This window comes from Dendrobates tinctorius, unplaced genomic scaffold (genome assembly GCF_039654945.1).
Source record: "Dendrobates tinctorius isolate UK_male_01 unplaced genomic scaffold, ASM3965494v1 ptg000057l, whole genome shotgun sequence".
Lineage (NCBI taxonomy): Eukaryota > Metazoa > Chordata > Amphibia > Anura > Dendrobatidae > Dendrobates > Dendrobates tinctorius.
Genome location: NW_027361725.1, coordinates 2,800,977 through 2,873,065, shown reverse-complemented (window position 1 = coordinate 2,873,065; position 72,089 = coordinate 2,800,977). Strand labels below are relative to the sequence as shown.

The following is a 72,089-nucleotide window of genomic DNA, read 5'->3' as shown; positions in this document are numbered from 1 at the left end:
GGTGCATCAAACTGAATTTTTGCACAGGGTGCCAGAAAGCCTGGATTTATCTCTGCTGCTAACCACTGAGCCACCGCACTGACAGATGAACACATCCATTTTCTGAGATCTGATGAGTTTTATGGTTCTGATAAGATGTTCTTCTTGTACAATCTCGTACGTAGTAAAGTTTAAAATAATTTCATTCTAGCGGCCTCTTTACAGTGTTAAACATGGTTGTATTTCTGAGCTCTCATGAGAGAGAGAGGCCGCAAACTGATAAAGTGCAGCGTGAGAATAATGACAGTAATTCAGCTGTTAATAGTGACAGCCATTATATCGCCTTTCCGCCTCGGAATCAGTCTTAATTGAAATTGCAATTATTACTGCGCTCGTATAATAAAAGAGACGCCATATTTTTGTATTTATCCAAGTGATGAGAAGGGACTTTTAAACATAAGTGATTCCAACAATGGAACGTAAAAAGTCCTGGCCTCGGAATTATCTCTAGTGTATCATTTATCGTAGAACTGAAAACTGGTTATACTGACAGTAAAAGAGAGCAGATGAAGGCCGAAAACATATGGAACGGTATACCTGTGGATGGATGGAGAGAGGAAGGGATGGATGAAGACCACATATTACCATCACATAATGACCAAATGATACCACCATACTGATCATTAACAACTAATGTTAAAACTAACACTAATATTATCACCAGTGACATTATACACAGGATATCTGTTGATAGTATATAACATAGTTTACACTATAATACAGGTAATACAGACATCTTATTATCATTATATGATTATATAGTGTAAGTGATCACCACTGACATTATGCACAGGTACTCTGTAGATAGTATATTGTGTAAGTGTACAGATCATACAGTGATCATTAGTGACATTATAGTAAGGAGCTAGTGTCAGTGTACAGGTAATACAGTGATCACCGGTGACATTATACACAGGAGTCCTGTACATAGTGTCAGTGTACAGGCAATGCAGTAATCACTGCTGACATTATACACAGGAACTCTCTATATAGTGTCAGTGTACAGGTAATACAGGGATCACCAGTGACATTATACAAGGAGCTCTGTATATAGTGTCATTGTACAGGTAATACAGTGATCACTGATGACATTATACACAGGAGCTCTGTACATAGTGTCAGTGTACAGGTAATACAGGGATCACCAGTAACATTATACAAGAAACTCTGTATATAGTGTCAGTGTACAGGTAATACAGTGATCACCAGTGACATTATGCACAGGACCTCTGTATATAATGCCAGTGTACAGGTAATACAGGGATCACCAGTGACATTATACACAGGAGCTTTGTATATATTGTCAGTGTACAGGTAATACAGTGATCACCGGTGGCATTACACACAGGAGCTCTGTATATACAGTGGTTAACAATGACCCTAAGCACTCAGCTAAAGTAACAAAGGAGTGGCTTCAGAACAACTCTCTGACCATTCTTGACTGGCCCAGCCAGAGCCCTGACCTAAACCCAATTGAGCATCTCTGGAGAGACCTGAAAATGGCTGTCCACCAACATTCACCATCCAACCTGAATACTTATGACCATGTGATATTTCAGTTTTTCTTTTTTAAGAAATTTGCAAAAATTAACTTTTTTGAATTTACCAAATGGCTGCAATGAAACAAAGAGTGAAAAATTTAAAGGGGTCTGAATACTTTCTGTACCCACTGTAGTGTCAGTGTACAGGTAATATAGTGATCACCAGTGACATTATACACAGGCGCTCTGTATATAGTGTCAGTGTACAGGTAATACAGTGATCACCGCTGACATTACACACAGGAGCTCTGTATATAGTATATACTGTAAGTATACAGATCATACAGTGATCACCCACTACATTATACACAGTAGCTCTGTATGTGCCATATAGTGTATAATGTACAGGCAATACAATGATCACTAGTGACATTATACACTGGAACTCTGTATATAGTGTCAGTGTACAGGTAATACAGTGATCACCAGTGACATTATTCACAGGAGCACTATACAGTGGGGGAAATAAGTATTTGATCCCTTGCTGATTTTGTAAGTTTGCCCACTGACAAAGACATGAACAGTCTATAATTTTAAGGGTAGGTTTATTTTAACATTGAGAGACACAGTATCAAAAATAAAATACAGAACATCACATTGTATAAATTATATAAATTTATTTGCATTTTGCAGTGTGAAATAAGTATTTGATTCCTCTGGCAAACAAGACTTAATTCTTGGTGGCAAAACCCTTGTTGGCAAGCGTAGCAGTTAGACATTTTTTGTAGTTGATGGTGAGGTTTGCATACATGTCAGGAGGAATTTTAGCCCACTCCTCTTTGCAAATCATCTCTAAATCATTAAGATTTTGAGGCTGTCACTTGGCAACTCGGAGCTTCAACTCTCTCCATAAGTTTTCTATGGGATTAAGGTCTGCAGACTGGCTAGGCCACTCCATGACCTTAATGTGCTTCTCGTTGAGCCACTAATTTGTTGCCTTGGCTGTATGTTTTGGGTCATCGCCTTGCTGCAAGACCCAGCCACAACCCATTTTTAATGCCCTGGCAGAAGAAAGGAGGTTGTCACTCAGGATTTTACAGTACATAGCTACATCCATTCTACAATTGATGTGATGAAGTAGTATTGTGCCCTTAGCAGAGAAACACCCCCAAAACATAATGTTTCCACCTTCATGCTTGACAGTGGGAACGGTGTTCTTTGGGTCATAGGCAGCATTTCTCTTCCTCCAAAGGCTGCAAGCTGAGTTAATGCCAAAGACCTCAATTTTTGTCTCATCTGACCACAACACCTTCTCCCAATTATTCTCAGAATCATCCAGGTGTTCATTGGAAAACTTCAGATGGGCCTGCACATGTGCTTCCTTGAGCAGGGTGATCTTGCTGGCACTGCAGGATTTTAAAGCTTTATGGTGTATTATGTTACCAATGGTTTTCTTGGTGACTGTTGTCCTAGCTGCCTTGAGATCATTAAAAAGTTCCACTCATGTAGTTTTAGGCTGATCTCTCACCTTCCTCATGATCTAGGTTACCCCACAAGGTGAGATTTTGCATGGTGCCCCTGATCGATGTCAATTGACAGTCATTTTGTATTTCTTCCATTTTCTTATTATTGCACCAACAGTTGTCTCCTTCTCAACCAGCATCTTACGTATGGTTTTGCAGCCCTTTCCAGCTTTGTGCAGGTCTATGATCTTGTCCCTGATAGCCTTAGAAAGTTCTTTGGTCTTGCCCAAGTTGTAGAGGTTAAAATCTGACTGAATAATTGAGTCTAGATAGGAGTCTTTTATAAAGGTAACTATGTAAGACATCTGTCTTTAATGCAGGTAACAAGTTGATTAGGAGTGTCTAACTGGTCTGTATGAGACAGAACATTTAATGGTTGGTATTGGATCAAATACTTATTTCTCACTGCAAAATGCAAATAAATGTATATAATTTATAGAAAGTGATTTTCTGGATTTCATTTATTATATTCTAACTCTCAATGATAAAATTAACCTACCCTTAAAATTATAGACTGTTCATGTCTTTGTCAGTGGGCAAACTTACAAAATCAGCAAGAGATCAAATACTTATTTCTCCCTCTGTATATAGTGTCAGTGTACAGGTAATACAGTGATCACCAGTGACATACACATGAGCTCTGTATATAGTGTCTGTGTACAGGTAATACAGTGATCACCGGTGACATACACAGGAGCTCTGTATATAGTGTCAGTGTACAGGTAATATAGTGATCACCAGTGACATTATACACAGGAGCTCTGTATATAGTGTACAGGTAACATTACCTGTTATCAAGATTACAAATTACATTATACACAGAAGCTCTGTATATAGTGTACAGGTAATTCAGTGATCACCAGTGACATTAGACCAAGGAGCTCTGTTGATAATGTCAGTGTACAGGTAATACAGGGATCACCAGTAACATTATACAAAGGAGCTCTGTAGATAATGTCAGTGTAGAGGTAATACAGTAATCACCAGTGATATTACACACAAGAGCTCTGTATATAGTGTACAGGTAATTCAGTGATCATCAGTGACATTAGACCAAGGAGCTCTGTTGATAATGTCAGTGTACAGGTAATACAGTGATCACCAGTGACATTATACAAAGGAGCTCTGTAGATAATGTCAGTGTAGAGGTAATACAGTAATCACCAGTGATATTACACACAAGAGCTCTGTATATAGTGTACAGGTAATTCAGTGATCACCAGTGGCATTATACACAACAGTTCTGTATATAGTATATAGTGTACAGGTAATACAATGATCACTGGTGACATTACACATAGGAGCTTTGCAGATAGTATACAGTATACACATACAGGTAAGTCCAGTGTCTCACAGCAACATCTCCAATTAAAGTTATTCATCCTTTCTTTGCTTATTTAGAGTGCAATGACTTCTTCCAGCCATGTGTCGTCTCTGCCAAATGAAACCCTTCTAGAGCACCCTCATACTTTTTTCCACTTCTACACTGAGGAAGAAAAAAATAAGTGAAATATTACCACCCTGCACATTAACAGTAGTACCCTTCTAATCTCCCCACAGTAATAATATCACCAAAAATAAAATATAATGCATTGTGACCCTCTCACAGTAGAAATGCCCCCTCCTGTGCCTTCCCATACAGTATAATGCCCACCATTCTGCCCCATACTATATAATGTCTCCCATTCTGGCCCCTATATTGTATAATGCCCCCCATTCTGTCACCCATATAGAATAATGTCTTCATTCTGTCCCCCACATCCATCTTTCTCCTCCATATCGTACATCACTGATGGCGCAATACAGTAATGTCATTACGCTATCTATGATGTCACCTTCTTCGTGTAGAGGTATTGACGGATGGATGCCAGTGGCCCTGCTCCTCAATACTTATCAGCTGAATGTGCGTCTGAGGACGTACAATCAGTAAAAACTAGCACTGCTACCAGCGGCTTTCTATGCACTGGGCTTGGTGGCACCATCTATATTTGTGACCAATATGACCTGACTCGCAGGCCCACCGGGGGTTTCCCCAGTCTCCCGGCGGGCCAGTCCGAGCCTATTCATATATTGCATAGAGAAAAATATATAAGACAGATATATAAATGTAAGACATTTTTTACGTTTGTAGCAATAGTGGAATTCATTAATCGCACGTTGTTAATACACAATGTGTGTCAATAGATAGCATGTAGCAACGTACACCCATATAAGACAAGTGGATAATTCCTAGAGATTTTTTGACCACCGTACAATTATACCACAGATAGATTGCACATTTCCCACCTCTGGGTCAAAATTATATTCTTCGGATGCCTCCGCTGTAGTCGCTGCCAGGAGTCATGCTGTAAAGGCGACTTCCTAACTGATCTATCACTCATTTATTTAACCTTTCTTCTTTTTAATTACCTTACCGGGGCCATTATGATATTTGGCCTTTGCCAGGAGTAACGTAGTCACAGTATAACGGGCTCACCATCAGGCGTACTATTCTCTTTTTTCTACAGTTCTCGTCACATATCGCTGAATTAAGAGACATGAGGCTCGGGGTTCAGAAAAATTCTCCTGAAATGTTTCCAACTGCTGATATTTATCTCATACATTAAAATTCACAGTCACTTAACTTTTTCAAAGGTTGCACTCCGCTTGCCAGATGGCAGACATTAGAAGCTTTCAAGTCGGCGAGAAGGGAACCTGCAAGTAAAACTTCTATTCTTCCTAACGGTAACAGTAGTTCTACGAGCGACGCACCAAATTTCCAATGTATCACCTTAATGTTAATGAGTGTTTGATCGCTATCCCGGGGCGTTAGTAAAGGACATCGGTATTTGTTGACCCCGTCTCATATCCGTTGACCTCAAGATGGAAGACGACGAGGAAAAAAAACCTTAAGGAGCTATTCAGAGACTTTAATGAATCATACATTTAACCTTTTCTGCTAAGACACGATTCAAAGTACTCCTTGGCATGTGGGCCTGGTATTAAGTGGAACATTTTTCAAGGAGATTAGATCAGGATGCCAGCTTTGTGCCAACTGAGCCTACAGTGAGACAGAGCCGGCATCGCTCACCGTGGTGTGTGTCATGGCTTCATGATGATAGATAGCGCAAGAAAGATAAGTCTCCATCATTAGGAAGGAAGTTGTACCAATGCCAGAAACCTGCAATAAAGCAGTGATTTTCTTCAGTTGCCAAAGGGGGGTTTAGGCAGGATACAGATTGTATACATTTTCTAGTTTGGGGGCCATCTAATTTTTGGGATTTGGCAGACTTTCCAATGTCTATAGGTGGCACATGTCTAAACAACCCAGATGGGCCTAAAGGTCTATCAAGGAAGATGTTCCAGGATCTACAGTATTTGACAAATTCTGCTACATCGCTTCGATGGATACATTGTTATACTGATGGCTAGTTCTGCATTACATTCTGTGACAATCTCCACACTGCAACATCGCTTGGTACTCTGCTGCACTGCTTGCCAGTTCCTGAACACTGACAAACTCACCTCTGCTGTACTACTGCTGTAAGATTTGCATTGAACTTTGTAAAATTTGGGATTTGCCAGTAAGACTGATGACTTTATGGGGCACATGTCATCACAATTCTGGTATTTATAAAGGTCTATCAAGGAAGTTATCTTTAGAGCAAGGGTTAACGGAAAGGAAAACTGGAATTAGTGATATCAATGCCCTCACCACATTGTCATCACTTTGCATTCATTCCATTTTCCTGGAGTAAGGTGATATTTAGATAATTTTACCAACTTTTTCAAGTTTGGGAGAGGATAAGCCACTGGATATTTTTATCATTGACCATCCTGTTTTCGCAAGTCACCATTCTACACCCACTGCTCACCCATTCTCCAAACACTAACACCTCAGTCCCAACATCCCCGAGATTCCGGGATACAAGAAACAAGATTTCAGATGGGATTTACTTACTTTTTTGGAAGTCTGGGATATTCCCACTTTCTAGGAGCCTCCTGGATGTTCCAAGACAATTCACGAGTTAAATAAGTGATTTTCTTGGTGTTTTTTTTCTTTAGTTGTATAATTACTGTATGACTGATGCATCTTTTACAAAATATTATGATATGGCCATGATTACAAAAACTTAGCATGGAAACTTACTACATGAAATGCAAAAACAAAAATTTGGATCCTCACTCACCACTCTCCATTCCTGCTTCAGAAAAACCATTCTAAACCAAAACACAAAAGTTTCTGGTTGCCTATTTCCTTGAGTAAGTGCTACAGATCTTACCTTCCACTTTGACCCTCTAACATTGAGCCTGTTACCTATATCAAGAGTGGATAAACCCCTGTCCTACAAACAGATACTATTCAAATCACCATCCACATCTATCCTAACATATAAAAACATATTGAACACTATTTGAGCCAAGTTGATGTTATTTTCCTTTCCTGGATCCATTGCTAAGCACTGTGTACCATCTCCCTTTGCTTCCCTGCAAATAGGGATGCCGTGGCAACCTGATGAACCACTGTGACATAATTTTCTAGGAACAGTGCCTAAGTAGGTGTTTGGCATTCATGCCAATACTGTTAGCAGCCCCTTCATACCTGAGTTACATGAGTTATATGCTGCTGACCACTTTTGAAAAAGACTCTGTAACAAACTCAGCTCAGCCACTTTGTTAGGTCAACTCTACTGTACCACTGCCAGCTTTACTTTTGATTTTGTGGATAAGTCAGCACTGCTACATCATTGAGTCAACCCTGTGATACCGCTACCAATTCTGCTACATTTCTGAGTCAACTTTTGTTAACCCATCTGCATTGGACTCTGTGGCAAACTCAGCTTTACTATTGTGCTGACAACTCTGCATTGAACTCCTGCAAACTCAGTTTGATACTTTGCAATTCAGACAGCGATAGAGTATCTCGATTCCCATTGCAGTTCGTCCATCACAGCTTTTGTTGTTTCATCTGGATCTCCCCTCTGTACCAACATCATATGTCTGTATCTTTTAGACCTTGTAAGACCTCAAAGATCCACTTCACCAAGTGATATAACAAATGGATGTAGACATTGATGTAAATGGTGATATGAATCCATACAAACTCCTGGTGACAACTAGAATGTATCTGACAGAAATCAGAGGACATGTTGTCATGAGAATCCCTCAGTAGTGAGTCAAAGCATTAACCAATGGGTCTGCAAATTTGAGCTATTAGGTTATACTTGCTGGCTTTGAGCAATGACCTTCCAAGAGGTAAATGATTGTTAAGCGTAAAGCATAGTGGTTTATCTACAACTACATCTCTTTCTATGGGTCTCACCTCCTTAATTCTGTTACATATTGCATTTTCCTGCTCTCCTGAATGTGTGGAGAATTCCCGAATCTCCCACCTAAGTTGCTTTACAGGAGGTTTCGGCTAACTTTTGCACCTGCATAAGATTTGCCATCTATTCTGAGAGTTCACACTCACATTTTACTGAGATTCTAAGACGTTTTGGGAGAGTTAAGGCTCCGTTACACATAACGATGTCCCAGCGATCCCACCAACGATCCGACATGGATGGGATCGCTGGGACATCGTTAGGCTGATCGCTGGTGAGCTGTAACATAGACAGCCCCTCCATTGATCATGACCAGCGATACCCGATGTTTACATTAGAAACCAGCGTCGCTGATCGCTGGTCTCTCGCTGCCACACGCAGCGATGCGTGCTGGCCAGCGGGAGACCAGCGATCAAAAAATGGCCCAGGCCGATCGAGCACGATCAGCGATACCTGGCAGGGGGGCCGATCGCTGATCCCCGTCACACACAGTGATCTCGCTGGCGAGATCGCTTGGGCGTCACAAAATCAGCGATCTCTCTAGTGAGATCGCTGTGTGTGACACGGTCTTTAGACAGAACGATATACGTTCCTCTATAATAAACTTTTCAGATGGGCTTCCTGCGGAATGACAGGAGTGACGGTGAGTGTAAGTTTTATTCTCTATTTTATGCCTTTTGTCCTTTGTTTGCCTTTTGTGCTTTTTTTTGAACCCACACTATTATATTTTGTTATCTTATTTCAGGGACACAATAGAAGAATCTGGATTGATTTTTGTGCTCCTGATGGCCCGTGTTTATCACCTTGGTCTTCAGGGCCATGCCCTTAATTGGATCTCAGTGTCCCATTAACAACGGTATCTCCAGAGGGTCATATGACCATTTTAGCACTGCAGTTATTTTCCCGCTTAATGGACTACAGTACAACAAAGGACTTTTGTCTTCCTGTCCCAGTGGTTCTCTATGAAATGTACAGCGGTCGTCAATTAACCGGTAGTTTAGAGAATAAAAAAATAATAACCCCTGGTGAATTCAAAGGTTCTCTCGACTCTCCAAGCTTAAATTGAAAAAGATGGTTGTCTGAGGCTCTGTGCATGCATAAAGCCAGTCCTTGGCTGAGCATCCACTCCTTTCATATACTGGTAAGAATCTCTTATGAGGCATCAGGACTGGTGAAATTGAACCTGATTGTATCGGTGTTTTCAGAATTTTAAATTAAAGAAGCAACATTCTGAAAGTGTCCTGCACAGAACTAGCTATAGAATATATGAGGCCCGGCAGATAATATGGTAATGATGTCTCGGCTCAGTCCACCGTCACATTCCTCACCGGTAAGCAAGAACAAAGGTTAACTGCTTGGGAAAACAACACATTTTCAGTGTAAATCACCAAGAATAAAAAAATTCCTCATAAATAGAAACCCTTGTGTCGTCCCCTCCTGGCATGTTGTGATAAATGGTAGCAAGTCCCTTCCTACTAAGCTCTTCTTGAAGGGTTAAATTGCCTGGTTATACAGTGCTACAAACGCACAAGATGCAGCAGTCAAGCCAACTATTTAGCTGAAGGGACTGTGTTCAAAAATGAGATCCCTAAGATTTAATAATAATGGGGCATAAATGTATATGTGGCTTTCCCATAATCCTGAATGGTAACATATACTGAATATGTAGCAAAACAAGGGAGGTATCAGTTGCATTTTCAGTGATTCAAAGATGGACAACTTTAAAAAAGTATGATATCTAAAGTTTTGTGGAGACAATTGCAAAATCTCTTAGCATTTTATAATATAACGTATGTACATGGTGACTCCTGCAGAACAGTGAGTGCAGCTCTGGAGTTTAATACAGGATGTAACTCAGGATTAGAGATAAGCGGACACCTAGATGTTTGGGTCTGCCGGGTTCGACTGAACAGTTACAAAAAGTTTGAGTTCGGGTACCAGAACAGTACTCGGACCTGAACCCAAACCCTGATCCCACTCACGTGAATGGGAGGCCCGAACATCCAGTGTTTGCCACGCTGTCATGTGCATGGCAGCTTGGCAAACACCGCTTCTGATCGGCAGTAAAATCATCATCGCCGGCGAGACAGTCCCAGGTTCGGAGGTAAAAAGTTCACTTCTGATCACTGGTGTCAGCTGATGGGACTACTGCTCCCATCAGCCTACGCTGGCTGCTGCTAATAACAGTGAGAGCATGAATGGCTGAGGGGAGCATTCATCAGCGGCGTCCGCACTGTAAATAAATAATTAAAAAAAAAAAAATAACATGGGTTCCCCCATGTTTTTGATAACCAGCCAGGCAAAACTGACAGCTGGGGCTCTCAGCAAGGCTGGTTATCAAAAATAAAGGGGTCCCCCATGCTGTTTTTTTAATTATTTAAATAATTTAAAAAAAGGCATGGGGTTCCCCCATTTCTAGCAACCAGCCAAGCTAAAGCAGACAGCTGTGGGCTGGTATTGGGCCATGGATATTGGTCCCCCCAGCTTAAAAATAGCAGCCCATAGCCACCCAGAAAAGGCACATCTATTAGATGCGTCAATTCTGGTGCTTTGCCTGGCTCTTCCCACTTGCCCTGTAGTGGTTGCAAGTGGGGTTCATATTTGTAGGGTTGATGTCACCTCTGTATTGTCAGGTGACATCAAGCCCACGGCTTAGTAAAGGAGAGGTGCCTATAAGACACCTATACATTACTAATCCTATAGTTGTATTGTCCTACTCCACACTGATGAGGGGCAACACCCCGAAACAGCTGTCTGTGGATGGATACCTGGCCTTGGTATTTCCCTTGTCATATCTGTAAACTCGTAAAGAGCTGGATATTGACTTAAAGGGCCACTTAATATGGTGGTAATGGTGGTTTCCGAAAGGAGCCACCCCTTGGCTGGGTCCTTCCCTGGAGGAAGATCTGGCTAGTCCTGTGTTTGAGACTCTTAAATGAGGCTCCACGGACTTTATTTGCATATTCGTATTTCCCAGGGAGCATTGCACCTAGGATTTCACTGATTGAGCGCCTTTGCCCGCTGCCGCAGTGTTTTCTTTGACTGGTCTCCCTGAGGTCAGTGATTGTTTCGTGATTGTGGTGAACTTGAACTTCGGTGAACTTGTCTCTGCACTGTGAAATGTTTTCTCACTGTGCTAGCAGGGATCTTACCAAGGTCTCTGCAGTTCATTTGCTGGCTGGGAACCCAGCCTTAGTGACCTGCAGTAACTTCAATGGCGTCAGTTAGTCACTGATGCTGCACTCGCTGCAGCTCATTCCCTAGTGGTTCTCAGCCTGGACCACCGCATCTTGGCACTGTCAAGGTTGAAAACTGTTTTTCCCTAGACATGGATTATGGCGTGGGACAGAACGATGGACAGCTGAGGGATATTGTTATTTTATTTTTGCTTTATTACAGGAGACGAGGGCTTCAATGGAATGGACATTAGGTGAGATTAACTGTGCTTGTTATTTTTAAATAATAAAGTAAAAGTATGTTTTGTTTTATTTCAAAAGAAAGACTTTATACTTGATGTGTCTTTATTTACCATATACACACGTGGTCAAAATTGTTGGTACACCTCATTTAATGACAGAAAAACCCACAATGGTGGCAGAAATAACTTGAATCTGACAAAAGTAATAACAAACAAAAAATCTATGAAAATGAACAAATGAAAGTCAGACATTGCTTTTCAACCACGCTTCCACAGAATTTTTTTTTTTAAAAAGTCTCATTGACTGTAACAGGAATCATTTTATTGCAGTGATTGCCTCAAAAGGCTGTGCAACAAAATATTAAGTTAACGATTTCGCGCAAGAGCCTGTTTTTGCCTTGATAACCGGGCCAATTTTTTCTATTCTGACCAGTGTCACTTTATGAGGTGATTGTTGCACAGTTTGCTGCACAGCTCCTTGAATACCCACAGTTGCAGTAGAAAACTTCACAGAGCAGATTACATGGGATAACAAGCTTTTACTTGTCAGAGCATGAGGTAAAGGAAAAATTGCACAGTCATACATTGCTGCATCAGGAAGTTTTCTTCTGCAACTCTGGGTATTCAAGGAGCTGTGCAACAGGTTATGGGCCCAGGCACAGAGAGGCCCAGGCACAGAGAATCCCAGGAACAGAGAATCCCAGTGTCACGGGCAGTGAGGGGAAAACAGGTGACATGGAAGAAGGGTCCCTGAACTGCCCCTACGGCAAAGGGGGGGGACATGACTCTCCTTAACTTGGGGGTACACTTAATGGTAGTGAGGCCCAAGTCCCCGACCTGTCCCTGTCTCCTGTTTAGCCCTGACCTAAAGGCCCCAACCCCCTCCCCAGGAGGTGAGACAGGGAAAAAGTGTACTGCGCCAAAAACCCAAAGGAAAGATTCAACAGACAGGGTAAAACAAAACAATACTTTGCTTGCTCTGCTGCAATGCTCCTGGACATCGGAGTTAGCCACTTGACAACAGCAAACAACTGAAGCACCACAGAACTCTGCCAGCTCCTGAACTCCAGCTTGGTTGGTCTCCCAAGTGTAAGTGTTTAACCAACAGTGATCTGCAGCACCAGGTGGACTTATAAAGGGAGGTGGGAGTGGCACCTACCTGCATGGATAATTAATCACAATGCAGTAACACCAGTGGCCACCGGGGGGAAAACTCACCAGAAGACTAACTAAAGTTGTAGTAACACCAGCGGCCACCGGGGGAAAAAGTATTAAGTTACGTACCGGTAACGGTATTTTTCGGAAGCCCATGACAGCACCACGAGAGAGGGGATCCGCCCCATAGGAACAGGAAACCTACAGATACAAAAGGGCGGTACCTCTCCCACGCATCAGTTGGATTACAGAGCTTGAGAGGCTACCATGGTTAGTACACAACATATGATATATACAACCTATCTACCCTATTTAACAGAATTATTTCATACCATCTCCCACATAAGGTGATTCTATGAACAAACTTCTAAGGAGTGCACCCCTATATGTGAACAAGGGAGGGAACTAAGGGTGCTGTCATGGGCTTCCGAAAAATACCGTTACCGGTACGTAACTTAATACTTTATTCGGACTCCCATGACAGCACCACGAGAGAATTACAGAGATGTAAACTAACTTAGGGAGGGACTACAGCCTGCAGCACCCTTAGCCCGAAGGTGAGGTCTGAGGAGGCACCCATGTCTAACCGATAGTGGTTAAAAAAGGTGGAAGGAGATGACCAGGTGGCCGCCTTACATATTTGATCAATTGATACTCCAGATCTCTCTGCCCAGGATGATGCCATGGCCCGAGTGGAATGTGCCCTCAGGTTCTGTGGAGCCGGACCGCCACCTGCTGTGTAGGCAAGAGAGATAGCCTCCCTAATCCACCTTGCTAATGTGCGTTTTGATACTCTGTATCCTTTTCTGGAACCTTGGAAGGATAGGAATAATGCGTTCTCCTTCTTCCAAGGATCCGTGGCTGCTAAATATGTCAGTAAGCACCGCCTAATATCTAATGCCTGAAGTTTCTGCTCTTTAGGGTTGGTTGGATTAGGGAGGAAGGAAGGCAGAACTATCTCCTGTGTCCTGTGGAATTGTGTTGCTACCTTGGGAAGGTATGCTGGATCTGGCCTTAGGATCACTCTATCCTGTAAGAACTCTGTGTAAGGAGGCAATCTGGAGAGTGCCTGTATGTCGCTCACCCTACGTGCGGATGTTATTGCTACCAGGAATGCTGTTTTAAGGGATATAATCTTTAGTGAGGCGGAATCTAAAGGTTCAAACGGACTTTCTGTCATGGCTGTAAGGACTAAGTTTAAGTCCCACGGTACGCATCTGTCTTTGTGTATAGGTCTCGATCTGGCCGCTGCTCTGATGAACCTTGCTACCCAATAATCTTTTGCAATATCAGCTGCAAACGGGGCCCCTAAGGCTGAAACCTGTACTTTTAGCGTACTTGTGGAGAGACCCAATTCGAAACCTTTCTGGAGAAATTCCAGAATATGTTTCGTGGGAATTCTATCTCTGATGTCAAAGTGAAAGGTGGATAGGAAGCGTTTCCAGGTCCTAGCATAAATATTAGTGGTGGTTAATTTTCTGCTTCTTAGGAGGGTGTCAATTAAGTTCTTGGAGAACCCTCTATTTTTTAATAGTGACCTTTCAAACACCACGCCGTCAAATGAAGTCTCGCTACTTGTGGGTGGCTGACTGGCCCCTGGTAGAGGAGATCCGGAAGGTTCGGTAGTACCCAGGGATCGCCTACCGACATGGTCCTCAACCACGCGAACCAGGTCCTCCTGGGCCAAAAGGGGGCAATCAGTATGACTCTTGCCTGATCCTCTCTGATCTTCCTGACTACCAGGGGAAGAAGATTCAATGGTGGGAAGGCGTATGCCAGAGAAAAGTCCCATCTTATCAGTAGGGCATCCACCGCCAGGGGATTTTCCCTGGGGTTCAGAGAGCAGAACAATCTTTCTTTTCTGTTTTCTCTGGTGGCAAAGAGGTCTACCTCTGGCTGGCCCCATCTGCGGACAATCTGGCGGTAAATGTCTTTGTTCAAAGCCCATTCTCCTTGTCTTAGAGCCTTGCGGCTTAAAAAGTCTGCTCTTACATTGTCCTTTCCGCTGATGTGGAGCGCGGTCAAAGATAGACAATTTCTCTCTGCTATCTGGAGGAGCCATTCTGTTATCTGCATCAGAGCGCTGGAGCGGGTTCCACCTTGGTGGTTGACATATGCTACAGCTACCTGGTTGTCCGAGTGTATCCTCACATGATGGCCCTGCAGGTAGATAATGAGTTTCTTGACTGCTCGCTCTATCGCCAATAGTTCTCTCTGGTTGGATGAGATTTCAGAATTAGAATCCCACTGGCCCTGTACCACTATGTCCCCCATATGGGCTCCCCAACCAAAGGAACTAGCGTCTGTGGTTATAATACGGGTTATCTGTGCTATCCAGGGCACCCCTGACGCTAGGTTCTCGCTCTGAAGCCACCATCTTAGTGATGTAACAGTTGAGGGGCTTAGACACATCCGACCTTGTAAGGAGCCTCCAAGGGCCCTGCTATTAATCAAGACGTCGTTTTGAAGGGTTCTGGTATGGAACTGTGCCCACTTTACTGCTGGGATGCATGAAGTTAGAGAACCTAACAGGGACATGGCCTGTCTGAGGGTCATAGATGGATTATCCATTGCCCGAAGAACCTGCTCCTGTATCTTTTGTAATTTATCTAGTGGTAGCAGGCACCGCTGAGTGTCTGAATTTAGTATCAATCCTAAAAATTTCTGTATTTTTAAGGGCTGGAGTCGGGATTTCTCGTAGTTTAAAATCCATCCTAGGTTTTCTAACCTGGATCTAGCTTTTTCTATCTGGGATTTACAATGATCCATCGATTTTCCTACAATCAAGAAATCGTCTAAATATGGAATGATTAAGACGTCAACCTCTCGTAAGTGAGCCATAACTTCGGCCACTAATTTTGTAAAAACCCTGGGTGCTGCTGAGAGACCAAAGGGAAGGGCTCTATACTGAAAATGACGTACTGTGCCCTCTACTGAAACTGCCACCCTCAGGAACTGCTGGAAGTCTGTATGGATAGGTACGTGACAGTACGCGTCTTTCAAATCTATGACTGCCATAAAACAACCTTTAAACAATATTTTTATTGTTGTATTAATGGACTCCATTTTGAATTTATGATTAATCAAAAATTCGTTAAGGCAACGAAGGTTTATAATCGTTCTGAATGTGTTATCAGGTTTCTGGATTAGAAACAGGGGAGAGTAAAACCCTCTTCCTCTTTCAGCCTCTGGGACCTCTACCAGAACATTTTTCTGACATAGGCTCAAGACTTCTGCTTCTAAAGCCGCTTGTTCAAGATGAGAAGATCTTAAGGGGGTCAGTTTAAAGGTGTCCCGCGGGATCTGGGTAAATTCCAACCTAAGCCCGGTGGATATTACCTTGCGCGCCCAGTCACTATTCGTAATCTGCGACCATGCCGGGAAGAAGGATGACAGTCTACCCCCTACGGGAACTGCTAGTCATTGATTTGGTTTCTTTTGATCTCTTGACGAGCGTGTAAACATATAGCCCGTACCTCGTCTCCTTCTGTCTTCCCATCTGGGTCGATCTCTAACAGGTGAAGAGTTGCGCCTTCTCCCCTGGCCAAATCTCCTTCTACCAAATGGGCGACGGTAGGACGCTGATGAAAGGTTTGGGAACTTTTTCTTGTCGTCCCCCGCCTTTTCAAGCAGCTCGTCTAGGACAGTTCCAAATAAGTATTCGCCCTCACATGGAATCGCACAGAGCTTTGCTCTGGACTGGATGTCTCCCTGCCAGCACTTTAGCCACAGGGCTCTGCGAGCTGCGTTAGAGAGACCTGCTGCTCTGGCGGCCATTCTCATTGCATCCGCTGAGGCATCTGCTAGGAAAGCTGCTCCCTCTTGGATGGTCGGTAGGGCCCCAAGAATTGTTTGTCTTGATGTACCCTGCTTTAGTTGTGACTCCAACTGGTCCAACCAGACCATCATGGACCTGGCCGTGCACGTTGAAGCCACTGCTGGTCTTAAGGACCCGGCCGCCATCTCCCAGGTGTTTTTCAGGAAGGTATCAGCTTTCCTGTCTAAGGGATCTTTAAGGGATCCCATGTCCTCAAAGGGGAGCGAGGATTTTTTTGATGCCTTCGCAATGGCAGCGTCTAATTTGGGGGCTCTGTCCCAAGAACTTACTGCCGGATCGTCGAAGGGGTATCTCCTTTTGAGGGCTGGTGGTAGCGACCCTCTTTTGTCCGGTCTTTTCCACTCTCTGTGGATCAGATCCTGTATCTTTTGGTTTAACGGAAAGACTCTCCGCTTCCTCTGTTCCAGCCCACCGAACATGACATCCTGCATGGATAAATGGGGCTTAGGCTCCTCTACCTCCATTGTCCCTCTGACTGCTTTGACCAGCTTGTCTACCCGGTCAAGAGGCAGACAAAATCACCCCGAGTCCTCTTCTCCTGAAGAGGACGAGGGAGATGAAGCCTGGGAGTCTCTGCTTTTTCTCCACTCTGATGAGGAATCAGACTCCGCCGGGACCTCGCCCCTTAGACTTTGCGGCTGAGACAAGGACTTTAGGGTTTCCCTCATTTCTACCCTGACAATGTCTCTCAAACTCGCCGCTACTGCAGGCGACTCTTCTGCCACCGTCTGCTGAATACAGGGGGGGCACAATCTTTTGAGGCACGCGTCTGGTAATGGGCATGCACAGAGTGCGCATTCCCTATGTTTATTTTTATTTGTAGCTTTTTTTCCCTAGAAAAAGAAAAACACAGAAGGGGGGTCCCGTCACTGAGTGAACTTTCACGAAGATCACTTACCAGTGCCACAATCAAGTACCGGAGAACGAGGGGGATTTCTTTCAGCCGATGCTCCTGTCTGCCTGGAGGAGCTTTTACGAGTGGACTGGTCACTTCGTCCCGCATTACTGTCACGGGACCCTTTCTTTTTCTGTTTGACCTGCCGAAGGTCATCCAGGGGCGGCAGTGATGTCTGCCGCTGCTGCCCTTGCTTCTGTCGCTGCTGCTCTCGATCGCTTTCCATCACCACTGCTGCTGCTGCTGCTGCTGCACACTGCTGCATGTAGTAATGTGGCCAAGGCAAGGTACCCTGCCCGGGTCCCGCCTAAATACCCCTCCTCCGGTCAGCAGTTTCCATGCCGCGCCCCTCCCCCCCCTTAATGGATCTCCCTACCCCAGCTGGCGCCCCACCGCGCGCCATCGGTGTTTCCGATGGGCGCCGCCATCTTGGGATCGCCGCGCATGCGCAGTAGCGCGCTGACCCGGAAGCGCCTCCTCCGCCCGCCCCCTGACGTCACCGCTACCCCGGAAACGCCGGAAGCTCCGCGGGACGCCCGGGAGCTCCGGAGCAGCGCCCGGTCGCAGCCCTCTGCACAGCGCTGGCAACCTATCTGCGCCGCCGGAGCCGGGAATCCCGGGGGGGAAAATACTTACCGGCGGCGGCTTAATTCCGGAGACGGCCATCCTCCGGACGCCGCTCCCTGCTGTCCACGCCACCGCCGTGATACCCATCCTGGGCCACCGTGGCGTCTTCCAGAAAATCCGAACCAAGCCGAGGTAGGAGACCCCCTCGCTACCGGTGTCGGCTGGCCGGCCTGGGATCCCATTCTTCTGTAGGATCCCGTCCCCTCAGGAACAGGAAACCAACTGATGCGTGGGAGAGGTACCGCCCTTTTGTATCTGTAGGTTTCCTGTTCCTCTCGTGGTGCTGTCATGGGAGTCCGAATAAACTGACATTAACCCCCGATGACCGAAAAGGAAAAAAGTTTCAATGTGAGGAAATCCAGATCTGACACAGATCCAAGAAATGGATCGTGACACCCAGAGACTCACCAAGGATCCCAAGCACAGAGGATACCAGACATCCAGGACACCATAACTCTCAGCAAAGACCCTGGTGAATGCATAAGAATTCTTCAGTACAATTCTCTACAAACAAGTAAGACAAATTAATGATAATGAGTAGCACAGAGCTAAAACTCACAGTAGCTAAACTGAATAATGAGAACTATCAGTTATGGAAGTTCAAAGTAGAGATGTTATTGTCTAAAGATGATTTATGTGAAGTAATAACTACAGACAGACCTGATGAAGATAATCAGACATGGGATAAAAAAATAAGCAAGCAACAGCTACTATCAGCCTATTAGTGGATAATGCTCAATTAATCCACATAAGGAATGAGGATACAGCAAAGGGAATGTGGGAGGCACTGAGAAAGCTACATGAAAGATCCAGCTTAAATCACAAGTTATTTCTGTTAAGAAAGCTTTACAGTATGAGACTAAGTGCAGACAATGACATGCAGAAGCACATATTCTCTATTATGGAAGTGATATCACAGCTGAGATCAATATTAAGGAAAGCCATGTAGCAGCAATATTATTGTGCAGTTTACCAGATTCATATACTGCTTTAATAAATGCACTAGAGACAAGACCTGAAAAAGACATTACATTAGAATTTGTGAAGACCAGACTCACAGAGGAATGTCACAGAAGGAAAGAACAAGCAAATCATTATTCTTCTACTGAAAAAGATAATGGAAATGCTCTTAAAGCTACAGAATAAAAAAAAACTATAATAAAGAGACAAGAGAATGTTTCAGATGTAAGAAAAAAAGACATTTAAAGAAAGAGTGTACTATATGGAAAGCAGAACAACATAAATTACACCTTAGGGAGAATACACAGAAGGTGAAAAACACAATTTCTGATTCATGTGAAAATAATTGAAATGGCTCATTTAAAGTAACTGATAAGAAATCATAATTTGGTTGGTTTATTGACTCAGTAGCAACACATGACAAGTAATACAAATTTCTTTACTGAACTTGATTTAAATAAGAAGGCAGCCATTTATCTTGCAGATGGAAGCAAAATAACTGCAGAAGGTATTGGACAAGGAATGCTAAACTGATCTAACAAATTTGGGCATGACTCAAAAATACTTTACAGGATGTGTTATACATTCCAGGATTAGAAGGAGGACTGTTATCTGTAAAATGTCTAACAGCTAAAGGACTTACTGTAAAATTCAAAGATGATGAATGTACAATCCTAGCAGGAAATAAGGTAATAATCAATGTCAAGGCAGATGAACAATTATATCATGCAACAGTGAAAACTAGAACGCTTCAACAAATCCTGTTAATTCTGAGAATGTTTTCTCATGACATATTGTACTTCATGATAGTGGTAAAATTTCTTTGATACGACTTGCGTTTATTTGTTTAAAAAAATGGAAATTTGGCGAAAATTTCGCAATTTTCAAACTTTTAACTTTTATGCCCTTTAATCAGAGAGTCATATCGCACAAAATAGTTAATAAATAACATTTCCCACATGTCTACATCTGCACACTGTTGGAAACAACATTTTTTTGCTAGGAAGTTATAAGGGTTAAAATTTGACCAGCGATTTCAAATTTTTACAACAAAATATACAAAACCATTTTTTTAGGGACCACCTCACATTTGAAGGTGGTCAATATGACAGAAAATACCCAAAAGTGACACCATTCTAAAAACTGCACCCCTCAAGGTACTCAAAACCACATTCAAGAAGTTTATTACCCCTTCAGGTGCTCCACATGAATGAATGGAATGTGGAAGGAAAAAATAAACATTTAACTTTTTTTCACAAACATTTTAATTCAGAAGCAATCTTTTTTATTTTCACAAGTGTAAAAATAGAAAATGAACCACAAAATTTTTGGTGCAATTTCTCCTGAACATGTCAATACCCCAAATGTGGGGGTAAACCACTGTTTGGGCGCGCAGCAGAGCTCGGAAGGGAAGGAGCGCCGTTTGACTTTTTAAATTAAGAATTGGCTAGAAAGGAGTTCGGACGCCATGTCGCGTTTGGAGAGCCCCTAATGTGCCTAAACAGTGGAAACCCCCAACAAGTGACACCATTTTGGAAACTACACCACTCAAGGAACTTATATAGATGTGTGGTGAGCACTTTGAACCCCCAAGTGCTTTACAGAAGTTTATAACGTAGAGCCATGAAAACAAAAAATCATATTTTTTCCACAAAAATGATCTTTTCACCCCAAAATTGTTATTTTTCCAAGGGTAACAGGAGAAATTAAACAGCCAAAGTTGTTGTGCAATTTTTCCTGAGTACGCTGATACCCCAATTCTGGGGGTAAACCACTGTTTGGGTGCACGGCAGAGCTCGGAAAAGAAGGAGCGCCGATTGTCTTTTTCAAGAATTGGCTGCAATTGAGATCGGACGCCATGTCGTATTTGAAGAGTCCCTGATGTGCCTAAACAGTGGAAATCCCCCACAAGTGACAACATTTTGGAAACTAGACCACCCAAAGAACTTATCTAGCTGTGTGGTGAGCACTTTGAACCCCCAAGTGTTTCACTAGAGTTTACAATGTAGAGCCATGAAAATAAAAGAATCATTTTTTTTTCACAAAAATGATCTTTAAGCCCCCAATTTTTAATTTTTACAAGGGTAACTGAGAAATTGGACCCCAGAAGTTGTTGTCCAATTTGTCCTGAGTACTCTGGTACCCCATATGTAGGAGAAAACTACTGTTTGGGCACACGGTGGGGCTCAGAAGGGAAGTAGTGACGTTCTGGAATGCAGACTTTGATGGAATGGTCTGCGGGCGTCATGTTGTGTTTGCAGAGCCCCTGATGTGACTAAACAGTAAAAATCTCCCACAAGTGACCCCATTTTGGAAACTAGAAGGAACTTATCTAGATGTGTGGTGAGCACTTTAAACCTCCAAGTGTTTCACTAGAGTTTTCAATGTAGAGTCATAAAAATAAAAAAATCCTTTTTTTTACACAAAAATGATCTTTGAGCCCCCAATTTATTATTTTCACAAGGGCAACAGGAGAAATTGGACTCCAAAAGTCATTGTTCAATTTTTCCTGAATATGCTAATACCCCATATGTGGGGGGAACCACTGTTTGGGCACACGGTGGGGCTTGGAAGGGAAGTATTGACGTTTTGGAATGCAGACTTTGATGAAATGGTCTGCGGGCGTCATGTTGCGTTTGCAGAGCCCCTGATGTGCCTAAACAGTGGAAACCCGCCAATTCTAATTCCAACCCTAACCCCAACACACCTCTAACCCTAATCCCAACCCTAAACATAACCCTAACCACAACCCTAACACCAACACACCCCTAACCCTAATCCCCACCATAACCCTAACCCCAACACACCCCTAACCCTAATCCCAACCCTAACCCTAATTTTAGCCTCAATCTTAACCCAAGCTTTAGCCCCTATGCTAACCCTAACTTTAGCCCCCAACCCTAACCCTATCTTTAGCCTAACACGCCCTAACTTTAACCAAAACCTAACCCTCTCTTTAGCCTAACCCTAGCCTAACCCTAAGTTTAGACTAACAATAACCTTAACTTTAGCCTAACAATAACCCTAATTTAGCCTAACAATGACGCTAACTTTAGCCTAATCCTAACTTTACCCTAACAATAACCCTAACTTTAGCCTAACAGTAACCCTAACCCTAACAGTAACACTAACTTTAGCCTAACCCTAACAGTAACCCTAACCAAAGCAGTAACCCTAACTATAGCACTAACCCTAACTATAGCACTAACCTTAACCCTAACAGTAACCCTAACTATAGCACTAACCCTAACAGCAACCCTAACTATAGCACTAACCCTAACAGTAACCCTAACTATAGCACTAACCCTAACCTGCCGCATCTGTTTTTTTTTTACTTTATGACAAGATCGCTGTTACCAGCAGCACTTGTCACACTGTTTCTCCTCTGATCAGGAAAAACAGCGTTACTATGAGGCAGATCGCCGGGAAAGTTCATTGCTACAACAAACTTTCCCAGTGATCTTTATCATTGGCTGGTGTGACGCTGACGTCATCAGGACCTGAACCAATCAGGTCTCGATGAGGGGTCACAGAAAGCACTGTTTGCCAGGCTCCTCTCGTTATAAGGTACGTGGGGGTCCTGGTGGGCACAATTCCGCCGACCGCAGACAAACATCGGTGCTGCACAAAGCCCAGCAAAACGCCAATGATTATCTATTGGCGGCGGTCAGGAAGCGGTTAAGGGTATCATCATTTCTGTCCAGGGCTATTTCATGAGTTTTATTTTTTTTTGTAATTATGTGGAAGCATGGTAGAAAAGCAATGTCTGACTTTCATTTGTTCATTTTCATAGATTTTTTATTTATTACTTTTGTCAGATTCAAATTATTTCTGTGACCATTGTGGGTTTTTCTGTCATTAAACGAGGGGTACCAACAATTTTGACGTGTGTAATTATAGGATTAGTAAGGGATAGGTGTCTTATAAACGCCTCTCCATTACAAATTCGTGGGTTTGATGTCACCGAACAATACAAAGGTGACATCACCTAATAGATGTGCCTGTTCTAATAGATGTGCCTTTTCTGTGTGACTGCAGGCTGCTATATTTTTACGCTGGGGGGCAATATCCATGGCCCCTTACCAGCTTGAGAATACCAGCCCCCCAGCTGTCTGCTTTAGCTTGGCTGGTTGTCAAAAATGGGGGGACCTCACACCATTTCTTTTATTATGTATTTAAATAACTGAAAAAATCATTGTAGTGGAGACTCCTGCATTCTTGATAACCAAGCCTTGCTGGAGCTGACAGCTGAAAGATGTCGACGCCAGCTGTGAGCTTTGCCTGGCTGGATATGAAATATACAGGGGAACCCATGCATTTTTTTAAATTAGTTATTTACAGTGCAGGATGATGAATACTCCGATCAGCCACTCCTGTTCTCACTGTTATTAGTGGCAGCAGACGTCGGCTGATGGGAGCAGTAGTCCCATCAGCTGACACCAGTGACTGGAGGTAAACTTTATACCTTTGATCACAGTTGCACACTCACGCTGTCATTTGACAGTGTGGGAACCATGGCTGTCTGACCGGCAGTGATGATTTTACTGCCCATCAAAAGCTGTATTTGCCGCGCTGTCATGCATAAGACTGGTGAAGTCCGTGTTCGGTTTCCATGCCCGAATAGTAGGTGTTCGGTATGGACACTGAACTTAACTGTTGGGTTTGCCCTTCTCTACTCAGGATCAGTACAGGATCAGTAATGTAATGTACATCTCTGGCAAAAATTAAGAGACCATGTCTAAATGTTCAGTTTGTCTGATTTTTCTCTTTATAGGTATATTTGTGAGTAAAATGTAAATTGTTCTTTTAGTCTACAAACTTCTGACAACATGTCTCCGAATTTACAAGCAATAAATTTTGTGTTTTTTTCTGAAAAGGAGAAATGGTCAAAATTTTAAAAAAAGCAGTGCTTTCAGACCTCAAATAATCCAAAGACAACTGATTCATAATCACTTAGAAACAATACTAATGTTTTACCTCAGGAAGAGTTCAGAAATCAATATTTTGTGGAAAAGCCATGATTTTTAAAAACAGCTTTCATACGTCTTGGTATGCTTTCCACCAGTCTTTCACACTGCTTCTGGTGCAAAAATTTAAGCAGTTCTTGATTGTTTGATGGCTTGTGACTATCCATCACCCTCTTTATTACATTCCAGAGGTTTTCAATGGGGTTCAGGTCTGGAGAATGGGCTGCCCATAACAGAGTTTTGATGTGGTGTTCTCTTAATTTTTGCCAGAGCTGTATGTACACAGTGACAGCACCAGCAGAATAGTGAGTGCAGATCTGGAGTATAATACAGTCTGTAACTCAGGATCAGTATAGGATCAGTAATGTAATGTATGTACACAGTGACTGCACTAGCAGATAGTGAGTAAAGCTCTGTAGTATGATAAAAGATGTAACACAGGATCAGTACAAGATCAGTAATGTAATGTATTTACACAGTGACTGCCCCAGCAGAATAGTGAGTGCAGCTCTGGAGTATAATACAGGATGTAACTCAGGATCAGTAATATATGTACACAGTGACTGCCCCAGCAGAATAGTGAGTGCAGCTCTGGAGTATAATACAAGATGTAACTCAGGAATGGTGAAAACTGATAAAATACCTTTTAAGAAAGAGAATCTAGTAGGAAGCTTTTGCCACTAATCACGTTATAAAGATCATTGCAAGTGCTAACATTCACTATATGTGCTGGAAATATGTAAGAATAAAATTAGCCTCTTTCAATGGCTTATTTGAATTAAGATCACAGGAAGAGCTCATCTGCTTGTCATGCTTTGCATTAGAGTCAAATAGTTCTGCAGTGAAGTGCCATGTATGGGGTGACAATGACAAATTGTCACTAAATTACAAAGACTTCTGGCAAAGACAAGCTATTGGGGCCACATGAACAATGATCAGTGCAGAAAATTGAAGTGTCTGTAGACTTCTGTTGCCACCGGTCACACACTGGAAGCCTTCTTGTGTCCCATTAACCCCTTCCCGTAGACATCTTTGACGAAAAATCAATTTTGTAATGGACATCTGTACATAAAAAGTCTGACTATTTAAATACCATTTTACCAATCTTTAGACAGCATATTAAAGAAACTTTTTTTCCAACATGAAAGAAAAGCCTAGCTAGAGCTCTAATGACGTATAATATTCATAATTTTTGATTTAGATATAGATACCTATATCAAAACTCTAAATAATCTGTAAATACATAATACTAATTCTCTAATGAATATGAGTTACATCCTGTATTATACCCCAGAGCTGCACTCACGATTCTGCTGGTGCAGTCACTGTGTATATACATTACATTACTGATCCTGAGTTACAGTTAGGTCCATCTATATTTGGACAGAGACATTTTTCTAATTTTGGTTCTAGACATTACCACAAAGAATTTTAAACAAAACAATTCAGATGCAGTTGAAGTTCAGACTTTCAGCTTTCATTTGAGGGTATCCACATTAAAATTGGATGAAGGGTTTAGGAGTTTCAGCTCCTTAACATGTGCCACCCTGTTTTTAAAGGGACCAAAAGTAATTGGACAATTGACTCCAAGGCTATTTCATGGACAGGTGTGGGCAATCCCTTCGTTATGTCATTCTCAATTAAGCAGATAAAAGGCCTGGAGTTGATTTGAGGTTTGTTCCTTGCTTTTGGAAGGTTTTGCTGTGAAGGAAATATGTGGTCATAGGAGCTCTCCATGTTTGTCTGTCCAAATATATATGGACGTAAATGTATATATATATATATATATATATATATATATATATATATATATATATATATAAAAATAAACACAAACTGTACAAATATATACTAAAATAACCACCACCCCACACTCATGCCCACCATTCCCAACTACGGGACTGACCTGAGAGCTGGTCCTGCGTATCATGCCTCAGTTCATGTTCAACGTCCATGGGTCATATCAGGCAGTGCCAGTTTTCACCCAAACACCATAGTGCCCCAAAGTCCCACAAGATGAACCCACCTCCCCTCCTTTTTCCCACCACCCAACCTAATACGTACACCCAAATCTATATCTCTATATACAATATATACAGAAACAAAACTATAATAACAATAAATAACAAAGCCCAAGTTCGGCACCTGCAGCCCTACATCACTGTATATTGATCAAACAAAACAAAAATCTATGGTGTCAGCAGCAGCCCTCCACCACAAAAGGAGATGACCAGACTAGGGCACACTAAAAGAAAAGCCCCTCCAGAGGAGAGTGGCCCTACGTGTGCTCTGTCTCTCATACCCCAGAAAGCGCACCTTCACCAGGTCACCAAGTATGGTCCTAAACACATCGTCCACTGGGAGGATTTTCAGTTGCGTTGATACTAAGCACCGTGCGATCCACATGTGATACCCAACCACTGTGCTAACTAGAAATAAGGTGCATCAGTCCTGACCACCTAGGCCCATAGGACCATTCCGCATAAGAGAGATCAGCCAGCCAAGACCAGCTAATAGAGGAACCCACTCTGTTGTACACCTCTGTGTTAAAGGAACAATGAAGCAGGAAGTGGTCCATGCTTTCCGGCACAGAACTACAATGCTCCCGAGGACAGTTCCTGTTCTCAAAGATCCTACACTTCAAATTGTCCCTCACACACAGTTTCCCATGGAAGCAGCGCCAAGCCAAGTCCCAAAACTTCAAGGGGATTCTGATAGAATTCAGAAGATGCAAAGCCACTCCAAGATCTCAAGTTGGGCAATCCCTGAGCGCCAGAGGCCTGTGGAAATGGGTCAACAGAACCCTATTCTCAAGGAGTTTCCTTGGCAGAGTCCTACCTCCTACTTTCCCAGACCCCACCAGCAAATTACCTTTAGAACCAAGGTAGCGTAAGCTGGAAGATGTCCATGCGATGTGCGAAGATCCTTCACTTGCCCTCCTGTCTCCCATTCCTGGGAGAGAGGCTGAAACCATCCCCTACAGGAAAATATTCACGGAGGAGCTGTCTCTTTCCAGAGGTTTGCAATATTGATCTAAATGATGGTATCCACAAGGAATATCACAGGGTTGACCACACCCAACCACTCCTAGTCTCCTAGTACAGAAAGTAAGCTCTGTCTTGACCAGGTTCAGTCTATTCCCCCATAACAGTTGGAATAACAAACTGTAGACCCAAGTCCAGAGAGGCTCCAGTAAGATGCACACACTTCCCAGATAAATCAGTAAACGGAGCAGGTAAGTTTTGATCAGGTTTACCCTTTCCCTTATAGTCAAAGACCAACTCTTCCATTGCTTTACCGTCTGAGTGGCGATCTCTAGCCTGCTGTCACAATTTTGTTTGGGGTAATCCCCCTGGCCAAATTCAATGCCAATGACTTTTGCAGAGACTTTGGGTCCTGGAAGGGTGTCTGGGAGATAAAAAATAGGATCTGCTCCTCCCAGCCAGAGACTCTCACACTTATCCCGATTGATCTTGGACCCGGATGCCTCCGAGTAGCGATCTACCTCTGACATCAGCCACCTTGCCTCCTCATGAGAAGAAACAAAAACAGTGACATTATCCGCATACACCACCACCCTCAGAGTGGCTTCCGGTGCTGCCTGGTCCATCCTGATCCTAGCCAACGGCCCATGTTCCGCCCTTTTAAGAAATGGGTCAAACACAAACATGTACAACAGCGGGCTCAAGGGGCAACCCTGGCGAACACCAGACCCAACCTCAGAAGAACTGCCAATCCAACCGTTCACAAGCAGGAAACTCTCTGCTCCACCACACAAGGTCTTAAGCCAACCCACAAGCCCTCCCAGCAGGCCATATCTCAGAAGGACAGACCAGAGATACTCAAGATTAACCCGATCAAACGCTTTTGCCTGGTCCAGTGACAGCATGTACCTCTTCCCGTGACCAGCCCTACCATGCTCCACTGCCTGTAAGACACAGAGCAAAGCACTAAATGTGCTGCGGCCTGGAACAGAGCAATGCTGGGCCTCCGAAAGGAGTCGAGGTGCAAATTTCACCAGCCAAATTTCATCAGCCAATTAAACAGCACCTTTGCCAGAACCCTCCTGTCTGCATTGAGAAGCACTATGGGATTCCAATTCTCAATGCAAGATGGGTCCTTACCATTTGGGGGTCCCTGTAACATTCAGAGAAAACAAAATTAAACAGTGGTCAGACAACATCACCTCCACTACAGACACTGCTGAAGATACGGTTTCCTCCTTTAAGTAAAACCTATCTATTCTGGAACTACAGTTACCTCTATGATAGGTGATACCCTTGTGGCCTGGGGTGTGCCGAATGTGGACATCCACCAAGCGAGCCTCACTAGGTATACTATTAAGGGTGACGTTATCATAAGTCAGCTTGTCCCTGAAACCTCCTCTATCTCGAGGCCTCGTGACAGTGTTGAAGTCTCCTCCAAAGACAACCTGCTAACTTGTAAAATGGTAGAGCTTGATCCTCATAAAGAGACACTTCCGGTGCCCCTTAGATTGAGGACCATAGATGTTAATGAGCTGGAGTTCTTGTCCATTCATGAGGACATTTAAGATCAGACACCTCCCCATTTCTAACTCAATAAACTGTCAGCATTCCACCGATGCGGTAAAAAGGACCACCACTCTGCTATATGGCTCGGCCGCAAGGGACCAGTAGGAGGGCCCAAGTTTCCACTTCCTCAGCTTTAAACATGTCTGCCATGTTTGGCAGCCTGGTCTCTTGCAGTTTGCACTTTCCAGTCTGCAACATCTACTGCTGCTTGTTTCTGGAAAACACCCATGGAGTCAAAATTGTCGCTACACCTGTAGATAAATTTCCAAAGGGGTATAATTTCCAAAATGAGGTCACTTGAGGGGGATTCTGCTCTTAGCAATTAGGGGCTCTGTATATGGAGTCTTCAAACTATTCTAGGAAAATCTGCTCTACAGGAGGCAAATAGCGCTCCTTCTCTCACGAGTCTCGCCGTGTGGTTAAACAGTACTGTGCAGCCACATATGGGGTATTGCAACGTTCAGTAGAAATTGTGGGTCAAATTTTGGTGCCATTTTTACCCACTTCTTGGTGAAAATGTAAAATCTGGGACTAAAATTAAATTTTGGTGGTAAAAATGTAATTATTTTTTCTTTACTAATGTGAGGAACACGTGGTGTCAATATGTATGATCACTGCACCCCACCCAAGATAAATTCATTGGGGGGTGTACTTTGTAAAATGAGTTCACATATGAGGGGGTTTCCTTTTTTCTGGCACCGCAGCAGCTCTAGCAATATGACATCGCACCCTCAAACCATTCCAGTAAAATCTGAACTCCAATAAGGCGCTTCTTCTTCCCTTCTGAGCTTTGTACTGTGCCTCAGTTGTAGTTTTCCCCCCACATATGGGGTATCAGCGTACTCAGGAGAAATTGAACAACAAACTGTATGGTGCAATTTCTCCTGTTTATCCTTATGAAAATGCAAAATTGTGGGTTAAAAATATTTTTGTGCTCACCAGACATCTAAATACATTCCTTGAGGGGTCTAGTTTCTAAAATGGGGTAATTTGTGGGGTTTCCACTGTTTAGGCACATCAAGGGCTATCCAAACACGATATGGCGTCCGCTAAAGATTACAGCAAATTTTGCATTCAAAAAGTCAAGTGGCGCTCGTTCCCTTCCTAGCTCTGCCGTGTGCCCAAACAGTGGTTTTCCCCCACATATGAGACATGGGTGTGCTCAAGAGAAATTGCAGAACAAATTTTGGGGTCCATTTTTTCCTAATACACTTGTGAAAATGTAAAAAAAATTGGGTCTAAGGTAAACTTTTTGTGAAAAAAAGTTAAATGTTCTGTAACGCCTCCTAGAGTGGGCCCTCTGGGTCGCAGTACCAAATACTCCCTGGGTGAGCTGACCTTGTGAGACCGACCCCTATACAGGGATCATCAGGGGCATGCCCAGGGGAGTCGAATACCTCGACAGCTGGTGTGAGAAGACAGAGGGCACTGGGGAACAAGGGGTCACAGCTAAGGGCAAACAGATGCTGAATCCAGAGGTGGGTGGCAGAGAGGGAGGAACAGGATCCGAGGACCAAAGACCGAGGAGACGAGGCAGGAACCAAGGACCACCAGGGACTAGCACTGAAAGGGAATACGAGCAGAGCAGGATAAAGCCAAAGCTAGACAAACACACTGGAAAGCACACAGAGGCCTGAGTTTCTGACAAGCACCAGAGCAAGCACTAGAGCAATAATCAGGCGCCTCCTCTAGGAGGAAGCAGCCTGATATACTAGGCACATACCGCCATTGGCAGGACTGCGCTTACGAGGCCGGAAGTGCCGGAGATATGCGATGAGGCCCCTGTCCAGCAGCATGCCGGGACACCAAAGCGGCAGGAATGAGATGAGTATCGCGGGACCGGGGGCCGCAGTTGTGACATGTTCACTTTTTTTTCCACATTCTAAAAATTATTGTGAAGCACCTGAAGGGTTATTACACTTCTTGAATGTAGTTTTGAGCACCTAGAGGGGTACAGGTTTTAAAATGGTGTCACTTTTGGGTATTTTCTGTCATATAGACCCCTCAAAGTGACTTTAAATGTACTGTGGTCCCTAAAAAAAGGTTCTGTAAATTTTGTTGGAAAAATGAGAAATCGCTGGTCAACTTTTAACCCTTATAACTTCCTAACTAAAAAAAGTGTTTAAAAAAATTATGCTGATATAAAGTAGACATGTGGGGAATGTTATTTATTAACTATTTTGTGTGATATATCTCTCTGATTAAGGGGATAAGAATTAAAAGTTTGAAAATTGCAAAATTTTCAACATTTTGCCAAATTTCCATTTCCTTCACAAATAAACGCAATTTATATCGAAGAAATTTTACCACTACCATGAAGTACAATATGTCAAGAAAAAAACAATCTCAGAATCAGTGGTATCCGTTGAAGCGTCCTAGAGTTATGACCTCATAAAGTGACAGTGGGCAAAATTGTAAAAATTGGCCTAGTCATTAACGTGCAAACCACCTTGGGGAGTAAAGGGGTTAAAGTCTATGGAAGGTTGGAAGCAGTTAATAAATAAAACTAGTAATCTTGCAATTATCACTGTGGCAAACGGATATTTTAGATTTATACTTCTAGTGCTTTCAGGAAGAGTTTTCAGCACTTTCCTTATCTACAGAGGCAGGATTACAATGTCAGGTAAACACCTCTGTAAATAGCTGATAGCATAGGACAGCTCACTTCCTCCTCCTCCTGTACAATGACTGATAACATCTCTATACACAGTAGATAACAAATGATCCACCATTCATAATAGGTGATGTCACAGCTCACCTCTACCTGTACTGTACAATGACTGATAACTCCTCTATATACAGACGATAACAAAGGATCCACCATTCACAATAGATGATGTCACAGCGCACATCTTCCTCCTGTACAATGACTGATAACACCTACATATACATAAGATAACCAAGGATGCAACTTTCACAATAGATGATGTCACAGCTCACCTCCTCTGGTACAACGACTGATAACACCTCTATATACAATAGAAAACACAGGATCCACCATTCACAATAGGTGATGTAACAGCTCACCTCCTACTCCTGTACAATGACTGATAACTCCTCTATATACAGTAGATAACACAGCATCCACCATTCACAACAGGTGATGTCACAGCTCACTTCCTCCTGTGCAAGGAATAATTATGCCTCTATATACAGTAGATAACACAGGATGCAACTTTCACAATATATGATGTCACGGCTCACCTCCTCCTCCTCCTGTGCAATGACTGATAATGCCTCTATATACAGTAGATAACCAAGGATGCAACTTTCACAATAGATGATGTCACAGCTCACCTCCTCTGGTACGACTGATAACACCTCTCTATACAGTAGATAACACAGCATCCACCATTCACAACAGGTTATGTCACAGCTCACCTCCTCCTGTGCAATGAATAATTATGCCTCTATATACAGTACGTAGATAACCAAGGATGCAACTTTCACAATAGATGATGTCACAGCTCACCTCCTCCTGTGCAATGACTGATAACTCCTCTATATACAGTAGATAACACAGCATCCACCATTCACAACAGGTTATGTCACAGCTCACCTCCTCCTGTGCAATGAATAATTATGCCTCTATATACAGTAGATAACACAGGATGCAACTTTCACAATAGATGATGTCACAGCTCACCTCCTCCTGTGCAATGACTGATAACTCCTCTATATACAGTAGATAACACAGCATCCACCATTTACAACAGGTGATGTCACAGCTCACTTCCTCCTGTGCAATGAATAATTATGCCTCTATATACAGTAGATAACACAGGATGCAACTTTCACAATATATGATGTCACGGCTCACCTCCACCTCCTCCTGTGCAATGACTGACAATGCCTCTATATACAGTAGATAACCAAGGATGCAACTTTCACAATAGATGATGTCACAGCTCACCTCCTCTGGTACGACTGATAACACCTCTATATACAGTAGATAACACAGCATCCACCATTCACAACAGGTTATGTCATAGCTCACCTCCTCCTGTGCAATGAATAATTATGCCTCTATATACAGTACGTAGATAACCAAGGATGCAGCTTTCACAATAGATGATGTCACAGCTCACCTCCTCCTGTGCAATGACTGATAACTCCTCTATATACAGTAGATATCACAGCATTCACCATTCACAACAGGTTATGTCACAGCTCACCTCCTCCTGGGCAATGAATAATTATGCCTCTATATACAGTAGATAACACAGGATGCAACTTTCACAATAGATGATGTCACAGCTCACCTCCTCGCCATGACTATTCCACACACTCATTAGCTGCTTCAGTACAACAGAAATGGTCAGAGTCTGTCTATTGCTGTACATGTGAAATTTCAGAAACATATAGTAAGAATCCAAAAAGCCCGATTGGTCAGTGTGAAAATTGCAACATTTCTAATTTTAATTTTGAATAAAATTGCTGTATGGAAAAAAAATTGTGAAAAATTATAAGAAATATATAACAAAAAACCTGATTGAAACAACAGGTCCTGATGACACATTCCCTTCAAGTTATTCTGTAAATTTAAGGGGTCCAGCCTTGCTGACAGATGTCTTTTTAATTATTCCATCTCCTTTCAATGTTTCTGATGTTAAAACAGGGAAAAAAAAAATCCCAGATCTGGTTGCCTCCACTCTCTGATGTTGCCGGCTGTCTAGCACAAATATTTTCTCTCCCAATTTACATTTTGAGAAAGACATGAAATAAAGATGATTTTCCGCACTGGGCGACTGCGCGGAGTGTCGCTGCCCATGTGCTGAGCCATTTGTTAAAGCCTCATAAACGGCATGTTGGTTTTTTTAATTAAACACATGGTAAGGGAAGGGCACAATCAATTTGCTGTCAGATTTTAGTTGTTTTTTTTACATAGTGCACAGTATGGTGGTCGCTGTCATAAGCGGGGGAAAAAATGCTTCATTATTCATATTTTGCTTTGACAATATGCAAATGCATGTTACTAATGAAAGAGGAAAGCAAAAAGAGAAGATAAAGGGGTATCCCCACCATTAGAAGTGACACGACACATCCTTTCGAAATGGCATCAATCATTGTGGCAGAGCAGCGCAAGTCCTGCCCTAACGCTGAGCATTTAAGGGAGGGCTCCTCGGGGCCACCCTTCATTTATACACAAGACATATCCCCAACAAGGTCCACCAGGTTATTGTTAATCATCACATAAGAAATTGACTCTAGTGGTAAGCGATTGGCTCCAAATGGAGTCATCTTCTACTGGACCTTTGTGATACATTATTGTGACCCACTTGGGTCACCTTACAACCGGATCTATGGGATCCCTTAGAATCGGACATATATTACAGCTGGAAGGCAATCTATGCATCATGAAGAGGGAAGCATTACAAATATTCCCGCATAGCCATGCTTCATTTCAAGTCACTTCTTCTCCCAGCCTCTTCCATGTCTCTTCTGTGCCACATCTTCACCAGAGAAACTTTTCAAAAGGGTTATTTTTAATAAGGTTTCAAGAACGTTTTTCAGATTTTCCAACACTTTATACTGCTCTACGTCCGGGACGCTTCGGCGACATGCGGCGAACGCAGCATGTTGTATTTTGTTGCGGTGACCACAGCGTCAAAACGACGTTTGCGGAGGCATCCGCACGGCCTGCGTACCCAATGTTAAAGATAGGTACACAGGCCGCATGCAGTCTTAGGCGGAGCTGAACGGAGGTGTGACAGTGGGCGGAGCTTCACGGAGGAACTACGCAGCCCCCCACATCTCTGCCAAACACTAGTGTGAAACTAGCCTAACCGGATAAGAAGAAACTGAAGAAAGACTTTAACGCTACAAGAACTTTGATCCAGGGTGTCCTTCATCCATGAACCACGTCAGACATCAACTAGGGTCACCGCTTTTGTGATTATAGCCCTAATTAGCTCAAGAAAATCCTATTTTAAGGTAACGTCTTCCAAAGTTGCGTCCTTCATTAATGATGTTTTTGTCGTCTTGTTATTACCCCGTTCTTTTTCCACTTAACCTAAGAAGTACCAAAGAACAGGAGGACAGGATACACAGAATTGTTGTAGGCGTTTACGTAGGTCGAATGGGTCTCTTTGGCTGACAGAAGCTATTCTTAAGGACACGTGCTGGATGCATCTTGGCAGGAGATTCGCGGAGCCTTTCTGCTAGCTGTTAACTCCTTGCAGAATACAAGGCTTCCAACTTTTATTCTACAGGGTTCAAAAACAAAGGAAGGCAGTCCTGTACATGAAAGGAGTTGTGTTCCACTAATCAGCCCTTGTTAACCTAAATAGGGATGCCGATAGTCCTTTACTTGACCGGTCATTAAACAGTAGACTGTTGTGACAACTCCGGTCCTTCTCAACACAAAAGGGAATCTTCTCTTTATAGACATTGTTTTTTTCACCTGTGACTTTCTGAAAGGAACTCGGTCATATCTGAAATTACCTTAGATTAGACCAAAATATTAGTTTCTAAATCTTATTTTTGAAAAATAAAAATATGCAAAACTTTAGTCTAGATCTTGTACAGAGAATTGCTTAAAGGAGTTGTCCAGGATTAGAAAAAGTGTCACTCCTGTGTACAGGTTGTGTCTGGTAGACAGATGAGATAGACGGATATGAGATAGTAGATCGATAGCTATCAGAGACAGATGGTTACATGGAGAGATCTTTCTAGTCCTTCCGTATCCTCTAAGTGACCTCCCAGATCTCATCAATAATTGATAGGAGCGCCGGTGACACGGCACATGGCGTGAGTGCACAAGCGATTGTACATGGGAATCAGTTGTAACGCGGATCCTGTCAGCACAGATACGGGGTAAGACCGGAGTGATTCTGTGCCGTCGCTCTCCGTGCCAATTTGTGTACTTCTACACAGAAACATTGAGAATTTATAAGACAGCTGACACGGGCTGGCACAAAAGCCTATTCTCAATGTGTTAAAAGGAAAATTCAATTAAAGATATGTTCAACTGCTGTGTGTCCAATGTCGGCGGGGAGCCGTTAAACACACGCTCTGCGCATTACTTCTCCCGTATGGAGCCCAGTCTCTTGTGCTCACTTTTATGGACCTCATATTCTTCCTAACACAAAGCAGCAACTTGGTTTTAATACTGAACAGAATTATTTCTACACGACTGAACAGAGGGGAAAATAATCAAGAGGGATTAGAATAAAGCAGTAACTTCTTCTCCTCTACAGACAGCGCCCCCTCTTCATCCAAGGACTGGATCTGGTAATGGCGCTTAATACTTTTTCATTTGGATGAGACTGGGTGGCAATACCGTTGGGCAGCCTATAAAACAAGGGTGGCACTGTTTTGGGGAAAGAAACATAACAGCAAATGTTTTAATCTAATAAATCCTTATAAAACAAAAAAAAAGAGAACCTCAATGATCCCTTGAAGCTCTCGTTTTGACTTCTAAACTTACTGATCCCGTTGTGAAAGGAGATTACACCCTTGAAGTGGTGTTATCAAGTTTGAAAGTTATCTCCTATCGGAAGGATAAGGGATATCTTCCAATAGCTGGGGGTCCCATTGCCGTGGCCCCCACAGATTGTGAGAATGGAGGTCGATCATGTGCACTGCCTCCCCATTCATTCTAATAACTTTGAAGATCAGCCAAGCAATGCGCTCCGCAATCTCCGATGATCCAATGAAGAATGAATGGAGAGGCAGTACGCATGATCGACCTGCACTCCATTCTCGGGATAGGTGTGGACCATGACTGTCAAGAGTCCTAACAATGGGAAAATTATCCCCTACACCGTGGATGGGGGATAACCTTTAAACACCCCTTTAAGGTCTTTATTCACATTAAACTGAAGTCGGTCAGGGTTGCCGACATCGCCGGACAGGCTAATGAGTATGGGGGACTCTCCCCAAAAGATGACGTCAGGAGAAAAAAAAAAAATCTGTAGAATTTCTAGCGGATGATCTTTTTGTTCTTCTTGAGACAAGTCAGTGGTTTGGTCATAGAGAAGGCAAGAATGCTTTGCTTGACTCTCAAACTACAACGTTATGGGTGACCAGTAGTGATGAGCGAATGTGCTCGGATAAGGTGCTTGTATGCTAACAGAGTGTTCAGAATCCTCGAAAAATACGTTTGAGTCCCTGCGCCTGCATGTGTCGCGTCTGTTCGACACCTGTTTGTTAGACAATCCCTGCATGTGTTGCGACTGTCGAACAGCCGAGGGACATGCAGTCTTGAGGACTCGAACATATCATCCGAGCCTGCCGAAGTCACTCGGTTAGCACCCGAGCACGTTCGCTCAACACTGGCGACCAGGTGACAAGAGGAATAATCCCCTCAAGAGCAACAAAGGATGATCGTGGTAGATGCTAGCTACTTCCTGTCCCAGGAACTGAAAAGCAGGAGAAACCTGAAAAACCGCAGTGTGTGTGTGATTGTAGGGAATGAAGGCGACTTTGTGTATGGGTCAAGACCTGCCAGCCAACAACTTCTGGTCTACACAAGCAATCAGCTATATTTCTACATATGGACAATATTGTCATCATCTCGGATCTTCCCAGGCTGCCTCATCCCTGGTAATGCTCAGCTGTGTGCACGTCCATCACGACAAAATGGCGAGACTACATAGCAACAAGAAGGTGCCTCAGATGGAGGCAGTGATAAAAAAAAAAAGAAAAAAAAACATCTAAGAGAGGGAAAGTTGTCAAAAAACCTAACTTCATTAAGATGCCTGAAAACTCTGCCAGACACAAAAGGAGTTAATGTAAGGCTTATCTGTGGAATTTACACTTTTTTGTATGAACATTGCTAGGTTTATGGCCAAAATCTTACACCCACGAGGCTCGTTAATGACAACCCAAACAAGGCTCATGGAAAAATAAAATCATTTTGAGGATAGGTTTCAGTACACGAGTGAGATCAGGTGGACCGTCACAACTGGATCCTCAGACAATTTTTTTTTTTTTTTAAATTAAAAATCTAGACTAAGAAAACGTAAAAAAAAAAATTGAATCTAAAGCTTTGCTGTGTAGACTTAGACATATCTGTAAAGTCATTTCTGTTATTAGAGGGAAAAAAACAGCCATACTTACCAACACAAGTCACAACTTTAATGCCCCTAATCATGCAATAGACGCCCATAATAAAGGCAGAGGCAGCACTCGCTCAAATACTGATGAAACATCCACTCACACAGCGACCAGTCATGGAGGGGGCGGTTGGCTAGTATTCTAAATGAATACAGATAAGTCTTGTATAGGGTACCGGTCACACAGATACATGCAGTGCAGTGTCTGACTTCCAGTCTATCAGTGATGCACTATATAAGTGCACCTCACAAGGCCAGACACGCCAATTCTCCCCACCAATACTACAGGGCCTAGCCTTATCCTGGAAATGATAAAAAACAAAAACGAGGCACTAGGTATTTTCAATAATGCTCACAACCTATGTCAAGGGTCCTCATTGTCTTGCGAATTCAGACCTTTCATTTGGGTCACGGTCATCGCATTTTGGCCAAAATATCAGCTACTGGCTCATGTATTGTTTCATCTTCTGCAGATGTGGCCAGACACTGTAGTGTTGGCGGAAAAAAACTGGGGTGTCTGTTCCTGTGGGGTGCACTTAAATAGTGCTGGGGAACCCGCCTGATCGAGTAGTAGTATGGGCCTGACCAATAGGCTGTCAGTCCTGTCAGTCAGACAATGCGCACTACATGTATCTGTGTGATACAAGATTTATCCGTGTGCATTTTTTTTTTTTTTTAGTACAAGGCAACCACCTTTCTTGATGAATGGTCGGTGTGTGTGAGGGGTTGTTCATCAGTATTTTGCCCCTTTGCTGCCTGCTTCATTTATCAATGCAGCTGCTGAACACTGCAATGCATAAATAGTGATCCTTTTAGATTTAAAGGAATTCTCCAATAAAATGGCCCAATCCTAGTCACAAAAACCTTCAGTTTGAAGAAACACCGATCCCCAAAACCTGCGTCTCAACTGACAGAGCTGCCAGAGAACTAAATGTTATCCTCACGCAGTAGATATCCCAGGATCCGTTTCAGATGACAACTCAGAATAAGCTGTTATGCCAGTACATTTCAAGACATTGTGATTTGTATTCTGCATGTTTATTTTACTAATTTTTCCTGAGCAGGCTCTGTCTGATTCTCAGTGGGTGTAAACTAGCTGCTGTCTCAATGTAGCACTTGTTCAGAAGCAACAGCATGGAGGACATTATACTGCAGAACCAAGCTGTGAATCCATCACGGAGGTGAGGAACACTTACTAGAAAGCAAGAGTACAATCTGTGTTCCTCACTCTCCACTAACTTAAATAGGCAGCTGTAATATGATCGCTCAGTGAGCTGGCCGTTAATGATGGACGAGTGTGCTCGTCCCGGCTTGATTGACTAGTACCAAGTATCGCGTGGTGCAAGAGTCCCCATAAGACGCTCATCTGAACCACACTGCACCGAAGTCAGACTCTTTGTGCGCTGATAAACACCAGGGACAGCTGAAGGCTTCAGTCAAAAGATGGGAGCAGTGAAGGGGGAAGCCATGACCCAAAATAAAGTAAAAATAAAACACAGATCAAACTCTGTATACAGCTCCCCAGACTTCAGGAAGTGGGTCAACATTTTATATTTTCAATGAGACTACCTGTCTATAGACTCTTTTCTGTCCATTAAAGAACTATAGTTTAAATTTTTCCTCTACAAATCAATAGGTCGTAAGAAAATAAGCTACTTTGTAATAGCTCATCAGAAAAATCTGCTTCTTTCTTCTCCTGAACGGACCCTTCTCACTCAATTAATGGCTAAAACCTTTATTTAGTGAAGATTTCCCATTACTGAAGTAGATGACAGTTGGAGCTTTTAAAATTCTATGCACATAGGAAGAACTAGAGACCAACAGAAATTTTACTGCAAGATGAGAAAAAGATGTTACGCGTTTGATAACCAAGTTTGATAAAGGATGCCTCGAGCATTTGAAACGTGTAACTATATCTTGTCATATGTACCTTGGCATTGCCATGGTTTTTTAAGAAGCAATTCCAAATAGATTTTTGGATTCAAAGAAGCTGGAACACCACATCTCCTTATTCTCATCAGTACTACACGTGTGACCGCACGAGTTCCGTGCTTCAGCAAGCCGTATGCCGCTGTGGGCGAGCTGGTTCATTGTTTTTTTATTTTGCTGCAAGTTCTGCTTTTCTCCCTCTCTCCACCAGGATTAATCATTAATTCTCAACTCAAAGGTAAAAATCTGTATTCAGTGAAGACAGATTTTGCCATTACGGTGATAGATGACAATTGGTGCTCATAAAGTTTGAAGGGGGAGATCTAGCCCTCTATAAAGAATCTTATCAGTAGCAACTGTCATCTCCCCTCTCAGTAATGCAACAATCAATTAGTCTAGGCTGAAAACAGATACAACCCTTGAACTGAGAGTTTTGAGAATGACTGGTCAATCCTGATGGAAAGAGAGAAACAGAATAGTGATGAGTGAGTGTGTACAGATAAGGTTATCCAAACATGCTTGGGTGACAATAGAGTATTTTCGGCGTGCTCAAATACTATGCTCGAGTAAATGTAGCTGTAAGTCTTGCGGCTGGTTGACAGCCGCAACACTTGCAGGGATTGCCTGTTAGTTGGTTAGGCAATCCCTGCATGTGTTGAGGAAGTTGAACAACTGCAGCAACTCGAACAGAGTATCTTAGGCATGCTCAAATACTATTAGCACACAAGCATGCTTGGTTAACTCCTTATCAGAGTATGTTCGCTCATAATTAAAGCAGAAGTATCAGCAAAATATCTGTGTCCGTCTCTAGCTATACCCCCATCTCCATAGACTTTTACAAGCACCAACTGTCATCATTCTCAAAAAAGGGGCAAAAACCTATATTCAATGAAGATTTTCCCATCAGTTGAGAGTGAATGATCGGTCTAGTAAGAGAAAGAAGATTTGTGATGAGACATATTACAATTTTCATGTGCACTATTAAAACTATTAAAATAAAAACTGAAATGCCTTGACACTTAACTCCTATTTGTCTCCAACATCGCAGGAATAATTCTTAAAAAAAAAAAAAAAAAAAAAAAATATAAAAAAAAAAAAATGTATAGAAAAATAATCCACAAATGTAGGAAAAAAAAAAATGAAGTACACCAGCGTTAAAATAACAGTTCCAAAAGTTTCAGCACTGGCTTCCTTTCTCCGTAAGCGTGCAAACACCAACTTCGCTAATGGAGGGAGCACAAATTAGAGCTAGGACTTGGCTAAAGCATCGTTTCATTCGGCTATTAAAATTTAAGAGTCGCGTTAGATAGCTAATTACAAGACATCTCCACCAGCGATGGAGCTCGGCAGAACGAACAGAAGGTAAAGCCAGCCTGTCTGATCCTACTCCCCCGGGGATTTGGAGAGTCGTCATCCAGATAGGGTTTCTCCATACTATCGGTATATATGACCTCCCATATCTGGTGGATTTCATGGACAAATTCACAATTTGTGGCGAGGATATACACTACCGATACGTGGCTGTGCGAGGGGATCCGCTTCATTATCGATATCCTCATTAAGCAATCAGATGAAGAAACGAGCGGTTCCCCTGTGAAAATTTATCATATACAGTGGCCACTTTGAAACACAGGTAGTGGAATCTTTAACATTCAGTAGTCAAGTATCTCCCCGCTGCGCCTGTAAATGTCAGTCCAGTTTTTTCACGGCTGTGCGCACTGATTAGAAACAGCGGGGGATCTCGGGAGTACGACTACAATACCGGTAAGGACACTCGTCTTTGCGGCACTACTCAAGTGATTCTTGGAATGTATTACCCTGCTGTTTTCTAATATTTACACACAACTGGAGTCATCAAGAGCTGTAAATGCAGTCGAAAAGGCAGTTCTCCAATGCAGCGAGAAAACGCACACATGTAAAAATGCAGAAGAAAAAAAAAAAAAAAGTCTAAAAAAAAAAAACTAAGCTTCCATATTTTAATAAATGCATTCACCAAAGATGGAAGAGCCTACAGTCAAACCCCATATCGAGAAGCCGAGCAGTTGACATAGTGGAAAAATGTTTAATCCAACAGTCAAGTTCTATGGTGCAGTTGACTTTTTTTTTTTCCTTCACGTCTCCAAGTAGTAAGGAGCAAGACCACCTATGTATAAAACTAAACCGCTGATCTGTAAAGGTTAAGTTCACATACATCACACTTTCTGCAGCAAATCCAAACCAAACTGGGGATTTTGGAGCAGATTTGTTTGCAGAAGCTGTAGGTATTCCACATGAAAAGTCCAAAAGAGGAACAGTCTGCACCGTGGACAAAAATTTGTAAAAACTCGACCATTTTGCCACTATAACCCACAGGGGATTTTACCTGCATGTATATTCCACAACATCTACCAGTCTTAGGGATGTAGCATCCTCTTAATATGATGGGTAGGAATTAGTGATGAGCGAACGTGCTCTCATAAGGCGTTATCTGAGAACGCGTGGGAGCTAGCAGAGTGACTTCGGCGTGCTTGGATACTATGTTAGAGACCCAACGCATGCGGGGATTGCCTAACAAACAGCCGCGAGACATGGACATAGTATTCGAGCACACCAAAGACACTCAGCACCCGAGCATGCTCAGATAACACCTTATCCCAGCACATTCGCTCATCATTACTAGACATCTGATTGGGACATCTGCAAAAATGGCACTTGCAAACAGACACTAAAGGATTTTGCCAGGGGTAGGATGCATGCATGATCCGCTGGTATTGTGCACATTCCCTATTTTAATAACTAGGACAGATGCACAATCCCTGGCAAATCACAGCAAGTACGTGGAGATTCAAAGTCCGTGGCACTCACCTTCCGATGCAGAACTGAACACCCCCTTTATAGCCTAAGTGGGATGAAATGAAAGCATCTGGCTGGATGCTATACAGCAGGGGTCCCCAACCTGTAGCTCGGGAGCCACATGTGGCTCGCGGTCCCATGAATTGTGGCTCGCGACTGTCTGCCAGCTTGGTGCATTAGTTAGCAAACTGGTATGAAGAGCACATCTCAAAATGGTGAATGTTGTGAGTAGCCCTGCACAGAAGAGCAGATCTGGACGCACATATACTGGTCTTAGGGGTTTAGAGATGTTTTAGGTGTGGTACGCTGGAGGATGGTACTACCTGTTAGAGATGCTTAAGGCTGGCTATGAGTGTGTTGGGAGTCCTTAATGGGAGAATACAGAATGGGGGATTGTGGGAACCCCTGGATCTCAGTGTACTGCTTTGGAGTGATTTCTGTGGAAAAGCTTTGGTTATCATTATACCTGTAATGGGGACTTCGGTTGACACTACTTTAATGGGGTTGGGAGCTGGATGTGGCTCGCAACCCTCTCTCAGTGCTGAATGAGGCTCACGACCCTCTCTCTAAGCTGAATGTGGCTGTCAAGGTCAGAAAGGTCAGGGACCACTGCTATACAGGCAGGTCAGAGTAACACTGCTTTCAGTGTTTTGTGGTCTCCTACATGGACTACTCGCCTCATTTCAGTCCATGAGGCTGCAGAGTTCGGGTTAGAAGACCCACGGATGGATCCTGAATCCTAGTTTGCAAAATATGGATGTGTGAAACTAGCCTGAGTTATACAATCTTTTTTTGGCAGGATGCCCATTATCTATAGAACGATTGCTTCCAGTTTTGTGATTTTCTAGATCAAATTTTGAGGAGATGAAGTCCTTTCATTAAATGGACATGAGAGGACTTCAAGTGATCCACAGCCAAAACACTGAACAAGACATACGAAGCAAGACTACTTTCAGGGGAGAGCGAGAGGCGCCCCCACATGAGGCTGGACTGTATATGGAACGAAGTGCCGGTCTGGCAACCTCATATGCATCTACGAGACCCCCCCCAGACCGGGCACTGTAGTCTGTACATGGCCCATGATTTATGCTTGTGTAAACTCAACCTAAAGAGAACAGCATAGGAAGCATTTTCCCTACCTCTCCCAACAGAAACACTGCAACTGTATGCGATAGTCTCAAAGTGGTATCACTGTACTTTATTGCATCTGTGATGGGGCTCTCAGCAGTCAGGAGTTAAATCTCCAAAAAAAGAATTAAAAAAAAAAAAAAAAATTTTTGTATTTGCTTTTGGGGATTTACCTTTGCCCCCTGTGAAGACACGGGGGGCTCCTCACTTCCAAGAACCCTATAATATACATTGCATGAATGAGCCAGACGCAGAGACAATTCATAAAATATTTATTCTTAAAGATAGTGTACACCTGGATATTTCCCTACAAAACATAAAAACACATGTAAAAAACACATGACAGACTTATTGTTTCTTCCATCTCCCACGTCCTCTTCCTTTCGGTGGCAGCTTTGGAGAAGTGGTGGCAGCTTTCGGAGGGCGACCTGTACAGAAACCCATTTGAATATGGAGGTTAGGAGTAGTAGTATGTCAATAGAGACATGCAGCACACAGCGACTGCAAAAAATAATCTACAGCATGTGCGATTGGAGTTTAGCATTGGAGTACTCCTGCCCATAAATCCAGCCCTATGTATCGGTCCATGGGTACAAGCGCCCTTGCATTTTCCACAGCCACTGCAATCTAATCTCACCATGGAGAGAAGATAGGAAGTCTGCCAAACCAATGATGTGCTGCCTCCTCTCCACAATAGGTGTGCCGTCCTCAATACACACTCCCCATCAGACATAGCAAATCCTATGAACAGGAAATAACTGTGCATTTCTTCCTCACCTCTGGGAGCTTTCTTTTTCACGTCCCTTTCTTCAACCTCTTCTTCCTCGTCATCATCAGAAGCTTGGGGCACCTTTCTCTGAAAGACAAAAGATCGGCCCCTTAACTAGTTATACATTGCATCCCGCAGAAGGAAGAAAGAACTTACAGGGTAGCGACAGACAGTTAGCATTAGAGATAGATTTCTACCTTCTGGAGGGGAGCAAAAACAGATCCGGAGCAGAAGACGTCTGCTGTATTCTCAGCTTAGTAACAAATGTCAGAGGGATTTGCAGATCTGCCAGGGATACTTCAGTGCTGCACAATGTGGATGTCCTGCAGCCTTGTATGCAGAATGCACTCACATTGGAGTCTCAACCAGCCATTTCATGTTCCCCATTTCAGGCACATGGTTCCTCGGAAATGACAATGTAAAGCACCAGCAACAAACATGCAAAAATAGGAGAGACTGCAGGAACCCCAGGCAGCTGCGATCCTGATCAGCACTGATCTCCAGATGTGCCTGGTAAAGGTGAGAAGCCGCTGGACCTGCTGATTCCAGCAATGTGTCCCTTACTGGGATGCTTGCTTCAGCTTTAAGAAAATCACTGTTTTTTCACTGAAGATCTAGCAGTGCTCTAAATGCTGAGCCCTGTATAACCCCACTCACCACTGATTGGCAGCTTTCGCTGCACACTCTGCATAGGCAGAAAGCTGCCAATCAGTGGTGGTGGCGGCATTATACAGAGCTCATAAATATGGAGGACTAAATGGCAGCAGGTTTACTAGTCTGCTGGTAACAATCTCCTGCTCATAAAACGGTAATTTTATCAAAACTGCAGCAAGCAGCTCATCACTGGAATCAGGGTCTCCGACTCTACAATGTGCAGCTCATGATCAGTGTCGCCCTTTCTAGACAACCATCTACGTTAACTGGATCATGAGGATAAATCACCTGGGGATAGTAAGACAGGGGGATTTATCGAAGACCCTGGGATATCTGTTCAGTAAGGGGGGATAAAAAAAAAAAAAAAAAAGCAGATTAAAAATCACACACCAGCCAGGTCAGGAAGGAGTTAAATGGACACCCTGACAGGAAACTAAAGCAAGGAATCACGAGAGCACGAAAATCACCCATTTCTCATGGCACTTACCGTACCACTAGCAGCACACGTCTGATCAACCTACGGAACGAGATGTAGGTCTCAGACCACGTGTCACATGACTGGGACCCCCATACTCTGCACGTCATCAGACGACCCCCTCCCCCCTTCATACTCTGTGCGTCATCAAGGGTCCCCCCCACTCCCTACTCTGCGCGTCATCATGGGACCGCCCCCACTTCATACTCTGGGCGTCATCACGGGACCCCCTACTCCATACTTTGCGTATCATCACATGCCCGGGCCCCCATACTGCTTGCCATCACTAAAAACCCTCCAGACGTCATCACACGACCCACCCCCCCATACGCTACATGTCATTACAGGACCCCCTATACTCAATCCATGACGGAGGACACCTCGCTGTCCCCCCGCTACACTTGCCGCTGTATTATTAGCAAGGGGCGGTCTGCACACGTACATAATTCCCACACCCTGTGGGTAGTTACAGGTCTTGCTTTTCCTGAGCATTGCTGTTGTCGGACAATTATGTGGAATGATGCCAGTTTGACAACAACGTCGGCACTGTTAGTCTTAAGGAAGCAGCTGTATGGCTACAATGCTGATGGGGATAGGTGGTGAGGGGGTGGAGAGCTCCATCCATCTCTCATGGAAGGAGCGCTGCTTGCAGATTACCTTCTAAACCCTGCAACAGATTGGATTGATAATTACATACAATAACGGCGATGGGCAGGTAACCCTCAGCTGGCACAGAGTGGCCCCCCATGGGAACTCCCATATGCAGTCTGCACTGATGGAGAGCATTAGGTCGGTCTCTTCTGCCGCTGCACGGGCCTGATTATTGCCAGCGATGACTTCGAGGTTAGCATGTCAGCAGATCTGTGATGCATTAGTAAGGAATACGCACAGACACTTCTCATCCTAACCGAAGCCGCACAGAGACTGGCTCATTACTGAACCGCCATGCACCGGCCTAATGGAAAGACTGCACATTAGAATATTCCTACGCTCTGCGCCACTTGTTCCCAACGTTCCTTACTACCTGCACAATAGAAGGCAATTAAAGCCAACGCCACTGAAAAAAGCCTCAAATCAAGCAGACAAGGAGATGCTAAGAGGACGAGGCTGCAAATCTGATAACTAATCTGCCCAGACTATAGGATGACGCTAAAGAAAAGCAGGAAAAGGACAACTATGGCCATCGGACGTAACCGATTGCACCATCCTAAAATCGGGGACTTTATGCCAATATTCACCTGTAATGTCATGCATATTTTGTGTTTTGAATCCTGGGCAATTCCTTTAAGGACATTGTAACAAATGGGTACAGAGGAGAATTTCATAAATACACAGAGCGGCCAATGATTATTTTTTCTCATGGCCGGCAAACCTCCTTCGAGGGATACGGATCATAAAGTCTCGCAGCATCGATACCAAATTAATTTCAAGTCAATTACATACCTTCCGGGATTTTACAGAAATGTCACCATTGCGAGCAGAGGAGAAGTCCAGTTTTCCGTCATCCTTGGCACCCAGCGCTTTCAGCCCTTGCAGGAGGATGTCTCTGAAGAGCTGATACTGTGGCTTCGCTGCATATCCCAGGGCTGCAACTGCCTCCATGTATTTCCCCATCTCATCTGCAATAACAACAAACATACAAAGCTTTACATTTAAGGCAAAAATACGGCAATAATTATAGTCAGAATATAAATAAAAATGTGGTATGGGACTAAAAGATCAGCAAAAAAAACAAACAAATAAGATTGCAATCATGTCGGTAAGGATACTGATGGCACTGGTCGAGACAGATTTTTACAATAGCCCCTATCGATAGGATAGAGCATGAATTAGTGAGAGAATTGGGGTCTGCAAAGCCTTTTTGGAAAAAGCGGAGAACATGACGGAGCTCTGGAGAGGGATAACCTGGACCCCTTTAACTGGGTGCACATTATGACGAGACATCTTTATTGCCCCCGTACTAAACACAAACGCAATTGGCCAATGGCTACATCTCAGACTTACCCGGCTTCTTTTTGCCTGGAAAACAAGTTTCTATAAGTAAGGAAACGTCATCACAATATCTAAAGAAAAAAAAAGAAAAACGGACATGCACTTCAGTAAGATCAAAGTTGTAGTACACAACAATGGCCACTACCCCATGCATGGTGCTCCCACTCTGCACACGACTGCTGGCAGTTAGAGATGAGCGACTTTGCCTTTTTTAGGGTCGAGTCGGGTTTCATGAAACCCGACTTTTCCAAAAGTCGAGCGGAATGAACACGGCCGACTATTAGGAAAAGTCGAAGGTCCGACGGAAAAACGAAACCCAATGCAAGTCAATGAGGAAGCAAAGTCGGCAGGGAATGGAGGACAGTAAACACACCTACATGCCGGACCGCTTTTTAAAAGTGCGCGAAAACTCTCTCTCTCACGATCTCGACGCTGCACATGCCATCTCGTTGCCCACAGTGTACGTTCTTGCTCAATGGCTGAAAAGAGTCACATGCAAGCATTCTGGGAAATCAGACTTTGGCGCTCGTTTTGCCGACCGCATGGCCGACTTCACGCTGTGGTCGGGCTTCAGTTGGCGAAACACGACTGGCATAAGTCGGCGACTTATGAATCTAGCCGACCTGTTTCGCTCAACTCTACTGGCAGTAATTGGGGGCCGTTAACAACTGGAGGTGCTGCATGCCAGACCCCCGTTGAACTGATGCCTCATCATAAAGGTCAGCATCGCAGTTCTAGACGAGCCCTTTATAGGGTTATTTTAAGACCTCGGCAAGAACAGCTACCTTATTTTTGAGCTTGCGACATAGTTGCAGTCCGTCAGTTTGTCTTCCCATGGAAGTTTCCCGCACAGCCACTGGATCATGCAATAGCCGAGGATTTCCAAGTCTCCTCTCCTGGAAGGATCTGAAGAAGTCAAAAGAGCAAAGTTTGTGAAATGTCGTGTGGTGCCATTCAGTGACAGCAAGCAGGAAACATTCAGCGTATAGAAGAATAAAGGCACCCATATGCGAGACAGCTGAGAGCCGAACCAAGATGCTTTCTCGACCCAACACACATGGATGCTCAGCCGAGCGTACATATGCTCTGTATGTGGAGGGGAGGTAGCCCCTGTACACATCGGATGGGCCTGATGACATTAGCATGGGGTCTGTAGAGGACGCGACATCTCTCCTGACATTATACACTATAATGGATAACTGTTCAGTGATGTCCCAGCATTGTAAAATCAGGTATTAGTACAACAGACCATTCAGTAGTGGCGACAGGTCCCCTTTAACCCCTTCATGCAGCCTGCTGGTCATGTACGTCACAGTCAGAGTGTAGGGGTATAGAGTCGGTTCAGGAGCTGAGCCCGCTCCATACACCACAGACGCCAACATAGGAGTGATTGGCACCAGCAACAATCCCTGCTGCATAACTAGTTAAATGCCACTGTCAACCTCAGAGCGATCACAGGCACTGAAATGAAAGATCAATCAGTCTCAAAGTGGTTAAATTATATTTTGGAAAATTGGGGGGGGGGGGGGGGGGGGGGGGGGGTGTTCCCATCCTAAAAAGTAATGAGTGTGGGTCTGACTTCTGGGACCCTAAATGAAGATAACAGGGCTGAGCTGCAAAAACCAGACAACCTGAGGACAGGGGTGGCAATCTTCTTGGTAAAAAGCATCCATGATCTTCTAATCCTGTACAACTCCTATAATTACTCCACTAAGATTAGTAGAAGAGGCGCCTGGGGTTGAAGATGGATCGCTTTGGTCCACTAACCATGGACTACTGATTTAGCTGCAGGGATCTTGATACTTACCTCTATGAGATGCTATTCACCAAAATATTAGGGCATTTTTTGCACCCAATAGCAGGGGATTGGGGGGACTCTAAAGTAAGTCACTGACTGACGTCTAGACCTACACATATACGAATGACGCTTGGGCAGCCATTTTGCATTGTACAGCATGGCCTATGTGTGTTCCTGCTCACTGGTGAAACCTTCGCTCCTCACGTGAATTGTTTGGGTTGGATGTTTTCCAACAGCCAGATAAAGCCCAGAAAAATAAAATTAAATTTTCTCCAACAGTCTGGAGAAATGCAATTTCTAAGAATCCAAGGGATGTGACTTGTGAGTGCGGTGCCAGGGAGAATTTACATACTGTATGAAGGAGGCCTAGCAAGTTGTTTGGACAGAAATACAAATTACTTCTGCAATAACAGCCCCCCACCCTCCGCAGAACAGCAAGTGAGCAGCAGAGCCAAGCGCCTCAGTGCCACGATTGTGAGGATCTGCAGCGGACTTCAGAAGGGTCGGCTGTCCGGTCTCCTTATAAACTGCGTGTTGTGCTGAACATTGCGCCTAATGACAGTGATCAGAGCAAGCTCCAGTCGCTGCTCCAACTGGCGATGTAGCTCCTGAGTCCAATCCATCCCTCAGCGACCCCTGTACAAAATCTACATCGCAGGTCATTAAGGGGTTAATTTTAATTTTTGACAGCTTGGACTTTTGCCGATCCAAAAAAAATACCAAGATACATATTTTATTACTTGTTTTTTTTTTTCCCCCCCCAATTGCTGCCATGATCGCTAGTAACGTGAAATGGTAACGGCCTGCTTTATTGCAGACTAAGGTCTGTTTCACACATGAGAGAGAGAGAAAATATGTTCTGCCGGTATTTAGGGTTAAATCTCCTGGAAAAGCCAAAATGCGGATCCGACGTTGAAAAAAACGTTGCAGTGTCTGTCAAGTGATGTCAGCGGACACCAAAATTTTGGCGGATCCGCACAATTTCGGATCCAACGGATGACCATCCATCAAGATCCGCCGATAATGCAAGTCTATGGGGGGAAAAAACGAATCCGCCAAGAAAAATGGTGGATCCGTTTTTTTTTTTTTTTGCAAATCAGCAGATCTTGACTGATGCTGACAAACTGATGTGTGAAACAGGCCTAAGGCCCGCATTTTACAAGTCGGTCTAAATTTAAAAAAAAGTTAGTTGGAGTGAATGGTGTCAAGATAATTGAAGACAACGGCTCTTAATAGATTTGGATTTTGGGAAGTCAGATGAAAGTTTCTCCAGGTGTGGATTTGCACCAATGTGCTCTATTATTCACGGTCTAAAAGTTGGAGATTATATTTGGAGTTGGATTAAGCCCATCGCAATATGTGGGTCTGTGTTTTACTGCAATGTATCACAGCAAATGCAGTGAGGAAAAGAGTCGGGCACGAGAAGTGCCCAACCAGGGCTGTGGAGTCGGTAAGCCAAACCTCCGACTCAGACTCCTCAATTTCCATGACACTGACTCCACCAAAATGGGCTCCGACTCAGACTCCACAACTCCGACTCCACAGCCCTGGTGCTCACCAACGCCCGACTCTGAAATCCCACACTGCAATGATGCAGCCGGTCTCTACATGCAGGATTACGGCAGTCTATGCCTAAAAAGTCCATGTACATGGGTCCCGACACCTGACAGGACCATCATATGGGGGCTACATTCACTGTTACTCCATACAATGCCCCATATTCTCCCTCTAAGAGAGGGAAAGAAATCCATTCCAACATCTACTTACTAACGCCTTTGTGAGCATCAATGCTTGTGAACTCGATGGTGCCATTATGACATCTCCTGGGATCTTCTATATACTCCTTGTGCACTCCCTCTGGACTGTATCTGTAGGCTAGGCCATAATCCACCAGGAACACCTTAAGAGATGAGCAGGAATGGTGCAGTAATAACGGGAGAGACCGTAGGAACAATAGGAGGCGTCCTTGCCAGCAGTCGAGTGACGCTTCTGTACATTTGGCTACTCGGGATATAAAGTAGCTGGGGGTTAACAACATATTATTGTAAACTCTGCAGAAGAAAACGAGCATCGACAGTCTCCATGTAAGACAAGGTCGTTCAACCATGCAATTCTTTGCTCTGGGTAACAGAAGGGCTCCCAAGTTCGGCATCCTTCTGAGCGAGATCCATATGCGCTACTAGGCTAGGACAACAGTGACTGGTTGGACAAAGGTCGTGCGGCCAGAGATGGCTCTACATTGCAGAGTAATTTGGGGGAACGCAGTCACATTAAACTCCACCATGCAGTCACCATAAAAGACAGTCACAAGATATCCAACTAGTCCAAACTTACTTGTCACATTGCACTGCGAGTCATTCACCGTGATCTATGGGCACGGAACCGGTGTCGCAGCCAAAGCCACCATGCATCTCCAGCCTTAAACCTCCCCCCATAAACGTTAGTGTCGGCCGCACATGCAGATATTGATGGATTAGGCCAACACCCTAAGGGCACAGTCAGATGGCTGTACAGATCAAACTGAGATTTATACCATAAACATCCAGCTGGCCAGCGGCACTCCAGAGAGTGACAGCTGCATACAAATACATGAGACAGTCACGCTCAGGTCGGGAGAGCCATGCACTACATTCCCATCTCGATCTGACTTATATGTCCATCTGACTTCGTCCTAAATGTACAGACAGCGCTGGATGGATGACTTATTGTCAGGTCGCTCGGGCAGGTCCGATTTTGGACCGCCAATCCGGAGATAATCTGTCGGCGGTGATGTCTGTCGGTAGTGGAGCGAAGGCTCCTGAGACGCCCGACTGGCTGAAAAAATTGGCCGAAGCATTGTTCGCTCAGGAGCCATCTAATGTCTATGGAGGCCTTTAGGGTTGTTCTAATGGATTGGCAGAGTCCAAAAGTGAATACACATGTGATATCCTGACAAAAATGGAGTGAATTCCCCCTTACTGCTCTCCTCCTCCCCCTCACAAACTCAGTAAGGGTGAATTCACAAGGCCATATTTTACAGTCTGCAGTATGGCCGGAGGGTCCAGAGCTATAAGGCCATTATCGCTGGTCAGGAGACCCACAGTTAGACCGGGCACCGTGGCTGTGACACAGACCGTAAAATATGGTTTTTATAACATACCTGATCTGGATGTTTATGATGCAGGAGAAGGTTGGAGGCTTTGATATCTCCATGGACATATTCATGCTCATGTATATACTCCAGAACATCAATCTGAAGAAGAAAATGCACCATAGCATGGGATCATAATACAAATGAAGATGCCAAAGAATAAACCGTATAGTAGAACGGAATTAAATGTAACGTACGGTCGTGATACTGACCAGTCTAAGTCCTAACTGCAGCACAGTTTGGTGTGAGAATCGCCTGGAACTCTCCTCAAATATTTTCTGCAGATCCTTGCCAAAACGATCCATTACCATAAACCTGTAACTAAATGGAAATTTCAGATTTATTAAAAACTTGCCCCCATAATGCCCATGTGCAGTTCAGTCAGAGAATGGCCGGCCGCCGCCTGTGATATGTCTCTGCCGCTGGAGACGGATTACCCTTGACAGCAAGTAGAGGATAGGAGGCGACACAGAAAAACTACACATTGGGGACACTTTGCAGTTTTTTTTTTTTTTAAAGCTGTTTGCACTCTTGTTATTCATGATATTGACCATCAGGTGAACCTACGCAGTCTGCGAATGAGAACATTGTTGATTACACCCAGAGAGAAACGCTGCAGTTCATAAACTTAAAGTCAGTAATAATTATGTCCATCCAGAAAATGAATGGACTGTGAAAGGTCTCAATTAAGCATTCACCGACAGCAAGCAGAGATCTTGAAAGCAATGAGGGATTAAGAAGGAGTGGGAGCCCCGCTATCTTATATTGGTCACTCGCCTTAAGGGGGTTTTACACATAGCGATATCGCTAGCAATATCGCTAAAACGTCACCAGTTTTATGACGTTATAGCGATATTGCTAGCGATATCGCTATGTGTGATATTTACCTCCGACCGGCTCCCCCGCTGTCCATCGCTGATCGCGCGAGATTGGGTGGCTCCATTTCTCGTCGTCAGCTTCCTGCTGGGTCTTCCTGTTGTGACGACGAGTGACGCGTGGAGGCGGGCGGGAGGACGTCTGGATCGCTGTGTGAAAGGTAAGTATCGTGCGCTGCGTCGCTGCTGCATCGCTGTGAGATCTGTGTGAAAGCTCACTAGCGATCATTTAGCGATGCACCAGCGATCCTGACCGGGTCGTATCGCTGGTGCATCGCTAAATGTAAAAGGGCCTTTAACGACGAGTCATCAATATTAGATGCCTGGACAAGACTTAAGAAAAAGCTGCTACTTTATTGATTCTTTCTTGCAGTCACGCTTTACCTTTTTCCATTTTTGCCATGGAGCCCAGAGCCCCAATATTTGGGTACGCCCAGGTATTTTAATTTATGACTGCTCGTCCATTTCTGAACTAGAATAGAAAAAAAAAAAAAAAAAAGTTCTTTACTTTATGGAGGCGTTAACCCCTTTTTATCATATACATGTTTATCTACTTACTCATGTCAGGTTTGGCAGCTCGCATGTAAAATTTGAGTTCAGAGAAGAGAGGTCCGTTGTCGCTCGGTTCCTAAGATTAAAAATACAAACATTTACTGTGGCTTTTTGATGAATGCAATTTACTGGCGAGCATCCTACAATTGTCATCTTCCCCTAAATCGCACCAAATGGTTTACTATAAATAGATGATGTTCAAAGATAGTGTGTGACCATACCCTGAGCAGAACCTCCCAGGGTAATATGTCCTAAGGCCTGATTCACATTTCCATTTGTTGCCATCAGTCAAAATCCGCCGTTTTGCAAAAAAAAAAACGGATCCACCATTTTTTTGGCTGATCCGTTTTTTCCCCATTGACTTGCATTTGCGGTGGATTTTGACGGATCCGCCAAAATTTTGGCGTCCGTTGACTTCAGTGGACGGACAATGAAACTTTTTGTCAGCGTCAAAATAGCGGATAGCGACGGATCCGCCATTCGTTATAATGGTCGCCTATGGGCGGCGGATCCGTTGCCAACCGTTTGACAGAATCCGGCAACGGATCCGCTTTTTGACACTGAGCATGCCCAGAAGAATTTCCTTGCCAGAAATTTAACCCCAAATTCCGTTCTGGCGGCAGAAAAATCTCTCACACTCAAAAAACCCGGATCCGGTGGCCTCCGTTTGTGCCACAACAGAAACGGATCCATTTTTTCACATTCTGGCGGATTTACACTGACGTCAAAAAAACGGAAATGTGAAAAGAGCCTAAGACGATTGTAGATCATACATGACAGCTGTTCCTTGAGAAAGCAAAGGAAAAAAAATCCACGCGAAATGCGCATTGGGGTCCGAACCACCCGGTTTATGTACTGCACTTTACTATCCTCTCCCACAGGGTAAAATGTTTATACTTAAACTTTTTGAACACCCAATTCTTAATATCACTGTGGTCTGATCATGGGTATTAAATGGTCTACTTTCTAAACCTAAAAAAATCCTAGAACACAGGATTGCACTGTTGTGCCGACCGATAATATTGATTTTTTGAGTTGGTGTGTATGTTCGCTAATTTAGCGAGCTAATCCCTGTGTCATAACTATTAGATTATTGTGCATTGTGTCTGTCCTCTTTGATGTAAAGATTATTATATCTCCAAAACCGGTTTAAAATGTCATTAACCCCTTAACCCCCAAGGGTGGTTTGCACGTTCATGACGGGCCAATTTTTACAATTCTGACCACTGTCCCTCTATGAGGTAATAACTCTGAAACGCTTCCATGGATCCCGGTGATTCTGACATTGTTTTCTCGTGACATATTGTACTTCATGTTAGTGGTAAAATTTCATTCATATAACTTACGTTTATTTGTGAAAAAAATGGAAATTTGGCGAAAATTTTGAAAATATCGCAATTTTCCAACTTTGAATTTTTATGCCCTTAAATCACAGAGATACGGCACACAAAAAAACTTAATAAGTAACATTTCCCACATGTTTACTTTACATCAGCACAATTTTGGAACCAACATTTCTTTTTGATAGGAAGTTATAAGGGTTAAAAGTTGACCAGCGATTGCTCATTTTTGCAACACCATTTTATTTTTACGGACCACATCACACTTGAAGTCACTTTGTGGGGTCTATATGATAGAAAATACCCAAAAGTGAAACCATTCTAAAAACTGCACCCCTCAAGGTGTTCAAAACCATATTCAAGAAGTTTATTAACCCTTCAGGTGCGTCACAGGAATTTTTTGAATGTTTAAAAAAAAAAAAAAATTAACATTTTTTTCACAAAAAAATTATTTCAGGTCCAATTTTTTTTATTTTACCAAGATAACAGGAGAAATTGCACTGCAAAAGTTATTGTGCAATTTGTCCCGAGTACGCTGATATCTGATATGTGGGGGGGGGGGGAGAAACCACTGATTCGGCGCATGGCAGAGCTCAGAAGGGAAGGAGCGCCGTTTGACTTTTTCAATCCAAAATTGGCTGGAATTCAGATGGGACGCCATGTCACGTTTGGAGAGCCCCTGATGTGCATAAATAGTGGAAATCCCCACAAGTAACCCCATTTTGGAAACTAGACCCCCCAAGGAACTTATCTAGATATGTGGTGAGAACTTTGAACCCACAAGGGCTTCACAGAAGTTTATAACGTACAGCCGTACAATTAAAAAAATCATTTTTTTCTACAAAAATGATCTATACACCCTCAATTTTTATTTTCCCAAGGGTAACAGGACCCTAAAAGTTATTGTGCATTTTGTCCTGAGTACGCCGATACCCCATATGTGGGGGTAAACCACTATTTGGGCGCATGGCAGAGCTCGGAAGGGAAGCAGCGCCATTTGACTTTTTTTGGCTGGAATTGGGATTGGACGCCATGCCGCGTTTGGAAAGCCCCTGATGTGCCTAAACAGTGGAAACCCCCCACAAATGACACTATTTTGGAAACTAGACCCCCCCCCCCCCCCCCCCCGAGGAACTTATCTAGATGTGTGGTGAGCACTTTGAACCCCCAAGGGCTTCACAGAAGTTTATAACGCCCGGGCGTGAAAATACAAAAAAAATCATTTTTTCCACAAACATGATCTTTTAGTTGCCAATTTTTTTTATTTTCCCAAGGGTACCAGGAGAAATTGGACCCCAAAAGTAGTTGTCCAATTTGTCCGGAGTACGCCGATACCCCATATGTGGGAGAAAACTACTGTATGGGGACACGTCAGGGCTCGGAAGGGAAGTAGTGACGTTTTGGAATGCAGACTTTGATGGAATGGTCTGCGGGTGTCATGTGCGTTTGGAGAGCCTCTGATGTGCCTAAACTGTTGAAACTCCCCACAAGTGACCCCATTTTGGAAACTAGAGCCCCCACGGAACTTATCTAGATGTGTGGGGAGCACTTTGAACCCCCAAGGCTTCACAGAAATTTATAACGCCTGGGTGTGGAAATAAAAAAACAACAAAACATTTTTTCCACAAAAATGATATTTTTGCCCCCAATTTTTCATTTTCCTAAGGGTACCATGAGAAATTGGACCCCAAAAGTTGTTTTGCAATTTGTCCTGAGTAGACTGATACCCCATATGTGGGGGTAAAACACTGTTTGGGCGCATGGCAGAGGTTGGAAGGGAAGTAACAAAGGGGGGTTGGATTTACTATTTATGGCGGGTTTTTATGTTTGGCAGCTGTCATACGCTAAAAGACGCTTTTTATTGTAAAAATAGTTTTTGCATCATCACATTTTGAGAGCTATAATTTTTCCATATTTTGACCCACCGAGTCATGTGAGATCTTACTTTTTGCGGGACGAGTTGACGTTTTTATTGGTTTCATTTTCGGGCATGTGACATTTTTTGATTTTTATTCCAATTTTTGGGACACAATGAACAAAAACCAGAATTTCAAGAATCTCTTTTGGGGGGGGGTGCGTTTACATCGTTCCGCGTGCGGTAAAATTGATAAGGCGGGTTTATTCTTCGGGTCAGTACGGTTACAGCGATACCTCATTTTTTTATGTTTTGGCGCTTTAATGCAATGAAAACAATTTTAAATTAAAAATAATTATTTTTGCATCACTTTATTCTGCGAGCTATAACTTTTTTTCGCTGATAACGCTGTGTGGCGGCTCATTTTTTGCGGGACAAGATGACGAACCCCTTAAAAAAAATAAAAAACAAAAAATAAAGCTTTGTCATAATACCGCCGAACAAAAAGTGCAATAACGCGCGATCAAAAAGACGCATATAAATATCCATGGTACCGCTGAAAACGTCATCTTGTCCCGCAAAAAACGAGCCGCCATACAGCATCATCAGCGAAAAAATAAAAAAGTTATAGCTCGCAGAATAAAGCGATGCAAAAATAATTATTTTTTTTATATAAAATAGTTTTCATTGCATAAAACCGACAAAACATAAAAAAATGACCTAAATGAGGTATCGCTGTAACCGTACTGACCCGAAGAATAAAACCGCCTTATTAATTTTACCGCACGCGGAACGGTGTAAACGCACCCCCCCCAAAAGAAATTCATGAAACGCTGGTTTTTGTTCATTCTGCGTCCCAAAAATCGGAATAAAAAGCGATCAAAAAATGTCACGTGCCCGAAAATGGTACCAATAAAAACGTCAACTCGTCCCGCAAAAAATAAGACCTCACATGACTCGGTGGGTCAAAATATGGAAAGATTATAGCTCTCAATATGTGGTGATGCAAAAACTATTTTTACAATAAAAAGCGTCTTTTAGTGTGCGACAGCTGCCAAACATAAAAACCCGCCATAAATAGTAAATCAAACCCCCCGTTATCACCCCCTTAGTTAGGGAAAAATAATAAAATTAAAAGAAAATATATTTATTTCCATTTTCCCATTAGGGTTAGGTCCAGGGCTAGGGTTAGGGCTAGGGGTGTGTTGGGGTTCGGGTTGGAGTTAGAATTGGGGGTTTCCACTGTTTGGGCACATCAGGGGCTCTCCAAATGCAACATGGCGTCTGATCTCAATTCCAGCCAATTCTGAGTTGAAAAAGTCAAATGGTGCTCCTTCCTTTCCAAGCTCTGCCATGCGCCCAAACAGTGTTTTACCCCCACATATGGGGTATCAGCCTACTCAGGACAAATTGCAATACAACTTTTGAGGTCCAATTTCTCCTGTTACCATTAGGAAAATAAGAAATTGAGGGCAAAAATATCATTTTTGTGGAAAAAAATGATTTTTTTATTTTCATGCCCGGGCGTTATAAACTTCTGTGAAGCACTTGGGGGTTCAAAGTGCTCACCACACATCTAGATAAGTTCCGTGGGGGGTCTAGTGTCCAAAATGGGGTCACTTGTGGGGAGTTTCAATAGTTTAGGTACATCAGGGGCTCTCCAAACGCACATGACACCCGCGGACCATTCCATCAAAGTCTGCATTCCAAAACGTCACTACTTCCCTTCCGAGACCCGACGTGTGCCCATACAGTAGTTTTCTCCCACATATGGGGTGTCAGTGTACTCAGGACAAATTGGACAACAAGTTTTGGGGTCCAATTTCTCCTGTTACCCTTGGGAAAATAAAAAAAGTGGGGACTAATTGATCATGCTTGTGGAAAAAAATACGATTTTTTTATTTTCATGCCCTGGCATTATAAACTTCTGTGAAGCCCTTGGGGGTTCAAAGTGCTCACCTCACATCTAGATAAGTTCCTTAGGGGGTCTAGTTTCCAAAATGGTGTCATTTGTGGGGGGTTTCCACTGTTTTGGTACATCAGGGGTTTTCCAATCGCGACATGGTGTCCGATCTCAATTCCAGCCAAAAACGTCAAATGGCGCTGCTTCCCTTCCGAGCTCTGCCATGCGCCCAAATAGTGGTTTACCCCCACATGTGGGGTATCAGCGTACTCAGGACAAATTGCACAATAACTTTTAGGGTCCTGTTACCCTTGGAAAAATAAGAATTGAGGGTGAAAAGCTCATTTTTGTGGAAAAAATATGATTTTTTAATTGTACGGCTGTATGTTATAAACTTCTGTGAAGCCCTTGGGGGTTCGAAGTTCTCACCACACATCTAGATAAGATCCTTAGGGGGTCTAGTTTCCAAAATGGGGTCACTTGGGGGGGTTTCCACTGTTTAGGTACATCAGGGGCTCTCCAAACGTGACATGGCGTCCGATCTGAATTACAGCCAGTTTTGCATTGAAAAAGTCAAACGGCGCTCCTTCCATTCTGAGCTCTGCCATGCGCCGAAACAGTCGTTCCCCCCCACATAGCAGGTATTAGCGTACTCAGGACAAATTGCACAATAAATTTAGCAGTCCAATTTCTCCAGTTACCCTTGGTAAAATAAAAAAAACTGAACCTGAAGTATTTTTTTGTGAAAAAAAGTTAGATGTTCATTTTTTTTTTTTTAAATATTCAAAAAAAATTCCTGTGACCCACCTAAAGGGTTAATAAACTTCTTGAATGTGGTTTTGAGCACCTTGAGGGGTGCAGTTTTTAGAATGGTGTCACTTTTGGGTATTTTCTATCATATAGACCCCTCAAAGTGGCTTCAAATGTGATGTGGTCCGTAAAAATAAAATGGTGTTGCAAAAATGAGAAATCACTGGTCAATTTTTAACCCTTATAACTTCCTAACAAAAAAAATTTTGGTTCCAAAATTGTGCTGATGTAAAGTAAACATGTGGGAAATGTTATTTATTAAGTTTTTTGTGTGCCGTATCTCTGATTTAAGGGCATAAAAATTCAAAGTTGGAAAACTGCGAAATTTTCAAAATTTTCGCCAAATTTCCGTTTTTTTCACAAATAAACGCAAGTTATTTGAATTAAATTTTACCACTATCATGAAGTACGATATGTCACGAGAAAACAATGTCAGAATCACCGGGATCCATGGAAGCGTTCCAGAGTTATGACCTCATAAATGGACAGTGGTCAGAATTGTAAAAATTGGCCCGGTCATGAACGTGCAAACCACCCTTGGGGGTGAAGGGGTTAACCTGTGCAGAAAATGTTTTCTCAGCAAGAGGCTTTACTCCTTTACTGACGAGAAGTTTGAGGCTGTGGGCCCATGTAGCGTTTTAAAACGCTCACTAAAAACCGGACTCCTTCCCAGAAATCGCGCGTTTTTTTCAGCGCAATTTCACCGCGATTATGATTGCGATTTTGCCACGATTTTCGCATGCTATATTCAAGCACTTTCCAAGCGATTTGAAGCATCGCTTGTAAAGTGATTGACAGGTTGGTCACACTCGTCAAACAGTGTTTGACAAGTGTGACCAGGTTTTTACTATTGAGGCCGCCTATGCGGCATCAATAGTAAAAGATAGGATGTTAAAATGCTAAAAAAAAAAAAATAATAAATCTGTGTATATTTACCTTCCGGCATCCCGCGCTGCATTCCCGGGCCTCAGCGTTCCCAGTAATGCCTTGCGAGAACTGTGACGACGTAGTCTCGCGTTGCTATAGCGATCTCACGAGACCGCTAGAGTCACGCGAGACTACGTCATCACTGGACCGTGCCGCAAGGCATTACTGGGAACGCTGAGGCCGGGAATGCAGCGCTGGACGCCGGAAGGTAAATATACCCCGATTTTTTATTCTTTTTTTTACAGGGGTATGGTACCCAGGGCCTGGAGGACAGTCTCCTCTCCTCCACACCGTGGGTACCAACCGCACATGAGACGCTTAACTTCCCACATGGAGGGCATAGCCACATGCGGGAAGTAAGCGATTCTCATGCATTCCTATGGGTGCGGAATCGCGGCAATTCTTTGCGATTCCGCACAAAAGAATGAGCATGCTGCGATTTTTTCCGCGATGCGATTCCACCGCGGAAAAAAGCGCAGCATTAGCAAAGCAAGTGCGGAATCCCATAGGAATGCATGGGGGGCGTTCTGTACACGATTTTTAAGCGTTTTTCGCGCCGAAAATCGCAGCAAAAACGCTTAAAAATCGCTACGTGGGCACACAGCCTAAATGTTATATCTGTTATCTGCTATGCAGTGAACGGCAGATTGATATGCAGAGCATGTGTGTCCATGAGCATTCACCGGGTGGACGTGCACATTGCTATGCACTTTGAACACCAGGTGTTGCCATATTAGTCTCCCCTGGAAATAGATAAATAGTAACCGTTGCTAATTCTATACAATGAATATGATGTTAAATGGTGACCACATGTGAGATTGTACACTATTGCTACCTCCCAAAAACGGCAGGCCTCATGGGAAGGCTAGTTGGACTAGATCAATACCTGATTTCAGATCCTACTCATCCAGTGAGTATTGCCACCAACTGATCAAACAAAAGTTCAGCCAGATCCTACTACTTGTCTGCAGGGTTGTCAGCTCAGCCAGGGCCTACTACTTGTCTGCAGGGTTGTCAGCTCAGCCAGAGCCTACTACATTTCTGCAAGGTTGTCAGCTCACTCAGATCCTACCACATTTCTGCAGGGTTGTCCGCTCACTCAGATCCTACTACATTTCTGCAGGGTTGTCAGCTTATCAAGTCCTACTACATTTCTGCAGGGTTGTCAGCTCACCCAGATCCCACTACATTTATGCAAGGTTGTCAGCTCACCCAGATCCTACTACATTTCTGCAGGGTTGTCAGCTCACTCAGATCCTACTACATTTCTGCAGGGTTGTCAGCTCACTCAGATCCTACTACATTACTGCAGGGTTGTCAAGCTCACTAAGATCCTACTACATTTCTGCAGGGTTGTCAGCTCACTCAGATCCTACTACATTACTGCAGGGTTGTCAAGCTCACTCAGATCCAACTACATTTCTGCAGGGTTGTCAGCTCACTCAGATCCTACTACATTTCTGCAGGGTTGTCAGCTCACTGTGCGATAGCCATCATTATTTACTGTGTAATTATGTTTAACTTACCACTTTAATGACGTAAGGAGCATCGGCTCCTACCGTTTTGGAAGAGTTTTTGTCCGCTGTGGTACAAAAAGAAATAATGTTAGAACTCCGTGCCCAACCATGGTGAGATTTATGGCTAAAATAGGACTAAAGGTCACACTAAACAATAGTGACGATACTTGGTTTATGGGGGCAGGCTGATCGTCCCCCCAAAGGGAAACAACTTGGATTTTAACATGATTAATCTTTACTCACTGAAGGGAATGTGTGGAGGCAGCATGCATTTGCTTCGCAGACACAGGATAAGGCATGTTGAAATCCAACATGTCTGATCCTTCTCCCCTGCTGTCCACATCAGGAGGTGGAGCTCATCGTGTTGCATACACACATACCCACAGGGACCCAGCCACCAATCTTGCATCCATTCTGCTAACCTATAGGAGACACCGTGTTGTCCTAGCCTAGCAAAGAAACTTATGTGACAATCGGGATCACTATCTGGAATTTGAGAATGTACAGATCTGATAGGGATAATATATATATATATATATATATATATATATATATATATATATATTTTATATACACACACACACACTGTGCCTCAATGCAAAAAAAAAAAAAGAAAAAAAAGGAGTCGCTAAAAGAAGGAGGACAAGCCGCCATGACTCTGTACGCCTCTGTCTTCATAATACTGAAGAGTTCCAGGGACCAGGCCAGAATAAAGGCAATGATCTTACCAAGGTAAAGACGCCCAAATCCACCCTGGCCGATGGGCAATCCCAATTTCCACTGCTTTTTGGCAGAATCTGTAAGCACTTCTCCTTGTGGAAACTCCTCGGCCAGCTTGTGTTTAGCTGGGGCCTTCCTGGCAGCGGGTGCCGACCCTTCTTTCTTACGAGGCATGGTATTTACTCTGCAAAAATATATTAGAAATCTAAAAATCCTAGTAACCGGATCCAGATCATAGTGGCAAATAACAGGTCTGAGATTAATAATAAAAATTAAATAATTAGCCAATCACTGGCCTCAGTGGTGATGTCATCTCTCCTGGTTCCAGCATAGACCACAAGGGTAGCCTGGACTGAATCAATCCTTTCCAGATTGATTACCGGGATTCATTCTCTAATGGAGGGAGTCTCAGCAGTTTGACCCAAATCCTACAGTTTAATCACCTAATCCCACAGCCAGAGGTTAACATCAGATTCTGAGATTGACCCTTTAAGCCTTTTTATGCAGTGTGGGAATGGGGGCTAAAGAAACACCAATCACATAAAATTACCGGTACTTATGCAGATTTCAGTGCATATTCTGTGTACACAGGGTCCAATATGGTCCATGAAACGAGCGTGAAATACCAGGCCTAAGTTATTCCTCCATGAAAACTCAATCAGACATCTGCTATTTAGACACATTTTCTGTACTTTCAGGGATATTTCATGACCAACGCGGCCCAGACATGGACGCCAGCCGAATGCAACTTGTTTTTTATTCTTCAAATATTAGAAGCTTGGATTTTTCTATTTGCAAACTAAAAAAAAGGACGAAACCCTGATTCAAAAAATAGTCTGACTGCTACAAGCAAAGGACTGCTCCTAACTCGATGATTGCGGCAGCTACAGACCAAGACAACTTATATCGGGAGCCACCCCAGTGGCAAAGGAAGATCACATGCAGTTTTTGAAGTGACTTATACAGGAAAGATTTTAGTTTTTTCTAGTTTTACTACAAAAAAAGTCACATGTTAAAGCAGCTCAACACCAAGCTGCCAATACAGCTGTACATTTTCAGCGGGCACAACAGAGGTTCCCACAATGCAGATCTAAGAGAAGAAGCTCCAGAAGAGCCAACAGGTGTCACAGGACAACCGGTGACTAACCCCCAATAGGGGCAGAGAGACGTCAAGGAGTGCTGATTGCGAAAGCGCCCCAAAACTTAGTCATGTTACAGATTGTCCAGAGGGCCGATAGCGACAGCTCCCCAAGCCCATCAGCCCACTAGATCTGTCACATGACAAAGTTTTGGGGCGCTGTCGCTATCAGCCCTCTGACTGGACAATCTGTCATGCGACTAAGGTTTGGGGTGCTGTTGCTATCAGCCCTCTGGACAATTATCACATGACTAAGATTCAGGGTGCTGCTACTTAGTCTTGCAATAGATCTTCCAGAGGGAAGATCGCGACAGCGCCACAAACCTTAGTCACATGACAGATTGTCCAATCAGAGGGCTGATAGCGACAGCACCACAAACCTTAGTCATGTGACAGATCGTCCAATCAAAGTTGATAATGATAGCACCACAAACCTTACTTGTGACAGGTCGTCCAGGACGCAGATAGTGACAGCACCCCAAACCTTAAGGCCCAGTCTCACTAAGCAATCTCGGTAGCGAGATCGCTGCTGAGTCACAACTTTTGTGACGTAACAGCGATCTCACCAGCGAGATTGCTGTGTGTGACAGCGATCAGCGAGCGGCCCCCCTGCCGGTATCGCTGATCGCTGCAAGAAATCTCTGGACATTTCTTTGGTCGCTGGTCTCCCGCTGGCCAGCACACATCGCTGTGTGTGACAGCGGGAGACCAGCGATCAGGTGTAAAAAATAATAAAAAAAAATAAAAAATAGTTATTCTCACCTTCCGATGTCCCGTTCAGCCATCCCGCCTCTCTCCACGCTCCAGTCCCAGTGATCCTTTGCATGAATGACCGTGAGACTTTGTTATCCCGCGAGACCGTGACATCTCGCGGTCATTCATGCAAAGGATCACTGGGACCGGAGCGTGGAGAGAGGCCGGAAGACTGCACGGGACATCGGATGGTGAGAATAACTATATTTTTTACAGGATGGCCAGCGATGCCGGGCGCTCGGCATCGCTGTGCTGATCGCTGGTGAAGCTGTCTGTGTGACAGCTCACCAGCGATCACATAGCGACTTACTAGCGATCCTGACACCTTGATATCGGTGTCGGGATCGCTGGTAAGTCGCTTAGTGAGACGGGGCCTTTAGTCACGTGATATACAGCTCTGGCAAAAATTAAGGGACCACTTCCAAATTTTCAGTTTATCTGATTTTTCTCTTTATAGGTATATTTTTGAGTAAATCTAAATTGCTCTTTTAGTCTATAAATTACTGATAACATGTCTCCGAATTTCCAAGCACTAAATTTTGTATTTATTTTCTGACAAAGAATAATGGTCAAAATTTAAAAAAAAACAAAAAAAAACAAAACGGTGCTTTCAGACCTCAAATAATGCTAAGAAAACAAGTTCAAAATAATTTAGAAACAACAATACTAATGTTTTAACTCAGGAGGAGTTCAGAAATCAATATTTTGTGGAATAACCATGATTGTTAATCACAGCTTTCATGCGTCTTGGCATGCTTTCCACCAGTCTTTCTCACTGCTTTTGTGTGACCTTATGCCACTCCTGGTACAAAAATGTAAGCAGTTCTTCTTTGTTTGATGGCTTGTGACTATCCATCTTCCTCTTAGTTACATTCCAGAGGTTTTCAATGGGGCTCAGGTCTGGAGATTGGGCTGCCCATGACAGGGTTTTGATGTGGTGGTCTCTTAATTTGTATATCGTTCAGAGGGCTGATAGATTTGGGGTGCTGTTACTAAAAACACTTCTGGATGATCGGCCACATGACTAAGGTTTAAGGCGTTGTTACTTAGTCATGTGACATATCGTCCAATCAGTACTGTGCCATGAGATCATATGACCACATCACTCACCACAATTGGTCCAAACTGACATCAGAGATGGTGACAGACATAATACCCTGGAGTAACTGGTGGAGCAGGAATATCCCTTTAATAGGACCCACATACAAGAAATTTTGGAAATCACCATCGTAACTGCACCGGCCACATATGATGTCAGACAGGACAGGAATGCAGGGAATGGTGGTGGTAATCGTTAACACCTTCCCAACCCCTAATGTGCCACCACCGATCCCCGACAGCAGCATTGAGCAGACGTAATCCCTCTGGTGTGATCATTACTACTTTGGCTTGCTGCATAATATAAAAGAAAAACAAGTAAATAGCAACGAATCGCAGTGTTTACAGCATGCCGTAAACAACATGACATCAAGTGACCGCAGCAGTCTTAACGGCGTAAGGCTATGTGCACACGGTGCGGATCCTCCCGCGGACTTTCCGTGCGAATTTTACTAAGTCCGCAGGTCAAATGACCTGCATTTTTCCTGCGGAATCCGCACCGTGTGCACAGGACCTAACGCGGGCAACAGGTCTCTGCACCTAATGAACGCGGGAGCCCGTGGGTCACCCCACACATAACAGTCCACAGCGCCGAGGAGCGCGACACCAGGGACTGTCATGCACCCCCACCCCACAAGCATCCAGGGCCGCCGCAGTACTCACAGCCGCTCTCTGCTCCGGCGCGGGAAACTCAACCGTACCGACGCTCAGCCTCCAGTGCGCATGTCTACTAGCGAGGGAGCGACGTGCTGACGTCACTGTCACATGATCTGCGCTTCAAGCTGAAGACGGGGAGGGTTTCCCGCCAATGAGTGTGAGACTCAGGACTGGAGAAAGTGAGTCGGCAGCTGTGAGGGAAACCTCAGCGTGAGGGGAGCGGCCCCGCGGTCGAAGGTCCTTGCATATCCCCCGTAATCGGCGTCTGTACAGACTGCTCTGTGCTAGAAAACGCATACCTGCTGAGCAGAGAGCAGCATGAGGGCAAACTAGAGACCGAAGCACAACAGGCAGACCCCCTAAAGTAATACATATAGACCACCTATATAAATACAGACCCCCACCATAAACAGACCCCAGAAACCTAAACACACAGGCAGGCCCCCTAAAGTAATACCTGCAGACCAGCTGTATAAATAGTTCAGACCCCCACCAAAAACGCCCCAATAACCTAAACATTCAGGCAGACTCCCCCCCCCTAAAGTAATGCATACATTATTATTAATTATATATATTACCATTGATTCCATGGTGCTGTACATGACATGAGAAGGGGTTACATACAAACTACAGATATCACTTACAGAAAACTAACAATCACAGACTGATACAGAGGAGAGAGGACCCTGCCATTACTGGCTTATATTCTACAGGATGGTGGGGAAGGAGACAGTAGGTTGGGGGTTTGCAGCAGCTCCAGTGATGGTGACGGTAGCTCCTGTAGTGGTGAGGAGGCAGTGGGGTCATTGCAGGCTGTAGGCTTTCTTGAAGAGGTGGGTTTTCAGGTTCCGTCTGAAGGATCCGAATGTGGTTGATGGTCAGATGTGTTGGGGCAAAGAATTCCAGAGGATGGGGGATTTTCGGGAGAAGTCTTGGAGGCGGATGGGTGAGGAGCGAATAAGTGTGGAGGAGAGAAGGAGGTCTTGGGAGGAACAGAGATTACCTGAGAGAAGGTATCGGGAGATTAGTTCAGAGACATATGGGGGAGACAGGTTATAGATGGCCTTATAGGTCAGTATTAGTAGTTTAAACTGGATACGCTGAGGGAATGGGAGCCAGTGAAGAGATTTGCAGAGGGGAGAAGCGGTTAAGTAGAAAGGAGAGAGATGAATTAGTCAGGCAGCAGAGTTAAGGATGGACTGGAGAGGTGCGAGAGTGTTAGCAGGGAGGCCACAGAAATCGATGTTGCAGTAGTCGAGGCGGGAGATGATTAGGGCATGCACAATCATTTTAGTAGATTGAGGGTTGAGGAAATGACGGATTCTGGAAATAGTTTTGAGCTGGAGGCGACAGGAGGTAGAAAGAGCTTGGATGTGCGGTTTGAAGGACAGGGCAGAGTCAAGGGTTACTCCAAGGCAGCAGACTTCCAGTACGGAGGAAAGGGTGATGTCGTTAATTATGATAAATAGGTCAGGTAAGGAAGATCTGTGAGATGGGGGAAAGATGATGAGATTGGATTTGTCCACATTGAGTTTGAGGAACCGAGAGGAGAAGAATGAGGATATGGCTGATATGCAAATTGCCTCTTCAGAAAGAAAGAGGACTTTTACTCTACAGCGCCACCTATTGGTAGTAGCGATCCTACAAGTCACAATCAACCCTTTAACGAGTCTTGTAATATGACTTAGGATACAAGACATGCCAGCTGTGTCACTCTCCGCAAGGAGAAACCTTACCTCTTAGACCCTAGTCCAGAGCCTCTCACCTAGCCAAATCAGATCTCATACTTTGCACTGACGAGAGCCAACAGCTCGAAACACCGTGTCTGCAAATTGAGATTCTGATTTGGCTTGTATCCTAAGTCATATTACAAGACTTGTTAAAGGGTTGATTGTGACTTGTAGGATCGCTACTACCAATAGGTGGCGCTGTAGAGTAAAAGTCCTCTTTCTTTCTGAAGAGGCAATTTGCATATTATTTTCCCAGAGGAGCATTGCAAGGCGAATAAGCCTCCTTACCTTGACAAGCCACAGCTGGCATGTCACACTCCGCAAGGAGAAACCTTACCTCTTAGACCCTAGTCCAGAGCCTCTCACCTAGCCAAATCAGATCTCATACTTTGCACTGATGAGAGCCAACAGCTTGAAACACCGTGTCTGCAAATTGAGATTCTGATTTGGCTTGTATCCTAAGTCATATTATAAGACTCGTTAAAGGGTTGATTGTGACTTGTAGGATCGCTACTACCAATAGGTGGCGCTGTAGAGTAAAAGTCCTCTTTCTTTCTGAAGAGGCAATTTTCATATTATTTTCCCAGAGGAGCATTGCACGGCGAATAAGACTCCTTACCTTGACAAGCCACAGCTGGCATGTCACTCTCCGCAAGGAGAAACCTTACCTCTTAGGATATGGCTGATAGACACTCCAGGATTCTGGACAGCAGAGAGGTGACGTCTGGGCCAGAGAGGTAGATCTAAGTGTCATCAGCATAAAGGTGGTTCTGGAATCCATGGGACTTTATGACTTGCCCCAGTCCAAGTGTATAGATTGAGAAGAGTAGAGGTCCTAGAACAGAGCCTTGGGGGACTCCAACAGAGAGAGGGTGGGATGAGGAGGTAGTGTGGGCGTGGGAAAAACTGAATGTGTGGTAGGAAAGGTATGAGGAGATCCAGGATAGGGCGAGGTCTTTGAAGCCAAAGGAAGAGAGGATCTAGTAGGAGGCAGTGGTCAACTGTGTCGAAGGCAGAGGACAGGTCTAGAAGGAGGAGTATAGAGTATTGTCCGTTCGCTTTGGCTTTAAGTAGGTCGATAGTAATTTTGGTCAGGGCTGTCTCAGTGGAGTGATGGGGGTTGAGATTGTCAAAGAGCAAGTTAGATGAGAGGTGGGAGGAAAGTTCAGCGTGGACGTGCAGCTCCAGGAGTTTGGAAGCGAATGGGATCAGCGATATTGGGCGATAGCTGGACATAGCGGTTGGGTCGAGGGTTGGCTTTTTAAGGATAGCCGTGATTGTGGTATGTTTTAAAGCAGAAGGGAAGGTACCGGAAGTTAGTGATAGGATGAAGAGGTGGGTTAGGCATGGGATAATAGTGGTAGTGAGGTTGAGGAGGAGGTGGGTTGGGATGGGGTCGATTACACAGGTTGTGAGGTGCGATTTGGAGAGCAGAGAATTAAGCTCGCCTTCAGTGATGTTGGAGAGGGAGGTTATGGGGTTTGGGCATTGGTCTGGTATACTTTGACTTTGACTCTACCCTGTCCTTCAGACCGCACATCCAAGCTCTTTCTACCTCCTGTCGCCTCCAGCTCAAAAATATTTCCAGAATCCATCCTGTCCTCAACCCTCAATCTACCAAAATGCTTGTGCATGCCCTCATCATCTCCCGCCTCGATTACTGCAACATCCTTTTCTGTGGCCTCTCTGCTAACACCCTCACACCTCTCCAGTCCATCCTTAACTCTGCTGCCCGACTAATTCATCTCTCTTCTCGCTACTCCTCCGCTTCTCCCCTCTGCAAATCTCTTCACTGGCTCCCATTCCCTCAGCGTATACAGTTCAAATTACTAATACTGACCTACAAGGCCACCTATAACCTGCCTCCCCCATATGTCTCTGAACTAATCTCCCGATACCTTCCCTCACGTAAATTCCGGTCCTCCCAAGACCTCCTTCTCTCCTCCACACTTATTCGTTCCTCATCCAACCGCCTCCAAGACTTCTTCCGATTTGCCCCTGTCTTCTGGAATTCTTTGCCCCAACAAGTCCGACTATCATCCACATTTGGATCCTTCAGACGGAACCTGAAAACCCACCTCTTCAAGAAAGCCTACAGCCTGCAATGACCCCGCTACCTCCTTCTCTCTCACCACTACCGGAGAAATCAACACCGGAACTGCTGCAATCCACCAACCTACTGTCTCCTTCGCCACCATCCTGTAGCATGTAAGCCCGAAAGGGCAGGGTCCTCTCCCCTCTGTATCAGTTCTGTATCAGTCTGTCATTGTTAGTTTGTTTACTGTAAGTGATATCTGTAATTTGTATGTAACCCCTTCTCATGTACAGCACCATGGAATCAATGGTGCTATATAAACAAATAATAATAAAAGTATATGAAGGAGTTTTGGTGGTTGAACAATGAAGACTTGCCTTGCCTAAAGTACAGGCCCCCATCACCAACCTCAGCGGTGAGGATCCGGCCACTTATTTCCTAGAAAAAATCAACCACATCCATCAGGATATCTCAGCCCAATCTCCTCAGTGCCTGGATCCCCTTCCCTGCCGCACCTCAAGCTCTCTAGATATCTTTGAGCCTGTTTCAGAAGAAGTTTCCAAGCTCCTCACTTCCGCTCGGCCTACAACCTGCAACAGTGACCCCATTCCTTCACAGCTCCTGCAGTCTCACCAGTGGTCACCACTCACCTCACAAAAATATTTAACCTCTCTCTTTCTTCAGGTATATTTCCCTCATTTAAACATGCCATCATAACCCCTTTCCTTAAAAAGCCATCTCTGGACCAGAACGGCACTGCTAACTACAGACCTGTCTCTAACCTTTCCTTCATTTCTAAACTCCTGGAACGCTTGGTCCACTCCCGTCTAATCCGCTATCTCTCGTATAACTCTCTTCTCGACCCCTTACAATCTGGTTTACGCTCTTTACACTCTACTGAAACTGCCCTCACTAAAGTCTCTAATGATCTAATAACAGCTAAATCGAAAGGTCATTGCTCCCTGCTGATTCTCCTGGATCTCTCTGCCGCATTTGACACTGTGGATCACCAGCTCCTCCTCACTATGCTCCGCTCTATAGGCCTCAAGGACACAGCCCTCTCATGGTTCTCCTCCTACCTCTCTGACTGCTCCTTCACTGTATCTTTTGCTGGCTCCTCTTCCTCTCCTCATCCCCTTACTATCGGGGTCCCACAGGGCTCAGTCCTAGGCCCTCTCCTCTTCTCTCTATACACTGCCCCTATTGGACAAACAATCAGCAGATTTGGGTTCCAGTATCATCTCTATGCTGATGACACCCAATTATACACTTCTTCCCCTGACATCACCCCTACCCTAATTCAAAATACCAAGGATTGTCTGCTGTCTCTAACATCATGTCCTCCCTCTATCTGAAACTAAATCTCTCCAAAACTGAACTTCTTGTGTTTCTCCCCTCTACTAACCTCACTCTATCTAACATCTAAATAACCCTGGAGGGTTCAACCATAACTCCCAAGCAGCATGCCCGCTGTCTTGCGGTCATATTCGACACTGAACTTTCCTTTAAGGGGGTTTTACACTAAGCGAGATCGCTAATGATATCGCTCAAGCGACACCGATATTGTGACGCGACAGCGATCACGCTAGCGATCTCGTTAAGTGTGAAAGGTAGCAGCGACCGGACCCCCCGTCGGCTATCGCTGATCGTGCTC

The 72,089-nt window shown here is 43.9% G+C and overlaps 1 protein-coding gene across 1 annotated transcript; it reads right to left on the bottom strand.

The window, feature by feature from the left end:
• Positions 1-43,962: 43,962 nt before the first annotated feature.
• On the bottom strand, positions 43,963-66,834 carry VRK1 (VRK serine/threonine kinase 1). The gene is made up of 13 exons (XM_073577684.1): positions 66,677-66,834; positions 63,033-63,208; positions 62,314-62,369; positions 53,959-54,028; positions 53,785-53,872; positions 52,738-52,846; positions 52,535-52,627; positions 51,163-51,295; positions 48,383-48,503; positions 47,610-47,668; positions 47,049-47,224; positions 44,485-44,563; positions 43,963-44,135 (listed from the first exon to the last, which is right to left on the bottom strand). The coding sequence occupies exons 2-13, from the start codon at positions 63,196-63,198 to the stop codon at positions 44,056-44,058; spliced, it is 1,230 nt and encodes a 409-aa protein (XP_073433785.1). The 5' UTR covers positions 63,199-63,208; positions 66,677-66,834; the 3' UTR covers positions 43,963-44,055.
• Between the last annotated feature and the right edge of the window lie 5,255 nt (positions 66,835-72,089).

Coding starts and splice junctions, on each gene's coding strand:
- VRK1 (XM_073577684.1), bottom strand. CDS start 63,198: ATGCCTCGTAAGAAAGAAGGGTCGGCACCCGCTGCCAGGAAGGCCCCA. Junction 53,873..53,958: donor AGCTGCCAAACCTGACATGA/GTAAGTAGATAA, acceptor TTTCTATTCTAG/TTCAGAAATGGACGAGCAGT. Junction 52,628..52,737: donor TGCAGTTAGGACTTAGACTG/GTCAGTATCACG, acceptor TTTCTTCTTCAG/ATTGATGTTCTGGAGTATAT.